At 34.7% G+C, this 72,089-nt stretch overlaps 2 protein-coding genes and 1 long non-coding RNA gene across 5 annotated transcripts; 1 reads left to right on the top strand and 2 right to left on the bottom strand.

Moving 5' to 3' along the window:
- The first annotated feature begins 7,439 nt into the window (after positions 1–7,439).
- Positions 7,440–9,371, top strand: LOC114259105 (uncharacterized). Its single transcript, XR_003628181.2, has 2 exons — positions 7,440–7,734; positions 9,137–9,371. It is a non-coding gene; the product is annotated as an uncharacterized LOC114259105 (long non-coding RNA).
- Positions 9,372–21,454: 12,083 nt separating this feature from the next.
- TGH (SWAP (Suppressor-of-White-APricot)/surp domain-containing protein) lies at positions 21,455–35,240 on the bottom strand. Of its 3 annotated transcripts, none has more exons than XM_028199039.2 (16): positions 34,872–35,240; positions 33,680–33,770; positions 33,489–33,583; positions 31,376–31,479; positions 30,617–30,678; positions 30,457–30,531; positions 29,864–30,015; positions 28,568–28,643; positions 28,395–28,481; positions 28,186–28,263; positions 27,086–27,230; positions 24,911–25,397; positions 24,425–24,703; positions 24,223–24,345; positions 23,020–23,238; positions 21,455–22,642 (listed from the first exon to the last, which is right to left on the bottom strand). In XM_028199039.2, the coding sequence occupies exons 1-16, from the start codon at positions 35,004–35,006 to the stop codon at positions 21,860–21,862; spliced, it is 2,991 nt and encodes a 996-aa protein (XP_028054840.2). In that variant the 5' UTR covers positions 35,007–35,240; the 3' UTR covers positions 21,455–21,859. The 3 variants fall into 3 exon arrangements, with proteins under 3 accessions (XP_028054840.2, XP_082722838.1, XP_028054841.2); XM_082866712.1 differs by having other exon boundaries at positions 31,273–31,479; positions 34,872–35,173; XM_028199040.2 differs by lacking the exons at positions 28,395–28,481; positions 28,568–28,643 and having other exon boundaries at positions 28,186–28,333; positions 34,872–35,198.
- A 19,451-nt stretch (positions 35,241–54,691) lies between these two features.
- On the bottom strand, positions 54,692–55,962 carry LOC145824167 (uncharacterized). Its single transcript, XM_082923781.1, has 2 exons — positions 55,173–55,962; positions 54,692–54,909 (listed from the first exon to the last, which is right to left on the bottom strand). Exons 1-2 carry the CDS (start codon positions 55,960–55,962, stop codon positions 54,692–54,694), a joined length of 1,008 nt encoding a protein of 335 aa, XP_082779907.1.
- Positions 55,963–72,089: the final 16,127 nt, after the last annotated feature.

A 72,089-nucleotide genomic window follows, 5' to 3' on the forward strand; every position in this document is an offset into this window, starting at 1 on the left:
TACCTCTCTTATATGCCTCTTTCTTGCATAGTATTTTAGGCCTATTTTTAAACTGTTTTGAGCTTGGTTATAAACTGAAAAGTGGCTTATTTTGAGCCCTTCTTCAACATTATTAAAGGGCTCTTCACTGTTTGAGGCTTCCTTTTGTCACTTGCCTCTTTATCCCTCTTTTGGCTTAATTTTTGCATGTTTTGTTAGCCCCTTGTGCTTATTTTTTTGGGCTTTGGTCCAAACTGTAAATAGCCTCATTTTGACCCCTTCTTCATGTTTGATCAAGGGACCTTTGCTGTTTGAGGCTCCCTTTTTTCTCTTTGTGTTTAAACCTCTTTTTAGGCCTTATTTTGCATAGTACTTTAAGCTTGCATGTGCACTGTTTTGGGTTTGGTCACTAACTGTAAAAGACCATGTTTTGGGCCCCTCTTCAACTTTGTTAAAGGGCCCTCCTCTGTTTGAGACCAGAAACCATCACTTGCTTCTTTGTCTCCTTTTTGGCCCATTTCTTACACAATGTTTTAGGCCTGTTTGTGTTTAGATCCGTGGCTTGTTGTAAACTGTAAAGTGCTTCATTTTGATCCCCTCTTCAACTTTGTTGAAGGGGTCTTGGCTATTTAGGGCCAGCAGCTGCTACTTACTTCATTACCTCTCTTACGAGGGCCATTTTTGCATGCTAGCTTAGTCCTATTTGTGTCCATTATTTGGCCTTGCTTAAAAATGTAAACATTCTTTTTTTGAGACTTTCTTGCTTCTGTCTTCACACTTCATATTCAAATAATGCATGCTTTGCATAGCCATAGGTCATTCCATGTGCCTAAATTCATATTTTGGGTCCCATTCCATGCATCGGGAGCCATGTTTTCATGTTTCGGGATCATTTTGCATCGCATTTCAGTGCTGAAACTTGCATGCTTATATTTCATATTCCATGCCTTGTCATGTCTTGTTAGAGTGGCATTTGTGCCTTAGGGTCGGTCCTCGGTTTGCGTGCATGTGTGCACGCATTTCGAGTTGTCTCATTTTCATCTCATGGCTACTGATGTGAGTGTGGCTGAGGTCCACTCGTGTTGGTGTAAGTCCATTATGCATTGTGTATGCCATTTCATTTCATAGCATTGCGTATGCTAGGTTGTATGTTAGCGCATTGTGTATGCCATGTTATCTCGTGCATCGTGTATGCCATTTCATAGCATTGTATATGTTAGGTTGTATCTTAGTTGCATTTCATGCATATCATGCATATTGCATCGTACTTGGGATAGGAGTTAGCCCGAGCACGGGAAACGAGGGACGTTTCGTACTTCGAGTGACGGAACGTGTCTCAATTCCCAGTCACCGACACTCCGGATTATCCATGATGGAGTTTAGGTTTTGTTGTGTTCCTATGTGCATACATTTCATATTGAGTCGTGCAATTCGGCTCCTCGGCCATCATGCATCGAGATGCGTGATTGGTGGCACGAGGATCGAGGCATGCATACATTTGTGAAAATACATTGCCATGCCCTTTTCCTGCTCTCTGTTACAGCAAATCAAGAATCAATAGCCTTTCAAAGGCCTTGCACAGCATTCCGACATCAATCGTAAACAGAGGCTAATTGGGGCATCGCAGTGGATTTCCGCACAAGGCAACTCAAGCATGCATCATCCATCATCCGGAGTAGAGTTGAGGCAGTCCCTGGCTTGCATTCCAATTTATTGCTTTCCTAATTTAATTTGTTAATTAATTAGGGTTTTGTACATATTTGGACTGTAATATTCATTCGGGACTGTATATTATTTATTCGGACCCTCTGCGCGAGGGCAATGTTGTAATAAGTGTGCGTGTGTGTGATGTATATCTTCCAACCCCACGTCTTTCTCCCTTTTATTTACCCGCTTATGATGGTTAGATTAGGGCATGTTTCAATTAGCATACAGTATGATAGCATATTTGCATTCATTCATCTGTTTTGTATGCACCAGGCTCGGTGCATCATACTAACTACATTGTATTTTCAATTCCAAGTTGAATACATGTTAGCTGTAGCATTTCAAATGCCATGTTTAGAATAGCCGAGCCTGCTATAGTTGCATTTTTGCATGTGTTATACGGAAAATGCATGGATTTCTAATTAGCTTCTGTTTTGGCTTGGAGTACTCGGTAAGTTTTATGCTTTAGCATCCTTGCATGTGTGTGAGTGACTGCCATGATAGTATGCTTACCATAAGGCTATATGCTTATGTGATATAACTGTCTGAATGCCTGTGGGTGAAGGTTGGGTTATTTGAGTTGGAGCAATTCGTTAGAATGTATGTTTTAATCCCACTAGATAGTGGCAAAATCATGTTTTCTAAGCCCACCTGAGGGTGGCAAATCCACGTCTTAGCCTACTTGCGGGTAGCACCATCAAACCATTTTCAAACAAACAAACATGAAATGTTTTGTTCCAATTCAGGTGATCCAGTCTATACTTGTATGCTGTGCGCATCACATAGTAAATCTAGGCTAATAATCGGAATAAGAACACACAATGTTTTTCAAAAATAGATATCATGGTTAGTAGAGGCCGATCTTTGATCGGGCGAGCGGGGGTGCTCACGAAGTGACCTTCCCCAATCGTACCCAAGTTCCCGAGCCGAGGCAACTTTGGTGATGACGGACACGTGGCCTTAGGCAACGAGTCAGGGTTTCCTAAATTTCTCCCAAAATAAAATATTTAGGTGGCGACTCTATATCTGGCAAAGCAGTCCATGTTTGGCACTTCTTTCAAAAAAAAAATCTGTTTTCTCAAAACGATTTGCCGGATTTGAACTTTTTGGTTCAGATTACGAACCGTGACAATTTGAGAGTCCGAACTGTAGTGAACCCAATATCGAACGGAACGGGGGACTCGTTCCTCCTCAGGGCGTTCGGGGGACGTCTACACCCACAAAACCAACTTACATACCGACAACAAAGTGAACATGCATACGGTGCAAACTGCAACACCACAATATAACACCGTGGCGTGTGTGTGCACGCACACCCAACTAATTACCGCATTACGTTCTTAATGTATGCAGCAAAACAACAACACACACACATTCACAAATAAATATGAAGAAAGACGCGTCCACGCGCATTAACATCACAACACCAACAGCACCACACTCTCACACCACCAAAACGCATGCCACTTCAAACCCCTACTCCCAAAACACACAAGCTTTCTCCTCTCAACAACTTCCACCAGCCCACGACGACAAGCCATACACACACTCCCATCCATGTAACCACATCCCATACACCTAAACTACAACCACGAATCAAAAAACCTAATACCCAAAACACCAGTACCACACGCAAAATTCTTGTAATATTAAACAACAACACATCATCATTTCTAAAACCCCATCACTACCAACACTTACACACCAGACACTAAACATGTAAAATATTGCATGACAACACATTCAAAACTAACACTGTTCACAAAATCGAAATGACAGATGTGGACACTTACTGCATCGCGGAGTAGTCATCGGATTTGGATTGCCAAATCGTGAATGCAATACCAGACACACGTATCAATGTCGCCCACTACACCAACCCTCGCCACTGAACTACGACGTTACGTTTGACACTATAGATTGAATTGGATTTGGGGGTTATTGGGTTGTTGTACACTTTCACCCTTCCATTGCATATCTACATCGCCAAATCTGAGATTCAATCACGGTAATTGCGCGATTTACAACAAATCACAACCCCCTCCCTTCTATTCCACCACAGATTTCGTGACCCTAACAATCGCACACTGTTACAATACCGATCACATCCACAGCCTGTACTACGTTTAGTTGATGAATTTCCCCAAATGTGGATTGTTGCAATGTGGGATCAGGCCCTCACAAATTACCTTGCAAAACCCTAATTACTAGAAGCACGCGCAGTACTTCAGTTTTTCAAACGCCAACACCTGCAAATGTGAGGAGGGGGAACTAAACCAAGTTTGTGTTATGAATAAATGTGGGCCACATTCCAAATGTGGGTCAGCCCAAATCACAAAAACACTATAGTGCGTTTTTCTATAACGTTACATCTACTCCAATTAATGAGCCATTATTTGCCAAAACAAAAAACCCATTTCTTAAGGACAAAAACGTAAAACAAAACAAAATAGGACCTTTGTATGTTCAAATTAAAATATGGGACTAATCAGTTTCTAATTCCACATTATGGGATTTATGGATCAATTACCCTAAAATAAAATGCATAATGATAAAAAAATTTATACAAAATTTGATTAAAAATTCAATATATTGGTAATACCACGTCATCATTGATATGTGATATCACCAACTAATAGTATATAAACACATAGAAAGTGAATCTCACATGTCAAATGTAATTAACAATTCAATAAATTTCTTATATTTACAGTGAGATTATTTATACTTGCATGTCAATAATAACGATATCACTGTTACATTCAAAAAATTTCATAGATAATATGGTTTATATTAATCTCTTTATTTTCAATTAAAATAATTATTATTGTTCTCATAATTTTTAAAATGTCATTAATATTTCACTCTAATAATATATTTATAATTTTTTTTATTTAAAATATTTTCTTTATGTTTGTAAATTTTTTTTTTTAAAAATCTCATAATCTAAGAGGGGCACGTGACCACATGACCTTCACTCCCTCCGGCACTGATGGAGGGTGAATGGGGGGAGTGAGGAAAATGAAAAGAAGAAGAGAAAAGGAGGAGGAATAGAAGAATAAGAATTGGAGAGAGGATGTCCTAATGGGATTTAATTTTTTTAAATTCCAATAAAATAAGATTTAATTTTAACATTTTGTTTTAAATTTCATAAATTAAAAAAAAAAAAAAAAATCTTGAGTCACTACACATCGATGATTCTCACACGGCACTTTCTCAATGGTTCCAATCAAGTAAGAAAATTGTTGGACATCTTTATCTCATCAAAGATATGGTTCCTTTAACAGAATTACCTTATTCTTTTGAAGAAAATTCTCCCTAGATGAACAAAATTAGGCTCTTGTCATACCCCAAATGGGATAGAAAATTATCAGATAACTTGGGTTATTTATATAGAGATTTTCTAAATTATTGAAAAATATCATTTTAATATTTTAAATTATAAAAGCGTATAAATAAATCTCCTAAACTATTGACATATTTCACTTTGACTTCTTTCGTTAACAGCCTAATTTGAACGTTTTTATAATTTAGGAACATTTGTACTCTTTTATAGTTTAGAAAGCAAAGTAATACTTTTCAATAGTCTAGAGAATCTATATATACCTTTTTATAGTTTAGGGGTCTTCATTGTAAATAACCCTACTTTTTTAGAGTATTATGTGGTATTGTTTACGAGATATTTCTGATCATTAAAATCATAACACACATGAAGTGAATTATCATTTGTCTCCTAATTATTTTACAAAAACAAGTCAGCGTGACCCACAACCAAAAAATTCCCTAGATGATTGATTTTAAAATACCACGCAAATAATGTTGCATGATGTTTCGATACTATAGAATAATTACCTCAATATGAGTATGTAAGCATAATGATGCATGCTCTTGAACCCAAAATTTAGTGTTTGAGAGAAGAACAATGAATTAAGGGGATTCATGGACTCGTGTTTTTAGTGGAAATTTGAACCTTGAAACATCTTCAAACTCAAGAAAAATCCTAACAAACATTCGTTCCAATGGTTCTTTGTTTTGAAATGGCAGAAACCCAAATCAATTATAGACGTTTTATATTAGGCAAGCTTTAATATCAACCACGTTAGTTGAAGTCTACTTGCAGGGGTTATCAAATGGCTTGCGGGCAAAAGACTTGATGTTACTTAATTCGTCCCATGGTTCGTCTTAGCCTGCTTGACTGCCCAACCCGTTTCATCTCATAGAAGAAGATTTAGAGTTTTGAACAAAGATTTCAAACCTAAACTCGCCCATCAACTCGACATGTACAAGCCCGCATGGGTAAATCCAGTCTGATCATCCCATCAGCCTAACTCAAACTATCTTGTCAAAAAAAAATAATTTAATATTATCTAAAAAAATGACATTGTTAAATTCAATTTTAATATTGTTTCATTTATAAAAAAAAAATAACAACATTTGACAGTCAATATTATTCTTGTAAATTATACTTTAAAAAAATATACAAAACACAAATTGTTAAAATTGAATTTGACAATGACCGGTAATATCTTCCTAACTCTCAACTATTTTTACATATATAACATTGTCATAATTTATTAATTTGGTGAATCTGTACTTTAATTTGATTGTTTTAATATTATTAATTAATTTGATAATATGAATTATAAAAGATAAAAAATAAATGGGTAGAACTTAATAATATAAGCCTAATAAAAAATATGTAACTCGGTTCATTTTGATTTTAGCCATAAGATTTCAACTTACAAGTGAGATGTGACTTTAATTTTTTTAAATAAATTTGATTCGTATTAACATATTGACTGTTCAAAATTTAAAAAATTCAATAATATATCAAACGTAAATATAATAATTGCGGATAAGATAAGCTCGAATCGTCCCATTGATGAGCCCAATGTACTTGTGTTTACTTATCCCTCTGTGTAGCATTATTCTATACATATATTTACCACGGATGCTGGAGAATAATACGCTTCTATATTAAAAGAGAATCTAAGCAAAACCAAACCAAGACAAAGAAAAGCATATGATGCTTAAATCAAAAGTGGAGAAAAAGAAGACCAAAAACCATCTCCATTTAAGTTATTATTCTATTCCATTAAACCATTGTTTTTCTTTTTTTTACAGTACTTAATTATTCTTGCACTGGTAACATATTTATTAGAGCAATTAACAGGCTAGTTCGATTGGTCAGAATTTTTACATCTTACTAAGAGATTAGTAGTTTGAATCTCTTTATTTGCGTATAGGTCTTATTTTGTATTGGGTTCTCTCCCACCTTTGGAGTTTCTTTGTTTATATAGTTTGTATTTGATTTTCATTATTATGATTGTAATTCATTAAGTTTCATTAGAATATTTTATATGAATCAAATATAACGCACACATATATTTATTAGAGCAAATCACATCAATAGTCTTTTTAATTTGTATCTTGTGTCAATTTAATTCTTGCATTAATTTCATCTTTAAAATTTTTACGTTGACTCCTCAAATTAAGGGTTGACGTTCAATTTGAAATGGTCAACTCTTAAAGAATTGATCTTTTAACTCTTGATTTCAACCCAATTTCTTAACTGTTATTATCAAGTGGACTAAATTGAAGCAGTGTGAAAAATTAAAAGACAAAAATGATGTAATTGAAATTATTAACATGAGATAAACGTGTACAATTTACCCGCCAGAAAATGTGTTCAGAATTGAAAATGAATCTTGACCACAAACTGATAAATTTCTGAATATATGTAGTTTTACTGTATATGACTTTCCATCCAAGACAAATGATGCTTTGGTATAAATAGAGGTGTTATAGAGTATAATTTGTAGGGTAATAACATATCAAGTTTTTTTTAAAACCTCTATTTGCAAAAGAGTTTTCCCAACAAAAATGGCATCAAACAACAAAAATGAGAGACTTAGTAAGCATGACAGCCCATCCGACAACAGTATTTGTGCACCCAATGCTGGTGGGATTTGTATTCCTAAAACTTCAATGAACAAGCCAAAGAAGCCTGCAAAGCAAGACCAAAAACCTCGTAACAACAAGAAGAAGGTAAGATTTTTCCCTTCTAAACTCCGTTTGTTTCGGTATAAATACATTTTTTTTTTTTTTTGGGTATTTTCTCACGTTTAATATGACGAAAAATGAAAGTCAATAGATTTTTTTTTTTTTTTTTTTTTGTGATATCCTTTTAAACTTCGTTTGTTTGGCAAATATGTTTTCTATATTTTCTCATGAAAAATGAAATTCGAGTGATGTCAAAGCACAAGGCTTGTGTTCAATCACCAAAGGTGTTTTCTTGGGAGATTGTGTTAAGTTTGGAGCCAAATAATCCACCTCCCATCTAAATTCTGCAGACTAATCACTGACAGTGCACTGACCACTACAAACACAAGTTTAATACAAAGCTATAACCGTTTCTAACACCAATTGATTTTAGGTGAACTGGTGAAAGCTATGATCAAACAGAAAACAAGTTTATTTGGAAGAAAAATATTTTTCACTCTTGAAAAGAAAAAATATATATATATGAATTAAAATCTTATCAAACACCACCACAAAACTACACATCGCCACCAACACCATTAAAATAACTACTAACACATTACTTTCAAAGTCAGAATAATCCCTTGTTGAAAATATTTTATTTTCTTTTTTTCAGAGGGTTTCATTTGGTTCATTAATGTAGTGAGGAAAGCAAAGAAATCACTTTCTGTTGTTTAGTTATCTAGGAAAGTGAAGTAATAGAAGACAAAAAAATGAGGGAAAATAAGGAATAAATTCTTAATTTTGAGTTCAATTTTCCTTTTCCCTTTTCTTGCTTTATAGACATTTGGGAGAAAATTTGATTCATATTTTTATCTTATTAAACAAGGAAGATACAAGGATCTAGTATCATTTTTGGTTTCTTCATTTGTGCTTTCAAAAATAAAAACTAAATAAATAATGAAAAGTTTGAAAACACCTATTTCATTTTCATTTTGTATGTCAATTGTTTTGAAAAATTTAAAAATAAAATTTTGATATTTCCTAAAAACAACTTGTTTAAAAGAAAATTTCTCACAACTGTTTTCGAAAACAATTTACCAGCAAGTTTGTTGATTTTTCCTTCAAACGAGAATCAAACGGAGCCTAGGTTTCCATACATAAATGTGTTGCTAATGTAATAAAATTGATCCTTTATTTAGTTGAGTTTTCATAACTTGTTTTTTGATTCTTTTAAAAAATAGAAACTAATTTGATTTTTTTTTTTTAAATGCACTTTTAAATTTTCAAAAAATATTTTCTCCCTAAAATAAAAATAAAAAATCATATGAAAATAATCAGTACTTTTAATTATGTTTTGAGTTTTTCACCAAATTAGTTTTTAAAAAAATCAAAAAAAAATTTCAAAACTCAAGCAAATAGTTTCTTTCTTTTTCTTTTCTTTCTTCATTTGTTTGTGGTCATGTAGGTTGAAAATGCACTACCAAAGGTGGAGAAGGAGATTCCAATAATGTGAGGCAAGGAAGCTATAGATGTTGTGGCCTTGGCTTATACTTGATCATCCAACCTACTTGAAACTTAAATGTTTTGTCACATATAGTGTGACTGTTATATATATTTGGGAAATTCTATTTATTATGGGTAGTGAAATGACTTGTAGTGACAATATTAGAGCATGGATGGACTCCTCTTTCTCTTTTTGATTGGTTGGTGTTATGTTGTGGCTATGTGAATATAAAGTCTTTTAGGCATGACAAATTATAGGGTGAGCATAAATATTGAAAAAAAATTGTAAATTGATTTGATTCAGATCAAATTGTTCAATTTGGTTTGATGTTCTCACTTCGCGATTTGGTATTGATTCTTAAAATAGGCAAATCATACTTCATAATTCAGTTCGTGATTTTATAATTAGAAAAATGTTTGGGACTCCCACAGAAAAGGACTCCCATGACCCCACTAATGTATTGTTTTTTTAAAAAAAAAAAAAATTTAGAGTTGTGTCTGACAGTGATATGAATGATTCAGATCATTTTGGAAATTATGGGGGTTGTGTTTTTGGGAGTTGTGAGGATTGTATTTCGTGAGGGTCTCTATCATTACTATTACAATTACAAATCTGTTTTAGAACCAAACCGGGCCTTTTAGATATATACGGATACATAATTTGTTAGCTACCATAAACACAAAAATATCTTATTAGTATTAAATATATATTATATGTTGGAACAATCTTCTATGTAAATAAAATAAATTGAAACTAAATCAAACAAAATAAAATAAAAACTTACTGAATTTATTTTATTGAACCAAATGAAAAAATAAAAGACCAAGTCGAGTGTGTGACACTCTGTCCTTAAGACAGATTCGCCCCACTACGGTGCTTACGGTTATGTGGCGTATCTCCCAGGATACAATAATCTTCACAAATTTGTAATAGCACTTCTAACAAATTTGTCCGGCGAACTAGAACATTGTGTTCTATAACTCTCTGAATATTACTCTAAATAACTAATATGAAGAATAATGTAAACAAATAAAATTTGGACAGCAAGAACAATATTTTTCTGACGGATTTTCAGATGTGAAGACTACTGGAACATGGCTGTATTTATAGGCAAAAAATCTGACCTGAATAGGTGCTAATTTGAAATGAACATGAGGGATTTTGAATTGAACAGATGCTGTCTAAAAATCAAACAGATCTGGCAGTTACAACATATAACTGCACAACAATTAGATCTGTTCAGGCCAGTTTGAATCTGTTCGGGTGCAACAGATTTGTTTGGACTTTTAACCTATTCGAACTGGTAAAGAATCTGTCGGGTTCAACTAGGCAGTTTGTGGTAGTTAAATAACTGTAAAACTAGTTTGAAACCGTGTGGAATTTGGACTGAAGTTGGTAATATATAGACACAAAATTAATTTCAATTTTGACACAAAATTGGAATTTAATTTCATTAAGAATTTCTGGAAAAAATTCAAATAAATTTTATCTAAAAAATTAATATTAGAATCGACCCGACCCACAATCCACAACCCACACCCGCGCACGGCACGGCCAAACGGACGGCGGCAACAGCGCGCGCGGGCGTGTAGTGGTTTGTATTAAGGTTCACTTTGTCCATAACTCCTCCCTTCTATAAACTTGGAGTGCCCCTTCGGGCCCAACCCAAGTGTTGTAGTCTAGAGCTTATATACATATACAAGCTCTCTTAAAGTTTTAATGTGGGACAACCCATTAAAAGAAAACCCACATTTAAATCTTTAAATGTTCAATTCCACAAACCCGGAAACGACGTCAACTTCCCATTCACTCATAAATGGTTTTGACGTACCGTCTTTACCGTGTGACTTGCCACGCAGCAAGAAACATATCACCTCTTCAGACCCAACCCAAAAGACGTTTGGGGCCCATTCAATTTTAGGCTCAAAGATGGCCCAAAATAAGCCTATATTACACCATTTTTCCAACAATCCCCCACATGGATGGAATTTGACGGAGAGAAAATGCAACGACATGATCTAAATACAGAGAGTACAGAAATTGAAAATATTCTGCAAAGGATAGGTAGCTTTTGGCTTTGAACCTTCCCTTGTGAGACACTATCGGATTTACTAGCTAACCAGTGAACATGATGTCTTAAACTGTTCAACTGTTTGTGTAAACCAAGACAATAGAACTCACACAGTATATTCCCACACACAGTTTAGTTCTCACTATTGTGTTCATTTTGGCCCTAGACTACCTAGTCTTTCATGAGTGCTCTAGAGAATTGTAGCCCTTCACAAATCTCATAGAACCGGCCTAGTTCACACTCACGTAGGTGATTCTTATAAAGAGTATCCTGCCATGCTCCACTAGGTTTACCTAGATATAAGAATTATTAAAATTTTATTTAACCTAAAACGCTGCAAACATCACTATTTCATCATAGAAATAGGTCGAAGTTAGACTCCCCAGTGATCTTTCTGAGTCATTCACAACTCGGTTGTCCCTTTGAACCTAGATCTTGGGATCTCCAGTCAACTAGGTTGAGTTGCCGTTGTGGTAACTCTTATTTAATAGGCTTTAGTCCCATTCCCCTCGATGAATTTTCAACTAATTCTCTTCCTAACCCTTTGGTTAGTGGATCCGCTATGCTGTCTTTAGACTTCACATATTCAATGGAAATAATTCCATTAGAGAATAGTTGTCTCACGGTGTTATGTCGACGACGAATGTGTCGTGACTTACCGTTATACATATAACTCTGTGCTCTACCTATTGCTAATTGACTATCACAATGTGTGCATATAGCAGGCACCGGTTTTGGCCATATTGGAATATCTTCAAGGAAGTGGTAAAGCCATCTGCTTCTTCCCCAGCTTTGTCTAATGTTATGAATTATGATTCCATAGTAGATCTAGCAATGCAAGTTTGTTTGGAAGATTTTCAAGATACAGCCGCCCCACCAAGAGTAAAGACATACCCACTAGTGAACTTTGAGTCTCTTGTATCCGATATCCAGTTTGCATCACAGTAACCTTCAAGTACTGCTAGATATCTAGTATAATTCAGCCCAATGTTACGAGTAAATCGAAGATATCTAAGAACCCTTATAATTGCTTTCCAATGTTCTACTCCTGGTTACTCGTATATGTACTTAATTTACTTACTGGATAAGCTATGTCCGGACAAGTGCAGTTCATCAAGTACATTAAGCTTCCAATAATTTGGGCATACTCTAATTGAGAAATACTTTCCTGTACATTCTTAGAAAGAAACAAATTAACATCTACTGGTGTTCTAGCAAGATGGTCATCATCTTTGCTGAATTTGTCAAGTATTTTCTCAATGTGATGAGATTGTGACAAAATATATCCTTTTGATATTTTGGTAATTTCCATACCAAGAATTACATTAGCAATGCACATGTCCTTCATGTCAAAATGTTTATTCGACATTTTCTTGGTAGTTTTAATCATTTCATTATTACTACCTATGATGAACATATCATCTACATAAAGACATACAACGACATAACATTTGTTTGTGTTTTTATTTAAACACATTTGTCACACTCATTAATTTTAAAACTATTTGACATCATTGCCTTGTCAAATTTCTCATGTCATTGTTTTAGCGCTTGTTTTAAACCATATAATGATTTAACCAATTTATACACTTTCTTTCCTTTTCCTAGAGCAGAAAAACCTTCTGGTTGTTCCATGTAAATTTCTTCATTTAACTCACCATTTAAGAAAGCAGTTTTCACATCCATTTGATGAATTTCTAGATTGTACAAAGATGCAATAGCAATTAACATTCTAATGGATGTTATTCTAGTAACTGGTGAGTATGTGTCAAAGTAATCAAGACTTTTTTTTTGTTTATACCCTTTGACCACAAGTCTTGCCTTGTATTTGTCAATTGATCCATCCGCTTTCATTTTTCTTTTGAAAATCCAGTTGTACCCAAGAGGTTTACAACCTGGTGGCAAATCCACCAATTCCCAAGTGTGATTTTGCAAGATGGATTCAACTTCACTATTGATAGCTTCTTTCCATAAAGGAGCTTCAAGACTGGACATAGCCTCTTTAAAAGTTAAAGGCTCATTTTCTAACAAATATGTTAGAAAATCTAGACCAAAAGATTTTGAGGTTCTAGCATGTTTACTACGCCTAGGTTCCTCTTCCTCATTTTGATCTAACTCTTACTCTTGTTCTTAATCATGTTCTTGATCCTGACTAGTAATAGCATCATAAGATCTTTTATTGTTACTAGTCTCTTGTCCAGTCTTATTTGGAAATACATGTTCAAAGAAAGATGCATTCCGAGATTCAATAATAGTATTTACATCCATTTCAAAATATTCTGATTTATGAATCAAAAACCGATATGCACTACTATTCTTAGCATAACCGATGAAAATACAATCAACAATTTTAGGACCTATCTTAGTCTTTTTAGGACTAGGAAAAGTCACTTTAGCCAAACACTCCCACACTTTTAAGTATTTGTAGGATGGTACTCTCTCATGCCACATTTCATAAGGTGTTTGATTCACTTTCTTTCGGGGTACTTTATTTAAAATATAATTTACAGAAAGTATTGCTTCCCCCACAAGTTCTGAGGTAATCCAGAACTTATTAACATGGCATTCATCATTTCTTTTAAAGTCCTATTTTTCCTTTTAGCAATTCCATTTTGCTAAGGTGAGTAAGGAGCGGTGGTTTGATGAATTATTCCATGTTCTTTACAAAATTCACCTAAAGGTGATTCATATTCACCACCTCTATCACTTCTAAGTTTCTTGATCTTTTTACCAAGTTGATTTTCAACTTCATTCTTATATTGAATGAAAGTTTCCAAAACTTCATCATTGGTTCAAATTAAATAAACATAACTATATCTAGTAGAGTCATCTATAAAAGTGATAAAATATTTTTTCCCACCTCTAGTTTGAATTGATTTAAAATCACAAATGTCACTATGAATTAATTCAAGTGGTTCCGTACTTCTTTCAATTGAATGAAAATGAGTTTTAGATAATTTTGCCTCAACGCAAATTTCACATTTATGATTTGAATCAATATCAAATTTAGGTAAACATTTGATATTAATTAATCTACGCAAAGATCCATAATTAACATGTCCTAATCTACCATGCCATAAATTTGAAGACTCAAGCAAGTAAGAAGATATATTTTTATTAATAACTGAGGGTACAACGGCCGTTACATTCATTTTGAAAAGGCCATCAAACATGTAACATTTTCCTACATACATCACATTCTTAGTAAATACAAATTTGTCACTCTCAAACACTAGCCTAAACCCATTCTTACTCAACAAAGATCCAGAAACAAGATTCTTGCGAATATCCAGTACATGCAGCACATTGTTGAGAGTGAGTTCCTTTCCAAATGTCATCTTCAGAACAATCTTCCCTTGTCCTTCAACTTTGGAAGTTGAGGAGTTGCCCATAAAAAGCTGTTCACCATTGTCCACTGTAGAATAAGATGTGAACATCTTTTTGTCGGCGCAAATATGGCGAATAGCACCAGTGTCCACCCACCATTCTTTAGGATTTCCAACAAGATTTGCTTCGGAAATAACTGCAGAAAGATTGATGTCATCTACACCATTGGAAATATTGTCCACTTCGGTTATATGGGCTTGAGCAGGCTTTTTACTTGTTCTTCTTTTGCTTTTGCCTTTGCTACGGCAATCTTTGGCCCGATGTCTCTCTTTGTCACAGATGTAACATTTGCCATTAAACTTGTACTTTTTATTTCCCCCCTCCCTCCCCTTTTAGAGCCTTGTGATGAACTTTCTCCAGAAGACTTTCGTTTCTTGGTTTTTGAAGTATGTTCCACCACATTTGCCTTAGACTCCATAGGATGCTTACCAGCCTGCTTTTCAGACTTACGGTTGTCCTCCTCAATCCTCAAACGCACAATTAATTCTTCTAAAGACATTTCTTTGCGCTTATGTTTGAGGTAGTTCTTGAATTCCTTCCAACCTTGTGGTAATTTCTCAATTAAGGCTACAACTTGGAAGGATTTACTGAGAGACATGCCCTCTACGTGAATGTCATGCAGAACGAGTTAGAGATCTTGAACTTGGCTGATCACAGTCTTAGAATCAACCATCACAAAATTCAAGAATTTGCCAACCACAAATTTCTTTGAGCCGGCATCTTCCGCTTTGTATTTTTTCTCCAAAGACTCCCAAAGTTCCTTTGCTGTCTTGATAGGACTGAAGACGTTGTGTAATGCGTTGTCAAGTCCATTCAAGATGCAATTTCGGCAAAGAAAATCAGCATATTTTCAGGCATCGACTGCAGCAACCACTTGCCGGTCGGTTTCATCATCTTTCAAAATAGGAGCATCCTCATGGAGAAAACGAGCCAGGTTCAAAGTTGTAAGATAGAACAACATTTTCTGTTGCCATCTTTTAAAATCAGTTCCAAAGAACTTTTCTGGCTTCTCACCGTGACTTACTGGTACCATCACAACAGGAGAGGAGGTTGGCGCAATTGCCGCCGCCACCACACTAGTACTTGTTTGGGTATTAGTTTCAATAGCCATGAATTCTAAATTATAAAACAAAATTATAATTAGAATTTATTCTACACAAAAAATTAATCCAAATTCACAGAATTAAATCTGTAAAAATAAAAGAAATAAGAATGTAACTTTTATTTTTCAATTAATTTGGAAATAAAATAAAATTTTATTTAACCAAATTAATTTCACACAGAAAATTAAATTTCTGTAACACTTCAATAATTTAAAAACTGAAATAGAATTTTAATTAATGAACACTTAGAAAATAATTTCTAAAAACCAAAATTAATTTCTGACAAAATTTCACAAATAAATATTCTGAATTGTTAATGACACTAGTATATTACTACTAGTTGTCAAAGAAAATAGACAGTATATTACTACTATCTGTCAAATAGCATATAATCACTATTTGTTTTTCCAACCAGAATATTATTTTGTAAATCCACAGAAAATAATTTTTGTAAGAACAAGAAAGAGAAAAGGGAACAAATGAAAAATTCTGTAAACAAAATAATTCGAATCTGTCTTAAGATTGTTGGAACAATCTTTTGTGTAAATAAAATAAATTGAAACTAAATCAAACAATATAAAATAAAAACTTACTGAATTTATTTTGTCAAACCAAATGAAAAAATAAAAGACCAAGTCAAGTGTGTGACACTCTATCCTTAAGACAGATTCGCCCTGCAACGGTACTTACAATTATGTGGCGTCTATCTCCCAGAATACAATGATCTTCACAAATTTGTAATAGCACTTCTAACAAATTTGTCTGGCGAACTAGAACCTTGTGTTCTATAACTCTCTGAATATTACTCTAAATAACTAATATGAAGAATAATGTAAACAAATAAAATCTAGACAGCAAGAACAATATTTTTCTGACTAATTTTCGGATGTGAAGACTACTGGAACATGGCTGTATTTATAGGCAAAAAATCTGACCCGAATAGGTGCTAATTTGAAGTAAACAGGTGGGATTTTGAATCAAACAGATTTGGCAGTTACAACATATAACTGCACAACAGTTAGATCTGTTCAAACCAGTTTGAATCTGTTCGGGTGCAACAGATTTGTTTGGACTGTTTGACCTGTTCGAACTGTTAAAGAATCTATCGGGTTCAACTGGGCAGTTTCTGGTAGTTAAATAACTGTAAAACTAGCTTGAAACCGTGTGGAATTTGGACTGAAGTTGGTAATATATGGATAGAAAATTAATTTCAATTTTGACACAAAATTGGAATTTAATTTCATTAAGAATTTCTGGAAAAAATTCAAATAAATTTTATCCAAAAAATTAATATTAGAATAGACCCACAATCCACACCCGGCACAGCTCGGCCGGATGAGCGGCGACGGCGCGCTTGTAGTGGTTTGGATTAAGGTTCACTTTGTCCATAACTCTTCCCTTCTACAAATTTGCAGTGCCCCTTGGGGCCCAACCCAAGTGTTGTAGTCTAGAGCTTATATACATATACAAGCTCTCTTAAAGTTTCAATGTGGGATAACCCGTTAAAAGGAAACCCACATTTATATCTTTAAATGTTCAATTTCACAAACCCGAAAACGACGTCAACTTCTCATTCACTCATAAATGGTTTTGACGTACCGTCTTCACCGTGTGACTTGCCACACGGCAAGGAACATATCACCTCTTCGGACCCAACCCAAATGACGTTTGGGGCCGACTCAATTTTGGGCTCAAAGATTGCCCAAAATAAGCCTATATTACACCATTTTTCCAACATTATATACATAAATTTCATGCATCTAGCTATGCAAATGTGTTCTTGTATAGTATTAGAACTAATTCTAATTATTCATTTAAACAATTTTTAGATTGTAAATAATATTTTGTGATCATATTGTAAATGATGACAAAGTTTCTACAAATTATGGTCTTAAACTGAACCAAACAATGTTTTAGTTGTTCGGTCTAATTTAATTTCAAAATTCATGAAACCGTATATAATGATTTAGTCCTGATTTAATCCTAAACCTAACTGTGTTCACTTCTAATATATTAGTTGATAAATTCGACTTAGGAGGCGATTGTGCATCCATCTTAATAAGAAAACATATAATCAGATTGTATAAAATACAACCTTGCTACGCACCCCCACTGGGGGTCGACCCCCAGTGACGTGGGCTTTCCCCATTGGCCAGTTTTTTCTTCTTTTTTTTTTTTTTCTTTCCTTCCAATCCCGCAGTGCCACGTGGCACTGGGGGTCACTGGGGGTGGCTTTTACTAGGGGTCTCGCGCATTTCTGGTATAAAATATTAGGGAAAAAAAAAAGTAATAAAAACTAGTTATTTAGTCCAATACATTTAAAGTGACAGATCACCTAATACAAAAAGCTAGACTTATAGGATAATTTCTTATTGGACACCTTCTCCTTGCAAGCTGATGTTGAAGGTGATTTCTACACAACTCGAACATATTGAATCATAACATAACACATGATGTTATAACACAAATGGATGCACATTTATTCTCACTTTTTAGAAAGACTATTACGAGTAGTAATGATAAATGTTTTTATTTGAAATAATAAAAATAGTAATAAACAATTACCTCATTCTGTAAGAAAAATTTATATAAAAAATTTGTATGTGAATAATTAGTAATAGCATCACATGGTGTCACTATATTAGACTATCTCCGATGGTTATTTAAATCTGCCATCAAATTTAAATTTGACGAAAAATAGCTTCAAAACCTGTTTTAACAATTTCATCAAATACGTATCAAATTTCGGATTTCACTTTTCTTTCATCAGACTAAGGACCAATGTACTTTTCATCCAATCAATGTTTATTGTCATTGAATTTTCACCACCGGATGTCATTCAGATGACCACCTCAAGGCAAAAATTTATAAAAAAATTATACTGGTCGGATGTCCGCCTAGTCAACCGGTGGTTAGATGAAACTCCAAATCCCTCTCCATTGGAGCACTTGATATCAAAAGAAATTTTTACTCAAATTTAATGAAAAAATTAATGCACCATTAAAGATGCCCTTAGAGACAACTAATCAAAACAATACAAAGCAAAGCATCTAATACCAAAGCTTTGCAATTTAATTATTTGATACTTAAGCATAAAGAAGCTTCGCTAGTCACTTTTCATGTGGCTCATGATTCAAATTCCATGCAAGATAATCCATATTTAGATAATATAGGCAAGTAAAAGGAAAATAAAAAATAATTTTTTTTTTTTTTTGTATTGGTTTAGATAAAGAGTTTTAGAAAGTAATAGAAATTAAATTTATTGTACAATCAAATTAGTTTGTTAGTTAGGCTAATAATTTCTTGAAAATATACCGAGAATTTATTTTTTCTCACCAATCTTGGTTAGTTTTATTTTATTTTTCTTTTTGCTCATATCACTCTCCACAACTCCCTATTATGCAATGATTATATTTTTTTCCCATCATTTTCTTACAAAATATTTCATCTATTCTAATGCATGTAAGAAAATAAATTTTCATTTCTTTTTCCTTTCTTTTACTTCGGTTTAAATCATTTTCATTTTCTATCTTCCATTTCTTTCTAAACAAATGGAGCAACCTTAGGAAAAATCATTGTTCATTAGAGGCAGGAAAAAAGACATACCACAAATATGGAGGGGTGCAACCACATTTTTTTTTTTTTTTTTTTTTTTTGATAAATAAAGGGGTGCAACCACAACTGTTGACTTGCACCCCACCACAAAATGAGTTACAACTCTCATGTTTTTGTAGTTTTTTTTTTGAGAAAATAACCAACAAGCCTTATTTTGCTCTTACAATCTATTAATAAATCCTATCAAGTTTCAATATGGACAACTAAGTCCTATTTATGATAAAGGTTCTCAAAACATTCATTGCTTCAAAATAGTATGTCTTATCCCAATTTTTACCCTTCCTATTTGATATGAACAATAATTTTATAAATATTTTAACTTAATTAAAATTTAAATTTTTAATTGTAAAAATTATTAATCTTATACTTATAATTTTGTTTATGAAAAATCAATTGATTTGAACAGTGAAAAATCATTTAATTATTAAATTTCTAATAAATTAAAATTATTTATGAATTTTTTTGTTCATATTTTAATGAAAAAATAAAATGAAAATTAAATATACTATTATAAACAATTGGATTTTTTTATAATAATTTATAAAATAAAATAAAAAGATTTATTTGTTAATATTGAAATTTGATAACTCAATAATAATTTTCAAAACAAAATAAAACTTAAGGATAATTTTTCATTGTGATTTATGATTTTTTTTTAATATAATATCATAATTTGTACAATTAAAAATATTATTTTATTAATTTGTACAATTAAAAATATTTATGAAATTGTTGTTCATATTAAATGAAGGGTAAAATTAAGATAACATCCACCATTATGGAGCAATAAATTTTTTGAGAATATGTCATGAAAAATAAACTTGATAGGATTTGATAGTAATCTTAAGAGTAAAATAGAATTTGTTAGTTTTTTTTTTTTTTTTCCTACTCCACTGTACCATAAAAACGTCTCTTTATACTTTTTTTTTTTTAATTACAATTTTATCCCTACTTAAAATTATGAAAAAAAATACTCAAATTAAAATCATTTAAAAACCCTATTTCTCTTTTACACTCACAATTTTTCCACCCTTTCCACCAATCTACCACCACTCACTGTCACTCCTCAACCCTTTCTTTCTCCTCCTCCCCCCCTTCCTCCTTAAACCCTACATCTTAAAACATAAATCTACGACAATGGTGGGGGGTTAAAGAGGGAGATTGCAATATGGGAATTGGACTAAGTAGGGGTCACAATGGAGAGAAAAGGGGCTGGGAGAGGTGGGTCAGAGGTGGCAATACTGGCAATTGGAGGTGATGATTGGGGTGGGATAGAGTTAGGGTTGAAAGGTGTGGAGTGTAAAGATGGGATATGTTGGCATTATTGTGTGCGCTTCATTGTCTAGTTTCAAGTGCAAATAACAATCAACATAAAGATGAGAGTTTTTGGATTAAAAATAAAATAAAGATTAAAGAGTTCAACTTGGTCTTTGTTGTCCAAGGGTGAGACGCTTTTGAAATGAGAGAAACACTATTGTTTTCAAATAGGGTAAATTATAAATAACATTTGTTTAAATTACAAATTATTTTTTGTAATTTAAAAAATTACAAATCTCTTTTTAAAAAAAAGATTATTTAACAGATTAAAAAAATAAAATTTCTAACTGCTACTCTATATAATAAAATTACTTAAATTATTAATTAAAATAAATTTCTGACATCATTAAAAACTATTAATTAACTTGATAATTTATTAATAAAAATAATTATTTATTATGAAATTAAAAACTTCAAGCGATAAGATGTAATTTCTATAACTACATAAGATAAATTATATTTTAAACAAGTCTCACAAGTGTATTTATAATTTACCCTATAAATACTATGGTTACTATTTGAGCATATATGACCTTCGATTGGACTCACTATGATAGTATATTCACTATGTAAAATATGTACACAATTTATGTTGTTGGGGATAATTAACACAAGTTTCCTCAGCGCATTTTAATTTGATGAAAAAAATATGTTTTCAACCGTTTCTTTAAATTTGTGTAAAATTTAGAATACTTTTCAGGGAGCATCATTCCCAGACCAATTACACCAGCAAGAAACATTTTACAAAATATTCATCCAAAAAAAAAAAAAAAAACCCCCTCTGTATTTAGTAAAATTACCCTTCAATCCATTTGGGGAAAAACCAAGAGAACACATTTACTAACAATATTCATTGCTCAATTTTTACAGTATATTTTAACTTCTTTAGCCAGTAGTAGTACCTGTTGACTGCAAGAACACTGATGAGGATTTTGTAGACAGATCATATAGGCATTTGCATTTCTGTGCAAAGCTCCCAAAGCACAAGTGTAAGAGAGATTACATAAGAAATACAATTATCTGATCTCCTGCATGAGCCCGGCCCGGCCCTCCAAACCACCAGTCAAAAAGCTGGACCAACTTGCACCAGCAAAGTGAGCTAAACCCTTTGAATCAAATGGTGAATCTTCAATGAGCTTTTTCAATTCAAATTCTTTCTCACAACCATGTCAAATTTATGCCTTTATCTTCCTATCTTCTTCTCTCCCTATTGGCTTCATGTTCTCTCTCAGTACCGCGACGAGAAGGTCTACTGGGAGACTCCTCTCTTCCGCGCTTATGGTGCTTTGAGTGTTTTCTGTTACTACTACTCTTTTCCCTAGAGGATTCCTTCTTTCTCCCTTTAGACCTTGAATGGTGACGATCCTGATAATCACCAGACAAGTCGATCGCATCGCTATCAGAGTTGCTACTTCTACGCCGATGACGCCTGGAGTGTTTTCTACTCCTTTCATCTTCTGATGAACCACTGCTCCGATTTCTGTGCCCGCCCGAGGGAGTTTTCACATTCCTGTCCTCTTCAACCACTTTGCCAAGTTCAACTTTACCAGATTGATTTTCAGGAGCAACAGTCCTTATTACGTTGCTAATGGTTAACTCACCGTTATGAGATCCACCCTCTACAGCATTAACCCGCCGATACGGTTTGCTTTCTGGCACATCCTGATTCACGAAAGTCCTATTAACAGCTTTAAGGGTCGATGAAGGCTTACTTTCAACCAGGAGCGTGTTAACATTTCCCTTGTTGGCCTTGACGGTTTCCTTCTGACTAGCTGGTGCCCTAGCTTTGTTTTCTGGATATGGCATATCGGAGGGAACATCCAGACCCAGTTCTTTACCCAAAGATTCCAAAAAGTCACCAGCTATTAAACGATTTAATGTCGTATTAGCAGCTTCAACCGTCTTTTGGGGATCCTCCACTTGGTTGAGACCAGAACTTTTCTCTTCATCATCTGAATCATCAGAGAATATAGCCTGCGAGAAGAAGGACAGATAAATTAACGTCTAATTCAAATCAGACACAATCGTGAGTGCAAGGTTTGTAATTTATAAATAATTTATGTTTACGACTTAAAAACTAAAGCCAGATAGCTTTGAAACACACCAGTTTCAGTTATTTTTTCAGAGAATAATTAGAATAATCATATACTAGACCCTGAAATGCAACTATATTCATTGTCTAAATACAAGAAAATATAAGAAGCAACAAGCACACCCCTTACATATTTGATGCCTTCTACAAAAGAAAAATTAAAAACATTTATTGCATAAATGGTTTGTATGGTCCATGTCAACATTTTTCTACATAAAAAACCTTAGCATAAACTATGATCTGAGAAAAGACCCAATACCTTGTAGAGGTCAACAGGCCTCTCAACATTTTCCACTTCCACGTCAACTTCAAGTTCTGTGTCAGCTTCTTCCTTGCTAATCTCTTCCGCACCAGATTGGGGTACAGGCAATGAATCCCTAAATGCTGTAGTGGTTTCCCCGAGCTTTGGAGGTTTAACTGAATCTGGCATAAATATAAGAGAGTTCACTTTGCTCCTCACACGTGGAGGTGGTGGTGGCTGCAAATGGCAACATGCATGCAGTTTGATGTAACTATCAACAGGAACATCCCAGAAGCACGGGAAGAATTTTCATTATTACAGTTCAGATAGGAATGATACCAGTATAATGAAAAAACTGCCAAATATATATATATATATATTTATGAGAGAGAGAGAGAGAGAGAGATAGACAGACAAGAGAGAGAGAGAGAGAGGGGGGCAAAATAGTTCCACATTAAAGATATAAATAAACACACAAGGATCTGTCTCTTGCAGATCTACAAACAAAGTGGAAGTAAATAAGCAAAACAGTACACTACCCCACCATGTAAGGATCTACAATAGAGAAAGAAATCAGAAGCCGCCTTCATTTTCCTTTTCTATTTTTCTTTTTACGTAATTAATTGGAGGTGCCCCTCATAAATGGATGAACAATAAGATGTGAAGAAGAAGAAAAAAAAGAAGCAAGGATGGTTTGCTTTTTGTACATATTCTTGCATACCACCTGTCATGCACTTCTGACAATATCCAAGAATTAAAATTTTGTTTCATTTCCATTGAAACAGCTAAAACGTTTCAGTTTCATTGGGAACCAGAATGAAATGCATGTGGGAAAACAAAAGCCTAATAAATGTTTTCCCAAAATGTTTCAGTTTCATGGCGGGTATGAGGAAAGAAGCTTGGGCAGACAAGAACAGGACCCAAGAGAAGCTTTAATTGGGCTAACAAAGCTGACGACCTCTTAAGCCTGAAAGAGAAGTGATTATAGTGGGCTATTATTGAGCCTAGTGGCAGGCTCATGGCTAGCATTCTTCACCATCACCATGCAAATTTTTATTCATCTCTGTCTTCCTATTGCTTCTAGAATCTAAACTAGCACGTATAGAATTCAAAATTTTAAAACTTGACTATAATGACATAAAAGGCCAAAATTTTGGAAATGCAATCTGACAACATTAAAAGACAAAACACGAGAGAATTAAAGGATGGATGTAATAGTACCTTCCCCATATAAGGATCCAATATATCATAACGCTTGCACAGAATAGGTGAAGGCCGCCACTGAAACTCTTCACGCTTTGGATACATTTTCCTCATTATCTCCTCTTCAGCTTGACTAACTTTCTGTTTTCACATTTTATGTCAACTACCCCAAATCAAAGCCATGAACTTAGTATTGATAATTATAACTTCTTAGACATACCTCTTGACTGCCGTAGGTAAACTGCAAACTTGTAGGTGCACATATCTCTGTAAACTGTTGATTAGAAAGCCTACTTTCGTTTCCCCGTTTTTCTTTCTCTATTGCCTCCGCTGCAGCCTCAAACTCCAACCTCTCACGAGCTCGAGAAGATTCTGACATGCTACTTGAACCACCAGAATCTTTAGAGCGAAGCCCTCCGTGGTACTTCTCCTTTAGAAACATTTCAAACCTTTCTTGCTTTACAGGATCATCTCGAAAAGGTTTTGCAACATCCGGGAGCTCAAATTCAAAAGAAGAAACAAATAACAAGTAAATACATAATTCCAACTACAATTTTCAATAAACACACCAAATTGAGGTTGAAAACAAAGTAGTCTCCTGGTTGGAGCTAATTTTTCGAACTACAAGTGGAATTCCCATATCACCGACTGTAGGAGCCATACGATTTTCAAGCTAAAAATAGACATCAAAATTTAAATCACTTACAAATGATGCAGGTTTGGTGAATGTATCTGAAAGATTGAATTGGAGCTGAATATCTGCAGAGGTAAAAGCCACAGTTGCATCTTTGGAGCTTCTATCCAGAGGCTTTTCTCCTAAGATTTTGCCACGGCTCTCTGCCGTAATCTTCTGCACACTTGGAAACATTTTCCCATCCAAATGCTGTTTATCTTTATCATTGCGCTTCTGCCGCTCCTCCCAAAGCTTCCATGAATAATAATCTTGGCCATTTCCCCCATTAAGGAAAGAAAATAATGGATTCGATTGATTCTTCTCTCGTGATAGATCCTCAAATAATTTACCACAACGGGCTACTAAAGTTGCAACCCCTTCAATCAAGAGTTTCAAATTATTATCCTGCGGAGGAGGAATTTCTGGAGGTGGGGTATCAGCAAATTTGTTGTTGATGTCAAGAGGAGTAGGAAATTCATGAAGAGGTACAAAATCCTTTGGAATAACAGGAGGATCAAATCTGAAAAGCAGTTTGCATAATAGATTATATCAGAATAAAATGAATAATAAATAAACTAAGTAGTCATATAAATTTTAAACCAGGTGTTGATTTGGAGACTCATTTTGCCATACTTCAATCATATCTAGTTTTGTATACTAAACATGTTTATATTCTAAAGACACATGAATCAGATTGAAAGAAAAAAAAAAACAAAGATAAAAGGAATAAATAAATAAAAAATTAGCTGAAACGTCTTGTACACTACAGCAATGTTCAGTTTCATAAAACTTAAGTGTCAAACAATAATACCTTCATGGCTAACAACGAAAATCTAAGTTAGTTCTCTTGCTCTTTTTCATAGTGTTAACAGAAGTATATGATCTCATGAAGTAACCAACATTTCCAATCAATGAAAAAAAAAAAAAAAAAAGAGTAGTTGAACAATATTTTGTTGGATATCATTCAGATTCCAACTGTTAACTAAGGAACTCTCAATTTAATATATCTTAATATCTTATCATCAATGGTAGATTTTCAAGTATATTTGATTTGCTTTAATCTAGAATAGCAATAAGCATGACCATCATATGGTTAACATTATAGCAAGAAAGAAGTTATTTGCCTTCTCACTGACTTTTCAAAAAGATACGTTATTTTCCTACACTCTCTATTCAATTCCAATTCTCTTCTCTCTCTCTCTCTCTCTTTACGAAGCACGGATACTTATAAAAGGGAGACGTATCCGTATTGTATTCATATTAGATACCAATACTCCTTGGATACTCCCAGATATGTATCAGATACTTATCAAGAGAATCGAATACTTCTTAATTAATTTTTCATTAATTTTGATGTATCAGATATTTATTTCTAAAGTATCGAATACTCCAAGTCACTTATTACTTGTTTTACAAAATTAGAATTGTAGCATTTCTTGCATAGGTTGAAGTTGCGGGGTTCGAGTCTTTGCCTAGTTCTTTGACAAGAACAACATAGTAAGTTAAAAGTAATAGAATTTGTCAAATTGACATATCCTAATTATGTTGTGCATGTCCCATATAACTGCATAGAAAGTAAAGATTAACAAGTGATTGTAACAATAGTAGAATTAAATATCAATAAATAAATAAGGAAGTAAACTTACATACAATATTTTTGACTAGTCTAAAAGGGAAAAGCACATAGACAAATTCATATAGATTGTTCTGCTATTGTGATATAAACATATTGGACTTGATATTTGAAACAAAATATTTGTAAGACCTATTGAAATTTAAGAAATAAACTAGCTAATGACTTAAATTAATTCCTAATTCTTAAAGACTAGTATTTTGCATTATAAAATTATAGTATAGTTTCTCAACATTCTTGAGCTTGTGTATAACTCACTGCTAATAATTTAAAAAATAATTTTTTTACAAACGTTTCCAGGCCATACCCGTGTCCTACTTTTAAAAGTTTTGTCGTATTGTCGTATTCGTGCTTCCGTGCTCTCTCCCCCCCCCCCCCCTCCCTGTTTATAAGTTGCCAAAATTGTAACACAGTGCATGGATAAACAAGTATTGTTCATATAGTATTTCTTGCATTCCAATATACAAATAATTATGTCAATAGAATGTGAAGCTAGATAGTGACATTTTGAAAAGTAACTAACAAATGAAGGAGTTTCAACTTAAATACATTAAGAAGCTGGTACAAATAAGTACCTTTCTAATTGGTAGTCAGAATTTGCTGCCACTTTAAAACCAGGAAGAACACCCTGTTCTTTTTCAGTAAACTTTTTCTTATTGTCCAGGCTGAGTTTTGAAGGCTCTTCAATTTCTTGGACATAAGTTTCTTCAAAGTCATAACCTGACCAAAAGTTTCAATTCGAAGTAACTATATCATTCACACAAAATTTAGCCAAGGGCATTGTTGCAAAATGGCATTTTAAAGGGCGGGATGGAGGTTTAATTATTCAACTCTTATTGTCCACCCCGCCCCAAAATAAGAGGGGGAAAAAAGAAACAACAATTAAGTAATGTACTTGGGGGCATAGGGTGGAAGGCATTATGTGTCCAGTTATCAAAGGTTCTAATGTACGGCCTATGGGCTCAACAGCTAAACATAACCAATCAATTAGTTCAGTTTAGATACCATAGGAGACTAGACAACGTCACTCATGGGAGGAAATATTCATGCATACAAAGCATAACTGTTTAAAATTCTCAAAATAGATATGCATAATGGGATCGAGTAGCAAGTTCAGTTTCAGCACAAGACCTTGTGCACAAGCGTTACAAAGCCCTTGCAGAGCAGTGAAAGAAAACTGACAAATTTTATGAGTATCTTTTTTTCTTTTTTCATTTTGGTGTGTGCGCGCGTGTGTTTTTTTTTTTTTTTTTTGGGGTGGGGGGGGAATCTTGATAGTAAACATTGGTGGCCTTGAACCCCAGTTCAAGTCATAATCACCAGTAAAGCCTACGTAAATGTAGCCTAAAGAAAACGAAGAGAGAAAGATAGGCAATTGGATACCAGGTAAACTAGCTGATATTTTCAAAAGTTTATTCGTGATGTGACAAGATATCAAGGATTATACAGTAAAGCAAAAATATGAAAAAAGCCACCCATTATTTCTTCAATCTACTGCACCAAGCCACCAACACAGTTCTTCCACAAAGCATTCTACAGGTAACCCTCATTTTTATAGAAGTTTGTAAGCCTCTTTTTATAAATAGAAGTCTGTAACCTATATGAAGTGCAAATATTACTAGCATGATGGATGAGGATGACTCAATAAGCCAGTGTTGGATTGAGTAATACTTACGAGATGCATATACATCCTCATCTTCAGCATCAAGTTCTTCAAGTGCGCCAATGCCAAAACCAGAAGCAACCTTTCGTGCTGATACATTCAAGCATATGGAAAGGTAACCATTCCAAGCAAGAGCATAATGCAATGGAAGAGAGGAGAACTGAAACATTTAAAAAGAAACAGGACATGTAAAGCGGATAATTCAAGGTAGCATATCTTACATCTCGAAGCAAAAAGACTGTCTTTCATAAAGGAAGGTTTCCTATGCCCCAACTCCTTATTATCAATTAAGCGTGATCTTTTCTTCTCTGCAAATAAAACAAAAGGTCAAGCTGCATTGGAGTTGTCGACCCTAAATTCGTAAACTGTTGTTTTACTTCAGGAAGCTACATACCCCTAAATTCGGGAGCATGCTTGAAAGGATCATAGCCTAAACCATGCAAGTCCTGCTTCGGGTTGAGTACATAAACCTAACCAAAAAGAAAAAATATATGGCTTCTTCCTCAGCTACCATAACAAATCATACAAGACATTCACTCAAAGCAGTACGGAACTAAATCAATTAGCCAAGAAGAAAAGAGAGGGTATGAATATTTAGATAAATAATCGTTGAAATACAGAATCAGCTGAGAACTTATTTTACATTATCTTTTTGGTTATCCCTTGGGCAAGTAGATAAAGATGTTCAAGCTCTGACAAGAACCTCTCCGAAGTTTAAGGTACGACCTCCAATACCTGAGACACCCTCTCACCTCCCATTCTATTTAGCAGATGACTTTCATACATAGTCATGTCCTAAAATATCAGCCAGAAACCATCATCCCTGATATAAGAGGGTTTGTAAAAGATCAAATTGAGAATAGGCATGGTGCCTCATGTGAACATCTGGTGTAAGCTGACCCCATAAGACTAGTTAAAACAATGATTATTACGATTGTTTAAAAATAGTTTGGTCAATGTTTTACCCCATGGTTAAAAAAATTATTATTATTTCCACATGTATGATGCTTGTTCTTTTTGATTTACCATTCAATTTGTATAATACAGGGTTTAAGATTTTTATTTTGGGAAAATTTTGATTTAATCAAAACTAAATGCTCTAATTATTAGGACTATGGGACCCTTGTGAACTGGATTTTGATGTTTTCTTCTATGATTGATGTACTTGACATTGTTCAAGAGGATGGCTTACACTCTGACCAAAGAGTTGAAGATTTTGTCTATGGCGTTGGTGCACTCTTTCGATTTTTCCTTCAATTTACACTTGAGGAAAAGCATCTTAGGGAACACAAAAGAGTAGCCACTAGTATTGTAAAGAAAGACCAAGATATTGTAAATACTATGACACTTGTCAAGAGAAAATACAATTTCTGTTTACACTCCAACATATGTCATCTCATAAATATGCACATCATCACGGAGAGGAGGAAGGAAGCAGGTTTATCAATCTCTTAACATTGAGATGATTGCTTACAAAATTTAAGTCTCAAGAGATCGAAAAATTAGGATAAACCACAAATCAGAGTCCTATGAAGTTTAGAATATAATAAAATATGAGAGAATTTTGAAAGCATTTTAGAAATAATAAAGTTCTAAATAGTAGCACCAAATGAAGTGACAACAATCATAAAGACATGCAATCTAAATATTACTGACTCAGATCATATGATTGACAAGAAAGTCTGCCTACCGGTGTGCTCTGTGGAAACTGATCATCATTATCAGCAGGTAACTCCATAATATTTTCAAGGTCACCCTTAACAGGCCCAGAGCCAGCAAGCTGTGCCGCTGCATCATCAGATGAAAATGCCAGAAAAGCTTTTCTAGCTTCTCTACGAGCATCTGTATTAAAACAACCACAATGAGGAAAAAAAAAATTTGTCAAAATGGAACCCAGCTAATTGAAGAAAGGCATGCTCATCGAAGAGAAGTAAAATAAAAGAACCAAAAAAATTTGAAAAACTATTGAATAAGTACAATGAAGAGAAGTAAAATGGCGGTGTATGTTACCCTAAGCAAACGAATTAGTACTTGCGAAGTATAGTTTACTATTACCTAAGCAAATGAACAATTCATGTTACCTAGTTAAGTATAATATTACCTAGTTGCAGCTAAAAGGGACACAATTCATAAATATTTGCATAGGGAGGGACAATAATTGTTTTAGAATATTGTGTTACATAGAGGGTTAAAAGATTGGAAGATGGCCGAGGTGAAGGGGATCCATCATAGATTGCACATGATTAATGGTAGGATAAGATCATTTGGTAGGACAAAACATACCATACAATGAATTAGTCCGCAAATCCTTTATTGCATGACCATGTCGCCATCCCATCTTCAGCAGCAACTTTACACCTGATCAACAAGGAAACGAAGGCACTGAGAGATGCAATAACTGGTTTAAATGCAAGCATAGTTCTACAGTGCTAACTGAACTCACCAATGGAATCTGTTGCTGGAAGAACTATTTCATCAGGAGCTGGTCCAGGAATAATTGAAGGCCTGCAATGCGTGAGACAGGAGTAAAATAATTCATTATAAATTTCATGACTGCCAATGAGTGAAAACAAAATGAAAAAGCAAACTCAAAACTCAATAACTAAATTATATAGAGACCAAAGGAAACAAGGCCCTACAATTGGCCCAAAACATTCATGAGCAAGATAAATGTGTACAACCATTTACTAAAATCAAGTAAGGGCAGACAAATAAACAATAAACATGAAACATGAAACATGAAACATGAAACAACTCATTCAAGGCAAGTAGATGCAAGAAAGATGGTGTTTTCTCCTATCCAAAAGTAAATACAAAAATAAATGATAACATCTGTAAGCAAATAACAGACAGAGACGTGCAAAGAAAACTAGAGCATTACTCATGGCATAAAATGACTGGTGTATACAAATAACATAAATAAATACAAAAAAGAAAAAAGAAACTTAACAAACCTAAATTCCATGAAAATGTTGGGGGAAGAGAAGGGAAAAGGGAATCAACTTAGAGAACCCACAATCCACTAACAGGTGCAAACTTTAATAACTACCACATTAACCAGTTGTACAAAAACATAAAACAGTTAAACCCAGGACTTACTGGCAATGTGATTGAAAATGAATAATTGATAAGAAAAAATCCAACTTCTGTACTTCTTAATTATCATAGATCAATAAGATGAATGATAAGCACTATAGAAAACCTCTGCCGTTGTTCCTTCTCAGCTTGTTTGCGAGCAAGTTCAGCCGCTGTAAATCCAAATGTATCAAACTGCATAGATGTTCCCAATGATTGGCCTTCCAAATCCTAAAAATGTAAGAAAAAGATAGAAAATTACCAAAACTTGAATGAATATCTCATCATTAGATTAACGTATTAAACAACGTAAATTCCACATTGCAAATTACTGTATCTGTTGTAAAAGTCAAGAGATGACCATGTCAAATGTCTGACAAGAGAGCTTTTGCTTCTCCTTCTTTTTTTTTTTGGATAAGAAGTGGAAACTTATTTCGAAGGGAGGAAAAGAACAGCAGCACAAGAAGCGGTAATCGACAGCAAGCAAAAAGGAAAGAAAGAAGTCGAAACAAGGTCAAGTCCAGCCACCAAAACAGTCAACATGATAATAATCCCCTTGTAGTGAGTGCATTTTTTACCTAATCTTTTTCCCTGAAAAACTTAGCGTACAAATGCTCCAAAGGCCATGTATTGAAAAACAAAACATCTAAATGGCCAACAAAAAAAAAAATGCAAATGCTGTGGTCCAATATGCCTTATCAAAAGCAATGGGATTTTTTTTTTTTTTTTGGATAAATAAATGAATTTTATTAGAGAAGCATCAAGACGATACAAAGAACACAAAAAGCAAGCCTCTAACAGCCAAGGACTAATTAATCAAATCCTCTACAAAATTAATAAAAGCCAACACATCTGGATCTTAATTGCACGAAGCGGAGGCGGGAGCGGGAGCGAGGAAGCGTGAGCCGATAGAAGTTTCTTAGGTTGAGAGCACCTCGGGAAGCGGTAATATATATATAATATATATATTTTAATACACATTAGAAGTTTTTTTATAAATATTTTTATTTTAATACACATTAATTATTTTATTTATTTATTATATTTTTTAAATAATGTGTTATTGATAATTTATTTTTTTTTATTTTACATATATGTGTGTGTTTTTTTTATTAATATGTATAATATATACTCATATATATATATATATTATATTTGTATGTGTTAATATTTTTTTTATGTAAATATATTATAAAGATTATATATATTATTTTTTTTATTATATATTTATATGTATATACATGATATATATTAAATAATAATGTATTAATGTTTTTTATTTTTTTATTTTTTAAATATATATATTTATTTAAAGATTTTATATGTTTTATCTTATATATATATATATATATATTTTACTTATATTTTTTTTTGATCAGATATATTTTATTTATATATTACGTATATATCGGGAAGAACAGAAGGCCGGAGAGAGAGAGCGCGAGTGAGAGAAGGCAAAGAAGACGAAGGCAGAGACGATGACGATCAGCAACGAGAGGATCTGTGAGAGAGAGAGACGATCTGCGAGAGAGAGAGAGAAAGACAATCTGCCACAGAGAGAGAGACGAACTCGACAGACGAAAAACAGAGAGAGAGAGAGAGAGAGAGAGAGAGAGAGAGAGACGAACTGCGATAGAGACGAAAAACAGAGAGAGAGAGAGAGAGAGAGAGAGAGAGAGAGAGAGAGACGACCTTCGAAGTGATGAAAGAAGAAGAAAAACGAAGCAAAGGACATACCCAGACACAATCAGATTCTTCTTCACCTTCTTTCTCCTCTCTCTTTGTTGACCAACAAGCTAGGGTTTTTGTTCTTCTTCACCAACGATCCCATCTTGGACAGGATCGCGTTTCTCTCTCTACAGAAACGCAATTCCTACACGTTTCTTTCTAAGAAACGCAGAATCGCGTTTCTTACGAAGATTCGTTACTTGTTAGCACGATTCCTGCAACTAAGATCTGGATCAGCCATAACCGTCCCCCAACTATTAAAATATGAATATCCCTATTGCTGAAATAATATACGTAAAGCTTAAATTGTAGGGATATTCATATTTTAATAGTTGTTTCCACGTGTTGCAATTCATTATATGTTGTAATGAAGGAAAAACAATAATTCAAGTGTCAACATCCAGGTGACAACACTTGGAAGTAAATAAAAGGCGAAGCAGAAGAATTGTAGTTGTGAAGATAATAACCAAAAAAATATATCAAGAGAGGCAGAACAATACAAGAGAACATACCACTTTCTCATCGTCATCCAAGAAGTTAAGAATGCTTTGTTGTTTGATTTCAGCTCTATTCTTCCGAGATGATGTAAATGTCTGTGGAGTCCATCCTGCACACATTTTTTTGGATGGTTAACAAAACACCACTCCCAAAAAATTTAAAATCAAGCATGGTAACCTTAATCCAACATGAGCTAAAGTCATACCCTCTTTGGAACCCACAGTATTGTAGTAACCAGCAGAAAAACCTCCAGTAAATGCTCCATGGAATCTTCTTCTCCCTTCTTCATCTCTGACCTGAAAAATAAGTATTTTTAATATGCCTAAAGCTTAAAGGCAAAAGTTTTGTCTGCATTGATTGTGGAGTGTCATTTCTTGGCTGGTGCATTTTGACATCCTATGGGGAGAGAGGGGAGCAGGGTTATGCACAGATTAGTTGCAGTAATGCTCTCCAGTTTGACGCTTATGCATTCAAATGGAGGTTGAAGACAAATGAGGTTTCACATGTGGTTATGCGTGTGCGTGCGAGCCAACCTTGAGGAAAGGCAAGCAAAGCCTCCACTTTGGGCCCTCAAAAATCAGGCCTCGATAGTAGACACCAAAAAACCAATCAAAGTAGTGAATTATTTAAAATTAATGGATGAATGGTTTCCCAAATGCTTGGATAATTTATATAATATTGTTGACTATAACAGTTACAGTTACCCATGAAGAAAATAGTTTTTCAAAGTTGAAGTTGATCAAATTCTACCTTTGATCGACCATGTCACAAGATTGAATGGATTAGTTATGTTATCCATTAAAAAGGATCTAATAAGCTTAATCAGTAACTTTGTAGCTAAAGATGCAATAATAGTTAAGTAATACTTTGTTGGAACTAGTTCATTTTTAATTATAGCTTTATATTTTGTTTGTTGTTGTTGTTGTTGTTGTTTTCCCCTTCTTATTGTATAAACTATGAAACACAAGACCAAATTTTATTTCTCAGACATTAGTTTGGGCATATATAACATAGCAACCTGGTACTTCCCAACTTCCCCTTCAAATTTACAATAAAAATCCAATTATTTGTATCCCATTTAACGGGCATGTTTGGCATCACACAAAAATTGAATAGCTCCTTCAAATTTTAAGAAGAAGTTATATGTATAAACATGCCAAAATCCCATAAATGCCCAAACACTCCCCAACACATTTTCTCTGAGATTCAGCAAACTATGAAATGAAGACATTAATGAAAAAACCAATCAAGTCTTCCCAGGTCATAACATGTATCAAACTAATGGAAAATCAGGGTTTTGAATTATTTCTCAATATCCAAAATCTGAGAAAACAAAACAACCTTGCTCAATTGAAAAGTTTTAATATATAATAGTGCTCTGAAAATGGATAAATTACCTCTTGCTTCCATGGGACAAGGGTTCGCAGATTACCAGAAGCCTCAGCGACTGATTTCTTCTTGCGGCTGGTGATCTCTTCTTCTCGCTCAATCGGCGTTCCGAAGAACACGTAATCTTCTTCATCACTGTCCATGTTTTGTCAACGAATACTATTCTTGTACTTGAAATTGGTGCCTGTGAAAACAATCCATAACAATGGTGATTTGGGGATTGATCGGTAAAACCCTAAATTCGGATTGAAGAAAGAGAGTGAGATAGAGAGGGAGACGATGAAGTGAAAACGGGCTTCTGGATAGGTGCGCTTTTGGTCTGGTTCTTGGGTCTTGTTTTAGCCATGGGTCAAGCCCAATTTGGTATGGGTTGAGTTGGGCTTGTGAAAGTAGCCTAATGGTAAGACTGCAAATGAACCGAATTATTCATTATCAAGTTCGGCTCGGCTCGTTTGATAAATAAGTCGAGCTTGAGGTCGAATATTAGGTTCGTTTAAACAAGTCGAGATCGAGCTCGCATAAGTCCGGCTCGTCAAGCTCGGCTCATTTATCTTTATTTAAATTATATAATAAATATATTATTTATATATTAAATAATATATAAAAGGTGTTTCAACCAATTTATCTTTTAAGAAGTATTTAGTATGAAATTGTTCTAACTGTTGTTTAAGCTGTTTATTTTCTGCTTCTAAACTTTCTATGTCAAAATTAGCCTTAGCTTCTACCTCTCGTATTTGTAACTTAAGTTCTCTTACTTGTATTTCTAATTCTCTAATTGTTAGATGTAATTCTCTGCTTTTGATACTATGATCTTCTGGCATCTTCTTGTTATTTCCTAATATTATCTTGTGTGTCATGTTTAATTTTTCTAGACAAACTATACAATAGGTTATACTGCATAATAAACACTGAGCTTTCTTATTTTTAGCCGGAAACCAATTACAATAACTGCATCTAGTGGTATCAAATCCTAGTCCTATTTGAAAATTAAGCTGACATTCAGTATTTGTATTGCATTCCATCATAAAGAAATTGTCATGGGAAGGGGGTATTCCGATTTCGTGGTTAAGTTGTCCTAAAAGATTATCTACGTCTGTATCACTTTCTGAATTACTATCTGAACTTATGGCTTCTATTTGATATTCATAATCACTAATTATGTTGTAGACTTTTCAATCATCATTGTTTATGCTAACTATATTTTCTTCTAAATCTTTTATAATATGTAGTCTTTCTATCTGTTTATTAGTATTAGGCATTTGTCTTTTTGGGCAGGTTTTTGCAAAATGATTAGGTTCTCCACATATGAAACAATTGCATTTTTTATTATTAGGCTTTCTAACATATCTCTGTTTTCTTTTATCTTCTTTAGGTAGTCGCTTATAATTTATCCTATTAAAAGTTCTACTCTTTGTAATTAATTTTTGTTTTTTTCATGGTTTTCTATAATTTTTCTTCCAATATTTTTCCTTTTTATATTTTCCACATTTTTTATATTTTTTCCTATTATATTTATCTTTATATTGCTGAGGAGTATACATTATGTTGCACATTTCTCTCTAAGTCTATGGAATGTAAAAACTATTATAGGTCCTATTCCTAAAGCTCCACTTATGCTTACTTCTCCTGATGCTATTTTTTCTGGTAAGTTTGCATAATAAATTGACTTTATATTTTCTATCTCTCTTCCTAATTCTCCAGGTAATTTCCTAAAGTATTTATTTCCTATTTCTTCATCAAAACTTTTTCCAATTCTAACTGCTATGGCTAAATATTCTTTGCTAAAAGATACAACACATTTCCAACTTCCTAACATTATCTGATCAAACTCGGTTAATGCTATACTTTATATAGCGATCCCGGTTTTCCCTTTTACTGATTAATAGTATCCCGGACTCAGTTCCGTGGTTGATGGTTGTTGTCTGTGTTGCATTTCCATTCTTTAACTCTTGGTAATTGAGTTTAGAAATGTTTTGGGCGTGTTTTGAACAGGTTGGTTGAGCTTTGGTCTCAAGTGTTGTTGCCCAGGTTTTAGGTGATCCGCTCGAGCGGGTCCCTTTGCGCTCGAGCGGAGTCCGCATACTTTCAGTATCTTGTGCGTCTGTAAAACTACTGCAGATGTGTTTTTCACGCTCGAGCGGGTATCTTGGCGCTCGAGTGGGTGTTTGAACTCTGTAAAAATGCTGAATGAGTGTAATCTACGCTCGAGCAAGTTTTCTTTTGCACTCAAGCAGGTGTGTTTTGTTTTTGTATCTTGGCGCTCGAGCGGGTCTTTTTGAGCTCGAGCGGGTTCAGTTTTTGTGTTTGACGCTCGAGCATCTTATTCTCCGCTCGAGCGGGTCATACGTATATCATATCTGGACTGTGATATTTTAAATCACTTTTTACACACTCTCTCTTTCTTACTTTTCAAAACCCCATTTTTGAGAGCCTCTCTCTCTAAAATTCAACTTCTCTCTAGGGATTGACCTAGTTTTTGGGTGTTCCTACCCTCATCTCTTTGTAAGAAAGTTAGAGAGTTGCGTGGGCTTCGTTTTGATCCGAAAAACTTTGGGATTAGAGTACTTCCGAATTTTGGCTCTTCTTCCCCTTGGATTCTCCATTTGAGGTAGAGATTCTCCTTGTTCTTTTTCAATACTTCGTCTATAGATAGACATGTGGTAGTTTTGTATAGCATGAAAATCTTATCATGTTGAATTTCCTTGAAAACCATGTGAGGGAACCTAGGGTTGGTTGTTTGAGAATGATTATTTTATCATTAATAGTACTTTGGGCTAATTGGAGTTTAAATTAGCATGCTATTGTGGAAAGAAGAAAAAGCCCTAAATTATGTTTTGATTTGGTAAATTAAAATGGAGGGTAGTTGATCAATGTTTGTAAGTCTCTATTGTTAATACGAGTTGAGTGAAGGTGTTAATGCCTAAGGGATTAACTATGGCTTTGGAGTTGTTTTGAAATGAATGTATTGAATTGAGTCAGGTCATGGCTTTATAATGAATGGAATTGGTTTTTGTGAAATGAAAAAGGGGTTTTGGAATTGGAAAATCCGGGAAGTTGATCTTGGAAATGGGAAATGAAATGTTGACTCTATGTGAGTTTCAGAAAAATAAATATGAGAATTGAATTATTGTATCATGAGTGTTGAATACACACATTTAGGGGTTTTACCCTTACCTATCATGCTAGTGTCGTTGTTGGGTTTAAGATCTTATGAGAGTGAGTCTTTATAATAGGTGTATTAAAATCATGCATCTAGAGGTTTTGTCTTTAGTCATCAGTGGAAGATGACATGGTTGTGTTGAATTGTCGTGTATGCATTACACTTGTGTTGATTGACCGTTGTATGTAATGAAGTGCTATGATACATTATATATGTATAATTGTCAGGGAGGAGATAGGTGATGTACTCCAGTGTATGGGAGAAGATATGGGATGTACTCTACACACCTATGTGTTCATATGCTTTAACGCATTGCTTATATATCTTGAATAGTTTATGTGTATGTATTACACTTGTTGGTTATACTCTGTTGTATTGTGATTATTGGTGTTATACCATGCGCTTATAATCAGAGGTACTATTACCTTCCAGCTAGCGTCTGGAGAACTGACTGCGCTGAGAATCTAAGGTACCACACCCTTCCAGCTAGCGCCTGGTAAAATGGCATACCGTTGTGAGAGTTGTATCCTTGGCTTACTGTGCATATAGCCGGTAGAGCACAGTTTTACTGTTTTTGTCTCAGTGTATTTGAGTATATCATGGATTGTGAAGGTTACAATTTTGGAGGGCCGAGTTGCCTTATTTGTTGATTATATACATGTTGATGATTTGTTATCTCCCTTTCTATTAAAAGCATGCATGTATAGATATGAATGTATTAGGAAGAAACCAAAATGCCATTTCAAGATTTTAGAAAGTGTGAAGGAAATCGAGTATTTTGAATATACGTTTTGAAAAGGGCACATCTGTTGTAAGTATGGAAAATGGGAGAAAAGTAATGGGCTTAGAGAAATTATTTTTCTAAGAAGTTGTTATTGTCATGAAAGTTTGGGAACCAGGGATAATGACAAGAAAAGAAAGATGAATCGCTTATAGCGTTGAATGAAATGGTTGTTTTTTAGAAAAGTTCATACTTATGTATATTTTTGTATAAACTGCCACATTAGTATTCTAGTACGAGATTGAGCATTCATGATCATAGCTATCTGTAAGTTGTTATTGTTAAGGATCATGTTGAGATCCCTACTGGACTATATGTTCATCCCACGTTGTTGAATCTTTTTCAGGTAATAAGCAGGATGTGCTATAAGATTTTGGATCTTCTTATTTGTTGGCCACGGGGCCTCTTTTATGTTGGCGGAATGTCATTCTTGTAAAAAGGGTTACACCCTTCTTTTTGATTCCTTAATGATGTAAGCCTTCGGGCATTTTATTCAATATATTCATGTTGTATTTAATTCGCATTCGGATGAGAGAATTGTTATTTATTTCTACTCATTGGACTAAAAAGTTTATTTCCGCATGTTATCTCGGAACTTGAATTAAGTAAATAAATTTGGTAATGACTTCGAGTAATAAAAAGTGGGGCGTGACACTTTAAGTATAATCATTTCTTCTAGAAAGGTCATATCCTATAAGTATTTTTTTTATAAAACTAATAAAATTCCATGGATTATCTCCTAATCCTTTAAGCTGTCTATTGGTCTACTCATATTTTCCTTTAAAAGTTAAATATATATTAAAAGCTGAATCTCCTAAAAGTGTTTCCATATATTCCCACATGTCGATTGATTCAAAGGGATTATTCATCCATGCCTTTACCACATCCTTTTCCCATTTTTCTATTACTTCTTGTCATATTTGAGGATCGAATCTAGCTAGGTCTAAAAGGGTTCCTTGGTTATTTGTTAGCTGTAATTGTATACTCATATCTGGTTGTCTATGCTTTTTACGAAATCTATAACTTTTATTTAGATTTGCTTTACTACGTCCTGTATTGGTTAATGGTCTTCTTCCTCCTATTGCATAATGCATTGGTTCTACTAGATCTTCTACCGTATGTTGTGGGTTACTAGTTCCTGTGTTTTTTGTTGTTTGTGTGTTCATAAAAAAAGTGTCTTATAAGTTAGATTGTTTTGGTATTTTAAATATTTTGTTAGGATGTATTTTATCTTCTATAATATCATCTACATATTCAATATGAAATTCTTGGTCTAAAAATGACACTACTTCATTATGAGTATCTCTTCTAACTATATATTCATAGTATCTAGTATCTAATATTTTATTCATATTGCTTAGGGTAAAATTTTCTAAATCTATCCCATCAATATTATATATCTTATTTTGTAATATTGGTTTTTCTTCTGTCATTACATAAAGCTGATTTATGTCACTATGAATATCTTGATTTTATTTCCTATCTATACTACTAAATTCATCATCTTCAGATTTTTCTGGTGCTACATACGTATATTAAGTAAACCTTACTGCATAATTTCCATCTGCTTTTTGATATAATAAGTTATATTGAAGAGCTAACCTCTTTTGTCCTAGAAAATCTCCTAAATTCCAATCTAGTGCTGCATTATCTTCAGAATTATATTTTTTTAGCTGGTAGTGCCTTTATTCTTTTTGCGTTTAATATTTTAACTATTTGATCATTTGTAAGTCTATAATGAGTATTACATTCTGAGACTGCTAAGCCTAAAAATTTTGTGCAAACTAATAAATTCTTTTCTCCCTTTTTCATTTTGTATCCTTTACTTTTTATTCCTATTTTTATCTTTTTATGAAAGGTCGAAGTTGGTAATAGGAAATCTGGTGTAAAATAAACTATTCCTCCTTTTGAATTCATATTTAATTCATAGCTGCCTAAAATACTTTGTCCTACATCATCAAACCTATCATCATAAAGACATACAAAAACTTTAGTTCCTAAATTTTCTCTAGTTAAAGCCTTAACTCCTACCACAATTAATCCTAAGTGAGTCATTTTGAGGTGTTCATTTATAGCATATTTATAACTTTCTCTATTTATTAAATTTAGTTATATTTTTTCATCTTCATGCGTTACACTAATCATTTGTTCACCATAGTGTTTAAATAGATATTTTTTTTATGAATCTTACCTAGCTTATATACATATTTAGCTGGGATTAACTCTAATTTTTCCTTCTTAAATTTTTCTATTTGTTGTTCTACGTCTATAAATTCTTTCATTTTAACATCTTCATCCTCATTTCGTTTTTTGCTGCTACTTCCTTTTATTAGCTGTTTAAACATTTTTATTTTTTGTAAGTTCTACAAACACGTTTCTTTGGTAATTTAAGCTTTTCGAAATATTTAGCTATATCTTCTTCGTTTATCTGAGATTGGGGTTTGTTTGTTTGTCCTTCTACTCCTTTTCCTTTTTGAAGTATTATTTTTTCTAAATAAGCTAAACGATTTTCTAAATTGTGTAGTTGTTCTGATAGTTCTTCAAATTTTTCACATAATCGGATAAGAAATAAAATTTCTATATTATTTTGTCTTACTGATATTTTATCTAACTAATTTATTCCATGATAGCTTCTAATTCCTTCTGGGTTATTATGAAAGTCTTCTGCTTGTTTTAAAATAATCTAGTAGTCTCTATTAACTTTTTTATCACTACTTATAAATTAAGATCTTATTAGTTGTTCTAAAATTTCTAATTTTTATTTTAAATTATCTTGAATTTGGTTGATATGTTCTATTTGTTTAGCAATTTGATTTATCTGACTATTGAAAATTCTAACTCTATTTGCTTCGAGCTATTTATGACTGATATTAGAGTTTCTATTTCTAGCTTAGTTGGAAATTTTTCTAAATTTAAATTTACTCTTTTTTGTAGGAATGAGCTACACTGGTCTTGAATATAATCTAATTTTCTATATTGATCTTTAATTATATTGCGAGTATTACGAAAATGGTCTATAGATGAAGTAAAAAGATTACTAATTTTATCTACGTCCTTTTTAATATTTTCTGCAAAATTAATCTAATGATCTATAATACTATTTAACTGAGAATTATGTTCACCATGAAGCTGATGCATAAAAGTACCTTCAAAATTACAACGAAATTTATTTTTATCTATATTAAGACGATGATTATGATTGTTGAGTTCTAAATCTAAATATTCTACTTTTTTCATATACAAAATTAAATCATACTTTAAAATTATTAAAAGCTACTATAATATGAAATTTATAACTAAATTGTTCAAAAATAAAAACTACTCTATTTACATAAGCAAAATGCATAAACTAACTTAAACTGTCCTAAAACCGAACACATACCAATTTTATGGGGGTTGAGTTAGTGGTCTACCACTATTTTGAAATTGGGCTAAGAATTATCTAATTAATTCTGCAGTTATGCTAATAAATCTCCAAGCTGTTGTATGGCTAGCTGTAAGGCTTATTGTTTTATAGTTATTTGTCTAGTTATTTGAGTGGTTTTCAAACTATAATTTTCTAGAGATCTACCAGAGGTTAATGATAACAGAAATTGATATCTTAATTTTTGATCTTCTAGTTATTGTATAAGCTCAGTACTGGATCTGATTTTAATTCTAAGTTTTTCTTCTAAAGGCATCAAATTTTGATTTTAAAATTCTTTTATGAAAAACATTTCCTTGATATTTCTACTCAGGTTGCTCTCATTTTATTCTTAAATTCTTTTTCTTTGGTAAAACTATTTTTAGGCAATGTTTGCTTTCATTACATGTACTCTCACCTTGAAGCTAAGCCTCATTTAACATAATATATTTTTATTTTCTATTTCTTACTTTTCCCTTTCTGCCTACAGTTCGCTCTTAAATGCTTAACCACGGCTCACACAGGCTTTTCAGCTAAGGTCACTGAATAATAAAATAGAAAACAACAGATATTATGAAGGTGCAAAGCATGTACTATTAATGAACAAGTAAGCATTCCATAAACTTAATTTTTCCAAAAAGAAAATAGATTTTTAGAACAGAAGAGTTACCCTTTTGAAATATCTAAGGAAAAAGAGAGACTACTCACACTTCATATTAATAAGTAGTATAGTTACACAGATTATGTTACAGACTTTGAGGTTCTGAAAGACTTGAACACTTATAAATTTTTAGATGAAAGTTGGAGGAAATTTTTACAACGAAGAGTGGAGAGAATTTTTTCATTGCTTATTTCGTTGACATGGATGCCAATTTATACAATACAATAGAAGGATAAAAACAAAAACACAAAAACTCAAAACCTAGACTTAATGCCTTACGTTCCAACTTTTCCTAAAAGTCTAAGACTTAGTCAAGCCTAGGCATAGGCTTTTTCAAAAATTTCTACAAGTAATAAAGAAAAAGACTATGCATACAAATATATGCATATTTTTGACAAACTTTCTACGCAGATAAAAACAAGTAAAGGGTTTGGATAATGATGTCAGGTACTGCTTTGGGCCCCATCGCACATCATTCAATCCTCTCTTTTAGATAAAATTTGGACACTATAATATGTTACAGGACACGTGTAAGGATTTTCACAGCTTTTCTTTAATGAAGCAGGGTAGGAGTCATCTGCTTTATTAAAGTAGTGAGTGAAGGAAAAGCCTTACTACTGGCAGAAGCAAATAATTACAGATACAAATATTTACAAAAGTTATTGTCGTTTCTTGGCATGAATTTCTCTGATCATTGAAGAGAAGTCTTATCTTCTACAAATTTTGTCTTTTTCTTCTAAGATGCCAATAATTGATATAGACACGTGGATACTTGGATGACGGAGTGAATCTTCAAGGCGGATTACAAAATTTCAAAGAGCAAAAAAAATCTCTAAGTCTAGAAATAAGGACTTTTAGGATTATAATACTTCCAAAATATTGCAAGAGTCTAATTATGGAGTGCACTTTTTCTTTTTTTTTCACCCATACATTCTATCTGAAAAATCTTCACGATCTGCTGCTGAAAGTTGATCGTAGAAATCATCCCCATTATCTGGTTCATTTTCCCATTGGTTATCTTCTTCTCCCACTAGTGGTGACTCATGAGAGACACTATGTCGATAGTTGGGATATTGACTTTCATAGACGAATGTTTCTTTGCTGAAGGGAAACCTGGGATAGCTAGGTTCCAGTATATATTCTGATTTCTATCTTCACAAACTAGATGACCATAATTTCCATTATACGCTAATAGAGGATTATTAGCAAATGTCCTCCATTTATGAAGCTGATCTCTGAGTGAAAATTTTCTGCATGGACAGGGTCTCCGATTGAGAAGTCTTGGGTATCCTAGAAATGTTGAAGTTCCTCTAAAGTACATTTTATGCTTGGCGAGAATGCACCTTATTGCTTTCCATTCTGGCAGCTTGCTTTCAACTAATACTTCTACAAATGGATGATGCTCTTCCATTGCATAGAGTACTGAATAAGCAAGTTTATTTCCAAAATTATCTGTCTGGTCTAGATTTGAAAAGATTATTCTAGAAACAAACCCGTAATCTAACAATTGGGTGGCTATTAGATGACGAGTTTTGCCTTCAATTTCTATCTCTAGTGGCTCAAAAGTTGCTAGATTTATTTGGCAGAGGCAAATGTTGAAATTTAGATTACACTGACATCTTCCAAAATATTCTGGTCTATCTATACATCTTTCTTCTTGTAAACAGGTTGTTCTTCATCCTCATAGAGATAAGTTCATTGATAATCCATTACGGGGCATTGGACTCCTGCAAAGGAGAGGTCTTGAAGGAACTAGTATATAATGACTAGTTCATTATTTCTACTATCTTCAGTTAAGGTATATATATAGGGTTTAAGGTCTTTCATTTCTCGGCTTTTGTCACAAAAAGATTGAATGATAGAATGCCTGAAGAAATACATTATAGCACTTAATTGTTCAAATTCCTCACTGGTAAGTTGTCTGATTTCTGGGTCAGGAAATGTAGTAGGTGCTTTTTTCTGGAGTTAGTTTTTTAAGCTGGTTGGTTAGGGTTCGAATGGTAGCTCTCAATTGTTTTTCTTCGTCTCGGAGCTGGTCTAACTATTCACTGGCCCTTTTGCCTTTATCTATAATTTTCTTAAAATTTCTGGTAAGGCCTTTACAATGTCTACACATTTAGAGAGGGTTTTGAGAATCTGGCTGAGGGTTAGTACTACTGCTTCCTGTTATCTAGCTAACTGGAACTCCACTAGTAGCAAGAGTTGTGGATTGCATCTTGCTCAATGTGTCCAGATAATCTTTAGCTATTTGGCTGATAAAATAACTTGTTCCTATCTGTCTACGGGCATATGTATTGGCTGACTCGAAATCATAAAATCCTTTAAACTGAGGTATGGGAAAATTTTTAACTAAAGGTTCAACTTCTACCCAGTCATGGTAAATACCAGGCTTGGTTCCTTTAGCTACTACATAGAAAGAAAAGCTTTTAGACAAAGGTTTATTCTCGATTTTTGAAAAATATATACTGAGGGAGTTTAAGGCTGACAAATGTTTAGCTGGGTGGTTGAGATTGTTCCAAAGGTTATCTAAAAGACACTGTTGAACTGTGTCTAGTTTGATTCCTGCTAATGGTTTGAATTTGTTTCTACCTTCATAAATGGGAAGAGCAAATCCCCCAAAGTTCATTGTTTTGCTGTTCTCCATTATCTGCACAAAAATTAAATTGGTTATTTTTTTTTCTAAATAAATTTTCCTACTTAGCCAATCTGTTAATTTATTATCACTCTCTTTAATATGTTCAAATTCTACTTTATATCCTCGTCCTACTATATAATCTAAAAATTTTGCTCATCTTTTGGTACTAAGTTTACACTCATTAAGTTTATTATGAAATCTAACTATATCTTCACAGTCTGTTCTAATTGTAGAGGGCTTGTGTAAAAATAGTCTAAATTTGTTTACTACATATACTATTCCTAATATTTCGAAGTCTAAGCTGGTCATGGTTGCATCTTTTTCTTTAAATTTTCCAGAGCTATATCTACAAATGCGCTCTTTATTTTTACTATCATATTTGCTGGGTTTGGCTAATAATATTGTTCTCCATCATAATTGTCTTGCATATGTTTGTACGGCTATATATTCTGATTCTAAGGGAAGTTGTAGATCGGGTAACTTTCTACAAATATCTTTAATTTTTCTTACTAAAACTATATCTTGTTAGTTAAAATATTTTTGTCTTGTGGACGTGGTCTTACCACATAGGGGTCCTATTATTTTACTAAGGTTAGAAATGTACATTCGTGCATAATTTAAAATTCCTAAAAATGATTGAAGTTGTTTTGTATATTCTAATTTATCTGGATAATCTAAAATTTTCTTAACTATGTGAGGTTGTAGCATGATTTTTCCATCTCCTAACCCCATTCCTAAAAATTCTATATGGGGTTTATTTAATTCCATTTTTCTCTTACTAATTATTATTTCATTATTTATAAATTCTTCTAATACTATATATAAATGATCTATGTGACTATTTTTGTCTAAGCTAAATATTAATATGTTATCTATATATACCAGTATAAAACTATATTTATTAAATATACTATCCATCTTATGCTGAAAATATGAAAGGTGTATGTAACAACCCTCGTCACTGTTTACCGATTAACTACCGATTACTGTTAAACTGAAACTGATTTTGATAAGTAATTGAATCAACTGAAATACTGAACAGACTGACTGAAATCTGGAACTGAATTGACTGAGTATATCTATTTAATTGTATATCTATCTATTTGTCGTTCAATTATCTGTTCATGTTTTTGTGTTTAAATTGCGAATTGAAGGCCTTATCGGCGGCCGAACCAGAAATTGATTAGTGTTCCATGATCAGTAGAATTAATGTGATTTTATGGCATGTTCAGTTAAAATGTGATTCGGTATGATTAAATTAATTAAAATGAGTTAAATTACAAGAGTTGGACTTAATTGCCATTTTGCCACCTAGTGGACTTTCATGAGCCTCTTAGTTGATCTCTAATGCTAACATTACAACACTTCATCAGCCCATTCTTCCTTAGACTTGCCGACCAAGAGGGAGAGAGGGAGAGAAGTGAGTGTTCTTGAGAGTTGGCTTAGGGAACTTGAAGGATTGAAGGACAATTGCCTAATTAAGCTTCTAGTCTTGTGATTGAAGACTTAGATAAGGAAATTCAACCTCTCATTGTTGTGTTTAAGTTGATTCTTGCATGGTTCATGTCTAATTGAGGAGCCAAGTCATGTCTTAGTCTAATAATGTTGAATTTGAGCTCATTCCATGCATGCATGTTTGAATTATTGAGTTGTGAGTTGATTTCATGGTAAAATGTTATATGCATGTTCATATTGTGTTTAAGTCCATGATTTCATCTTGTCCTTGAAGAATTGGCTCACTAGAGCATGAAATTGAAACTTTGAAATGGTTTAAATTCATGCATGATATGTTTGAATTATATTCTTGAAAGATGGTTTGAAATTGTGTTTAATTGATCTTCCCTTAGGCTTTGATTTTACAAATTGAACTTTGAATCATGTTAAACTATGAGTTTTGAGGAATTTTCTGGAAAATTAGCCCAAGAGGATTGGTTTTGATGCGTTTGAACTTGGTTTTGAGCTTGAAGTTCAAATCTGGAAATTCCAGATTTTGAACTCACGCTCGAGCGGGGTGACTGGCGCTCGAGCGTGAAATTCGTGCTCCCAGTACTTTGCACTATTTTGAAGTCCGCTCGAGCGGAATAATTGACGCTCGAGCGGGTGTCGGGTACCCAACCGAGCGTGATTTTCACGCATCCAGCACTTTTGACTATTTTGCTGAACGCTCGAGCGGGTAATTCTACAACAACCACTTTTTCTTTTTTCTTTTTTTTTTTTTTCTTTTTTTTTAAGGTTCACAACAAAAACTAAATATACCTTCAATCTTTTTTCTTTCTTTTTTAATATATTTAATGTTAACAACTTATTTATTTATTTATTTTTTATTTTTTTAAGGTTCACAACAAAAGCTAAATATACATTCAATCTTATTTTATTTTATTTGGTTCAACAACAAAATCAAATACACATTAATTAATTAATTAAAAAGTTTGTTTTATAATAATCAAATATATAATTTTGAGACAATCAAAAAGTTTGTTTGAAGAAAGTGTTATAAGACTCATATTAAATTGCATCAGGACATAAACAAGGAATTGTTAACCACAGACATTTTAGACATTAAACCATCTTTCTCTTAGCAAATTTGAACCATTCATTTTAATTTATCCAAAATCTAATTATACCTTTAACAAATCTGAACCACTCATTTTAAGATATCTATGCATTACCACACCCAATCCATCCTCCATCTTCTTCCTTTAGTCCCCCACGAATTTTGTTGTTTGTTACTTTTAAAAAACAAAAAATGTTTTTTCAATTAAATTTTTACTAATTTCACAACACCATCACCACTATTCTCACTTTCACTGTCACACTACCATCACCATAGCCACTACCATCATCACTGCCGCCATCACCCCACCGCTATGTAGCAATCTCTACTTTCACCTTCGTTCCATCACCACCACCACCAAATATAAAAAAATATATTTTGAATTTTTTTTATAAAAAATATTTTTCATTAAAAAATATTTTCTATCTAAATAAATGAAGCATAACATTGGAAAACAAGCTGATTTCAATTAAATCTGTTCATAACTAAGAAAAATTCTTTTAATTTAAAAAAAATTATTTAGTAAGACTTTGTATCCCCTTTTTGTTTTTCTAGCAAATAAATCTTTGTACCCATTATTTCTAACCAATCACGACTCATGCTTGTTTTGATTCTCTACAATTTCCTTATTTTCAAATACATTCATATATATATATATATATATATGTTGTATAAATTGTGTGATAACATAAAACAAATAGATTCATACTCGTTAATTGAAATTTCAGAAACAAGCAAACCATTCTGAAAATTACAATACACAATAAAATAAAATAACATAGAAAAGCAAACCGAAACCTACACTAGACAGTGTCCTTAATTTTTTTTAAATAAATTTAAAAAATTCTAGATATGCATAAAATTTGACAAGAATAATGTGACAATGTTAATTAATGTGTATTTGATTTTATTGTTGAGCCAAATAAAATAAAATAAGATTGAATGTATAACTTTGGTTGTGAATCTTAAAAAAAATAAAAAAAAATAAAAAATAAATAAATTGGTTGTGAACCTTAAAAAAAATTTAAAAAAAAAAGAAAAAAGATTATATTTATATTTACCTTTGGTTGTGAATCTTTAAAAAAAAAAAAAATGGTTGTGAACCTTAAAAAAAAAATTAAAAAAAGGAAAAAGATTAAATGTATATTTAGCTTTGGTTGTGAATCTTAAAAATTAAAAAAAAAATGGTTGTGTACCTTAAAAATAAAAATAAAAAAGATTGGAGGTATATTTAGCTTTAGTTGTGGATCTTAAAAAAAAAAAAAAAATTGGTTGTGAACCTGAAAAAATAAATAAAAAAAAAAGAAAAAAGATTGAATGTATATTTAGTTTTGGTTGTGAATCTTAAAAAAAAAAAAAAAAAAAAAAAAAAAAAAAAAAAAAAACATATGGGGAAATTAGTGGGTACCCATTCCCAACCCATCCTCTGTGGATATTTAAAGAATATCACTTACCCTACCCAATGGATAAGAAAAAGAGGAGAAAACCCATGTATTTGGGTTGGGTCTCCATGGATACCCACAGGGTAGGTTATCCATTGCTATCCCTAAATTCTACGCTCGAGCGGAAACCTTTGTCTGCATGTCCGCTCAAGCGGATTAACCTACGCTCGAGCGGGACCCCTGTTTTCTGAAAATTCTGAAAATACTTTTAAAGTGCATCTTTGCATCCTCATCTCATCCTAGGCATTATTAGGCCTAGTTTAAGGCATCTTAATGAGGATATAGATGTAGAACCACACTGAGACAAATTAGGGATTAAGTTATTATCTTTCCCAACTGTGTAACTTAGTGTGTGTTCAATCTGTTAACTGTTTAGGGTTGGCTTTCGGGGACACGCTCTAGCTGCTTATAGCCCAGAACTCTGTGAGTAACAACTGTGTAAAGATATGTTCAAAATGATTATCTTCTGAACAATTGAACTGTACTGCTTTCTGAACTGATACTGCTAATTGAATGAATGTATGTCCTATATTCTGAACTGTATTGTGGCATCCTTAGCAACTACTGTTTACTGTTACTGTTACAGAGATCTCTGTCGGTTCCCTTATTGGAACCACTACTGTTTACTGATTGATAGCCATCATTTACTGTTCGGTCTTTTAAGACCTACTGTTTACTGTACTGTTATGCTAATGGATGTACTACATATGACTGAATGACTGATATGCTGAATTAACGAACTGTTTTCATTACTGTAAGGACATTCATTCTTAACCTCTTTACGCATTACGTTATTCACTGGGCTTTAGCTCACTGCTCATATATATATGTAGCTGTACAGGCACCAGACCGTGGTTAGAAGCGTTGGGGTAAGCTCCAGTTTTGTCAAGCCAACCACTGTGCCTCACTGCGAGGTTCTGAGCCTGTCAAGTTATGGCTTAGGGGTGCCTTAGTTCCCCCTCCTGTCTCTGTAACTGTTTTGTTTACTGTACTGTACTGTACTGTTTAATAGGGATTAAGTGTCACGACACAAACCCGGTACCCAAAGGTTTAATGTCGTAACAAGATAAATAAAATAAAATAAAGTGATTCGGATAATTCTGTAGTTACAGCGTAAGCGGATAAATTAGATAAATTAAAATAAATAATTAGGTACCAACCGTTTACTTAAAAAGTAATAAAACATAGTCATTGGAGCTTCACTGTATTACAAGAGTTTAATAATAGAAGACAGAAATCTTAAAAAAAATAAAAAATAAAATAACATAGCGATTGATTTTCCATCTTGATCCCGCTAAACCTCGTCACCTGAAAGGGGTAACAGCTATAAGTACATAGCAGAGTGAGAAATATTATACTATGAGGGCACAAAATGGCCATGGATATTTATTTAAACTAAAACATTATAAATTGAGTTGAATTGAATACACAATTTAATTAAGTACCAGAAACTGAAATAATCACTATAACCACGGTACATCACTAAGTGACTAGCACTATACTGGTCAATGGATCCATGACAAACACTGGGCCACAAAGTGGTCAATCACTAAGCCAATGGTTATTTAAGTCCCCCAAGGCATGGGACTCCCGTGGTGGTATTCACAAAACATATTTTCACATAAGGTTATAGCCAATTATTCTTTAAAATAAAAACAAACATATCCATAGGTTTCCTTTTAAGCAAATAGGGTTTAGAAATAAAACCACATAACTGAAACTTTTATAAAACATAACTTTTATTAATATACTAATACAATATAACTTGTATAAAATAGATTTTGGTAAGTCAAAACATAAATAAAATACATTTTGGTAACTCAATGTATAATATAACTCACCTTAATAGTGACCCTTAGCCTTACTCCACTAACCCAACTTATTTACGTATCTCTCCCTCTCTCTTTTCTTTCATTTTCTTTCTTTTCTTTTTCCTTTCTTTCCTCACTGATTTCCAATCATTCTTATGCTTCTGTTCAACTCTTCCCAATTTATAGCGAAGTAGAAACGCCCCGAGGCCGACGCGTGGCGATCTAATCCAATTTCATAATCCACTCCGATCTCCTTCATTAAAACTTAGATTGTCACTTATCCATTAAATATATATATATATATATATATATATATAAGATATTTACATTTTAGCCCAGATTCTTAATATTACTATATAATTAAATTAATTCTTAATTAAATTACATTCTATCATATATCAATAGAAAATTAAATATTTATTTTACTACCACACTCATTATTATTATTATTATTATTATTATTATTATTATTATTATTATTATTATTATTATTATTATTATTCCCTTTTATTTTAACTTTAATTTGTATTATAAATTTTATATTTGTGTTAATTTAGCCTTAAATAATGATCCCTAATTAATAACCCAACGTCATTTTAGATTTATACATTTATTCATTTAATAATCTATCATCACGTGCAACCATAATTATATATAAATAAAAATATTTATGTGGACTTGACTAAACGTTCGGGGTGTCACATTTCTCCCCTTCCAAACAGAAGTTTGTCCTCAAACTTGACGTACCTTAACCTTCGAAGAGGTGCGGGTATTTAGCTCGTATTTGTGGTTCGATTTCCCACGTAGCTTCTTCGATGTGATGATTTTGCCATAAGACCTTTACCAATGGTATGGTCTTATTTCGGAGAACTTGATTACGATGATCGAGAATTTGCACTGGTTGTTCTTCGTAGGTAAGATCTTCTCGAACCTCCAAGTTCTCATAATCGATGACATGTTCTGGATCTTGGAGATACCGTCGGAGCATTGAAACGTGAAACACGTTGTGGATATTAGATAGCTCAGGAGGTAGTGCAAGGCGATACGCTACAGGACCAATTCTTTCCAGTATCTCGAATGGCCCGATGTAACGTGGGTTTAGTTTCCCGCGTTTTCCGAACTGGATTACTCCTCTTATTGGGGAGATTTTGAGAAACACATGGTCCCCTACTTGAAATTCCAAGTCTCGTCTTCGAGTATCTGCATAACTTTTCTGGCGGCTCTGAGCGGTGCGAATTCGCTGTTGAATGAGTTGGATTTTCTCACTAGTGACTTGCACGATTTCGGGGCCTAACAATCCGTCCAGCACAGAGGTGATCGACATCTTCTTCCATATAGAGCTTCGTACGGCGCCATTCCAATGCTTGCCTGGTAGCTGTTGTTATAGGCGAATTCCACCAAAGGTAGGTGCTCATCCCAGTTACCCTTGAGGTCCAACACGCATACACGTAACATGTCTTCCAACGTTTGGATTGTTCTTTCGGATTACCCATCGGTTTGTGGATGATAGGCCGTGCTGAATTTTAGTGTAGTTCCCAAAGCTTCTTGTAATCTATTCCAGAAATGAGACACGAAACGAGGATCTTGGTCAGACACGATTGATACTGGGATACCATGCAACCGAACAATCTCCTTGATATATAAAGTGGCAAACTTATTTAGAGGGTACATGATTTTGATTGGTAGAAAGTGTGCTGACTTTGTTAATCGGTCTACTATGGCCCATATTGCATCATTCTTTGAAAAAGATTGTGGTAGCCCGACCACGAAGTCCATAGTAATGTGTTCCCACTTCCATTTAGGAATAGGGAGTGGTTGCAACATTCCTGTAGATCTCTGATGTTCCGCTTTAACTTGTTGACAACGCAGGCATTTGGAGACATGGCTTGCTATGTCTTTCTTCATTCCGGTCCACCAGAAGTATTCCTTCAGATCGTGATACATTTTCGTATTGCCAGGATAGATTGCAACCCTCGAGTTATGAGCTTCTACCAATATCCTTTTCTTGAGTTCTGGAAGGTCGGGTACGCAAATTCGATTTCAAAATTTTAGTATCCCATTGCTAATTGTAAAGTCAGGATCAGGTGTGTTTCCTTGTTCCTCGTACTTTTTCTTCAAAAGTTTGTCTTCACATTGGCGGGCTCTAATTTCTTCCATCAACTCGGGTTCCACGATTATGTTGGCGAGCAATCCATGGATCTTGCGGGGAACGAGTGTACATGTCAAACTTTTGGTCGTTTTTCGGCTTAGTGTGTCTGCTACTACATTAGCTTTGCCGGGATGATGATGAATCTCTATATCGTAGTCCTTCATGAATTCTAGCCATAGTCGTTGCCTCATATTCAATTCCTTCTGTGTAAACAGATATTTGAGACTTTTGTGATCAGTGTAGATTTCGCAGGCTACTCCATAGAGATAATGACGCCAGATTTTGAGGGCGAAGATCACCGCAGCCAGTTCTAGATCATGAATTGGATAGTTCCTTTCGTGAGTTTTTAGTTGGCGAGAGGCATAAGCAATGACCTTCCCGTTTTGCATAAGAACGTAACCCAAACCATTGTATGAGGCATCGCTGTAAATTATAAACCCTTCTGCTTCCACGGGGAGCGCTAGTATTGGAGCCGTCACGAGTCTGTCCTTCAATTCTTGGAAGCAACGTTCTTGCTTGTCCGTCCATTCAAAGGGTGTGTTCTTTTGAGTTAGCTGGGCCAATGGTGAAGCTATCTTCAAGAAGTCTTGCACAAAGCACCGGTAGTAGCCGGCTAGGCCCAAGAAGCTTCGAATCTCGGATACATTAGTAGGTCGTGGCCAATCCACGATTGCTGCAACCTTTTGGGGATCAACTGAAATGCCATATTTGTTAATGACGTGACCGAGGAAGTGTACATTAGTGATCCAGAATTAGCATTTCTTCAACTTGGCATAAAGTTTGTGATCACGTAATGTCTGTAGAACTTTTCGCAAGTGGTGTTCATGATCTTCTAGCGATTTAGAGTATATGAGAATGTCGTCTATGAAGACAATGACGAACTCGTCAAGATAGGGTTTGAACACTCGATTCATGAGGTCCATAAAGGCCGCTGGAGCATTGGTGATGCCAAATGGCATGACAAGGAACTCGTAGTGCCCATAACGGGTCCTAAAGGCAGTCTTTTCGATGCTTTCCGTTTTGACTTTTAGTTGATGGTAACCAGAACGCAAATCAATTTTTGAGAACACTTGGGCGCCTTGAAGTTGATCAAACAAGTCGTCGATTCGTGGCAAGGGGTACCGATTTTTTATGGTGACTTTATTTAGTTCTCGATAGTCAATACATAACCTCATTGTACCATCCTTTTTCTTTACGAACAGCACCGAAGCTCCTCATGCTGAAGTACTTGGTCAGATGAAGCCTTTATTCAGTAATTCTTGGAGTTGAGTTTTTAGTTCTTTCAATTCTGCCATGGACATGCGGTAAGGGGTCTTTGAGATTGGTTGGGTACCAGGTTGAGTTTCAACGGTGAACTCGATTTCCCGATCAACTACGGTGCCAGGCAGGTCTTCAGAAAACATGTCCGGAAATTCTCGAACTATGGGGATCGCATCAATTGTGGGGGTCTCTTGTTGAGTATTAATCACATAACAGATACAACCACAACAACCCTTTCTTAGCAGTCGTTGGGCTGTTATGAAGGATATAATACAGGGAGGGGGAGAGGCTCTAGTTCCTTCGAAGACAAGCTCGAGTTGGTTTGGTGACCTGAGGAGCACCTTTTTGGCTTTACAATTGATAGAGGCACGATTAGCAGCTAGCCAATCCATTCTAAGATTACATCAAAGGTACTAATGCCAAGGGGTATCAAGTCTACGTGTAAGGTTTCACCTTTTAAGGATACAGTGCAAGATTTGTACACATCAATACTAAGGGTGGAATTTCCAGAGGGAAAAGACACAGATAGTATGTATCCTAAGGGTTCGGGTATTGGCGTTAACTTGGTAGCAAAGTGTGGTGTAACAAAAGAATGGGTTGAACCAGAGTCAAAGAGAGCATGGGCTAAGTGACCACAAATAGAGAGTGTATCTGACACAACATTTTCAGTAACTTCTAGGTTTCCAGGCACCAGGGCAAAAGCTCTTCCTTGGCGTCTTTGGTCTTTTCTCGCTCCTTCAGGTACTGCGGGTTTTCGGACTGGTTCAAAAGGGCGGACGAGCTTTGGACAATTTCTCAGTAAATGGCCAACTTGGCCACATCTAAAGCATGCTCTCGTATCTTGACGGCATGGTCCCCAATGAGTCCTTCCACAGGTAGAGCAAGCTGGAATGATGCCACCTTTAGGGTCTGTAGGACTTTGATTGCTTGGACCGGTTGAACTGGTTGTGCTTGTATTTATTCTCTTGGGAGGTGCGACACTGGGCCTTCTGTTATCTCTTTCCCAAAATCGCTTCCTTTGACTTGGCTCCCCAGATCGCAAAGCTTTAATTCCTTTTTCCGCAATGTACGCTCGATCTACCACCGCCGCGTAGGTTGGTAGTTTTAGAACCTCTAGCCTGTCCTTAATTTCAAGATCCAACCCTGCTTCAAATTTCCTGGCTTTTCGGGCTTCGGTGGGAATGACATATGTCGCGAACCGTGCCAGCTGTGTGAACTTACTTTCATATTCGGCTACTATCATGGTTCCTTACCTTAGATGTATGAATTCTGACGCTTTTTGTTCCCGTAGTGAATCTGGAAAGTACTTTTCATAGAATACTTCTAAAAACCTCGCCTAAGTCACAATATCTTCCTTTTCCAAGGTAAGGAGCCACTATTCCTGTGCATCGTCTTTGAAGGTGAAGGTGGCAAAAGTCACCTTCTGTCTTTTTGTGCAAGGTAGTGCACGGAAGATTTTCTCCATGTCCCTGACCTAAGCCTCTGCTACTAGTGGGTTTGGACTGCCGATAAACGTGGTGGGTTTCAGATCTTGAAATTGTTTGATCGTAGTCGATCCTTCTCATCTTTCTACTGTCCCATTGGTTATGCTGCTTTGCAAGGCCTGTAAAAAGTTGATGACTGCCCTTTCCATGATCTGTTCCGTTGGGATGGTACCGCTGACTGATGATCTGTTTTCATTTCCTTCGTTGGCCATTACTACAAGGTAAAATGATGTAAGCGTGATATCATATTGAAACAATTTTGATACAACATCATATGTAACATATTAGTTCTATTATTACCACATTTGTATATATCATATTAGTTTTGCTATTAATATCACCAGTTTCATATATAATATAATAACTTTACCATCATCTTAACATTACCACATATACATCACATTAATACCAGATACATCATTGTTACCATATATAAGGTGTCAGTCTGGCGGTCACAAATCAATGTCTAATCCTACTAATACAAAAAGATTAGACTACTCATGGTCAGCTCACAAAAAGGGTCTTCTGGTCAGATATCTAAAATGACCCATTAGGCCACCAGGAGAACTGGCCTCAGAGAACTGGTCCATGAAACAACTCCGAAAACTCACTTTGCATGATGGACTCAAACTCCCACCCACTAAGCTCAACTCCGAAGCAGCTCCATACTATCTGAACCACGTAAACAGGAGCACCGTGATCATAACCCCAGAATTCCCGTCCAGTAATCCGTATTGGTGTCTCCAGGTATGATGCACTGTCGGTAAAGTCCACAGCTGGGGTATAAACAATGTGCTGGGGAGGTGGTGTCGTGGTGCGAAGGTGGCTACTAGGATATGCAGGTCCCCTCCTCTCTGCAAGGCCTACGGGTAGAGGTGCGACCAGAAAATGTGGTGGTTCTATATCTGGAGCAAGACCAACAACGTGGGTTGGTCCTATGTACCTTTCGCGGGTGCTATCTCGGCTAAGTCTCCAGAATAATAAGTCCTCATCAGGGTCAGCCTGTAAGTAAACGGATCTTTCCATGAGATGGTCAAGTGTTGGATGGGCTTGCCTGACCAGACTCTCTGAGTCACCCCAGCCCTCTAACTGGTTCGGGAGGAGATGAGCTTCTGGGGGCTCGTACTAGAATAGCTCCAATAGGTTTTCCATGTCCTACAACACAAGAAAACTTAGCCTAGACATATATATAACATGACTTATATGCGTTAGACATATCACATAATAATGCAAGTTTAATACATTTTTTTTTGGGGAAAATTATATAAAATTTTAAAAACTTGTACTATATATATATATATATTTTTTATTTATTCATTTAATTATTTATTTATTTATTTTTTAAAAAACAAACTTTGCTCTGATACTACTTTTGTCACGACCCAAACCCGGTACCCAAAGGTTTAATGTCGTAACAAGATAAATAAAATAAAATAAAGTGATTCGGATAATTCTGTAGTTACAGCGCAAGCGGATAAATTAAATAAATTAAAATAAATAACTGGGTACCAACCGTTTACTTAAAAGGTAATAAAACATAGTCATTGGAGTTTCACTGTATTACAAGAGTTTAATAATAGAAGACAGAAATCTTAAAAAATAAAATAAAAATAACATAGCGATTCATTTTCCATCTTGATCTCGCTAAACCTCGTCACCTGAAAAGGGTAACAACTATAAGCACATAACAGAGTGAGAAATATTATATTATGAGGGCACAAAATGGCCATGGATATTTATTTAAACTAAAACATTATAAATTGAGTTGAGTTGAATACACAATTTAATTAAGTACCAGAAACTGAAATAATCACTATAATCACGGTACATCACTAAGTGACTAGTACTATACTGGTCAATGGATCCATGACAAACACTGGGCCACAAAGTGGTCAATCACTAAGCCAATGGTTATTTAAGTCCCCCAAGGCATGGGACTCCTGTGGTGGTATTCACAAATCATATTTTCACATAAGGTTATAGCCAATTATTCTTTAAAATAAAAACAAACATATCCATGGGTTTCCTTTTAAGCAAATAGGGTTTAGAAATAAAACCACGTAACTGAAACTTTTATAAAATATAACTTTTATTAATATATTAATACAATATAACTTGTATAAAATAGATTTTGGTACGTCAAAACATAAATAAAATACATTTTGGTAACTCAATGTATAATATAACTCACCTTAATAGTGACCCTTAGCCTTACTCCACTAACCCAACTTATTTACGTACCTCTCCCTCTCTCTTTTCTTTCCTTTTCTTTTTTCTTTCTTTCTTCACTGATTTCCAATCATTCTTATGCTTCTGTTCAGCTCTTCCCAATTTATAGCGAAGTAGAAATGCCCCGAGGCCGACGCGTGGCGATCTAATCCAATTTCATAATCCACTCCGATTTTCTTCATTAAAACTTAGATTGTCACTTATCCATTAAATATATATATATATATATATATATAAGATATTTACATTTTAGCCCAGATTCTTAATATTACTATATAATTAAATTAATTCTTAATTAAATTATATTCTATCATATATCAATAGAAAATTAAATATTTATTTTACTACCACACTCATTATTATTATTATTATTATTATTATTATTATTATTATTATTATTATATTATTATTATTATTTTTCCCTTTTTTTTTAACTTTAATTTGTATTATAAATTTTATATTTGTGTTAATTTAGCCTTAAATAATAATCCCTAATTAATAACCCAACGCCATTTTAGATTTATACATTTATTCATTTAATAATCTATCATCACGTGCAACCATAATTATATATAAATAAAAATATTTATGTGGACTTGACTAAACGTTCAGGGTGTCACATTAAGTCCCTGTTCTGATTGACTGTATCTATTGTACATACTGTTTTGTCTGATCGTATATATTTGAACGAAAGTCTTTTTACATACAGACTGTCACAGCTCATTGGACATTGTTTATTTACTGTATTGGCTTCCGCCAGGCCCCTGTATTCTGTTTTACTGTGTTACTGTTAAGCAGGCCTTCGGTAATCTCGAATTACTGGCCGGTTACGGTGCTAAATCCATAGGGACGGATTTGGGTCGTGACAGAGTGGTATTAGAGCGATACTTACCATGAGTTATACCGCACACACGTGTCTCAATGAGCTATAGGATGTCCTAGAAAAGCGATTAGGGCATTACATGAGCATGATAAGTGTGTGGCTATGACATGACTGAATATATGTTGATGTGTTAATCTGTTTAAACAAATGACTGCCTATGTTGATAACTGCTATAACTGTCTATAGTGAAATGGATAATGTGAGAACTACAAATGAATCTGAATCCTCATCCTCTGAGGCAAGAATGGCAAGGCTGGAAAGAATGATGGAACTAATAACTGAGAGACTAGATCAGCAACAGAATCAACAGCCCCCACCTCCTCCTCCAGTATAGCCGGAGCAGAATGTGAATGTTAATGATGGGGACATAATTGCTCTCACCCATAAGTTCAACAAAATGAAACCGCCATCCTTCCAGGGAGGCCTTGAACTGTTAAAAGCTGAAGCGTGGTTCTCGAGACAGAAAAATTGTTTGAGGTTTTTCCGTGCTCCGAAGCACATAAAGTGCTATTGGCCACCTTTACTCTGCAAGAAGAGGCTAGAAGGTGGTGGATGCTTATCCGTGATGACAATACTGTTATGACTTGGGCTCAATTCAAAGGAGCCTTCTTTGAAAAGTACTTCCCTCAGTGTGTTAGGGACAGAAAAGTAACTAAATTCAAACAGCTGAGACAGGGCACAATGTCCGTTACTGAATATGAGACAAAATTTACTGAACTTCCCCGTTATGCACCACATATGGTTGACACTGACTACAAGAAGGCCAGAAAGTTTGAAGGCGGCCTTAATGTTGCAATACTCGACAGAATAAATGTTTTGAAATTACCGAATTACGTAAATGTTATTGACCGAGCCTTGATGGCTGAATCGAACATCGAAGAACTGAAAACTGAAACACCAGCGTCTGAATGGCGTGGTAAAAAGCAGGGTTATAAATTCAAGAAAGGCAAGCATAACCCATTAAACAAGAGATAAAATACGGGGTCAACAACTAGCCCCAGCCAAGGGAGTGGTTTCATACCACCCTATTCTGAGTGTGGCAAGAAGTACAAAGGGGTCTGTTACAAAATATCTGGAGCCTGTTACAGGTGTGGCAAGGTGGGCCACATGGTTAAAAACTGCCCCTCTGCTCCACAAGCCAGTAGTAAAGCTACCAAGCGTGGCAGCATCAACTGTCGCACCAAAACCGAACCTCAAAGCTACCGGGAAAGAGCCCATGAGGCAAGGCCGAGTGTTCGCCCTAGTACCGGGAGACGTGCAAAATACCGAGACCGTTGTGTTAGGTATTCTCTCTATTTGTACTCAAAATGCTTATGTACTGATTGATTCGGGGTCTACGCATTCATATGTGTCGCATGCTTTTTCGCGAAAACTGAATAGACCATTAGAACCCATGAATTATCTGTTAGCTGTATCATCACCCATTGGGGGATCTATGACCTGTGCATATATGTACCCTGCTTGTGAAATTATTGTTGGAGATGCACATTTGTTTGTTGACTTATTGCCCCTGAACATTGATCATTTTGATGTAATATTGGGAATGGACTGGTTAACGAAATGTCATGCCACCATAGACTGTGTAACGAAACAAGTAGTTTTCCGCCCACCGAGTTTACTCGAATTTGTGTTTAATGGGGTTGGAGTAGTACCTCCTCCGTACTTGATTTCATCTGTGAAAGCTGTTAAATTGATTAGAAAGGGGTATAAGGGATATCTGTGTTCTGTATTGACTGTATCTACTGATGATAATGCTAACGTGAACAGTATTCCTATAGTCAGAGAATTCCCAGATGTTTTTCCAGATAATCTGCCAGGGGATTTGACTGACAGGGAGATTGAATTTACCGTTGATGTGATTTCGGGAACGCAGCCAGTATCTAAAGCTTCTTACCGAATGGCCCCAACTGAACTGAAGGAATTGAAAGTGCAACTGCAAGAACTGCTAGATAAGAAGTTCATCAGGCCTAGCATTTTGCCATGGGGCGCTCTTGTTTTATTTGTAAAAAAGAAAGACGGCTCACTGAGACTGTGTATTGACTACCGTGAACTGAATAAGGTAACTGTGAAAAATAAATACCCATTGCCACGTATTGATGACTTATTTGATCAGTTATAGGGTGCTCAAGTGTTCTCTAAGATCGACCTCAGATCAGGATACCATCAGTTGAAAGTTAAACCAGAGGACATTGACAAAACTGCTTTTCGAACGAGGTATGGACATTACGAATTTTTAGTTATGCCTTTCGGAATTACCAATGCACGTGCTGCATTTATGGACCTCATGAACAGAATCTTTAAACCATGCCTTGATGATTTTATTGTAGTATTCATTGATGACATACTGATTTACTTCAAAAGTATAGAAGAACATGAACATCATCTAAGACTTGCCCTACAGACCCTAAGAGAACAGAAACTTTATGCTAAACTGTCTAAATGTGAATTTTGGCTTGATCATGTTATGTTTTTGGAGCATGTTGTTAGCAAAGATGGAATTTCTGTTGATCCGTAGAAAATTGAAGCTGTAGTAAACTGGCCTAGACCAACAAATGTGACAGAAGTCCGAAGTTTTTTGGGACTAGCCGGGTATTACAGAAGATTTGTCAAAGATTTATCCAAAATTGCCTTACGTTGACTCAGTTAACTCAGAAGGGGATATCATTTGACTGGACTGACCAAAGGGAATCAGCATTCCAAGAGTTGAAAACTCGACTTGTAACTGCACCGATTCTTACCCTACCTTCAGGTACGGATGGTTTTACTGTATTTAGTGATGCTTCTCATAAGGGTTTGGGATGTGTTTTAATGCAGAATGGGAGAGTTATTGCTTATGCTTCCCGACAACTGAGACCGCATGAAAAGAACTACCCGACCCATGATCTGGAACTTGCTGCAGTAGTATTTGCACTGAAAATCTGGCGTCACTATCTGTATGGGGTGACATGTGAAGTATATACCGACCACAAGAGTCTGAAATATTTCTTCACACAGAAAGAACAGAACATGAGACAGCGGAGATGGCTAGAACTGATTAAAGACTATGACCTACAGATTTTGTACCATCCGGGAAAAGCCAACACCGTTGCCGATGCATTGAGCCGGAAATCGATTGGAAATTTAGCCTGTTTGCTTACCGGGCAGAAAGAATTGCTTTGCGACCTTGAAAAATCTGAAATTAAAATTGTTTTACGAGAACAAGGTGGAACAATAGCTGCTATTTCTGCTCAACCAGCACTGATTGAAGAGATTAAAGAGAAACAGCAACTGGATGACTTCTTGAAGAAAATCATCGAAGAAAGGGAAACTAAACCAAGACCGGGTTTCAAATTTGAAAGTAATGTACTGAAATTTCAAGAAAGACTGTGTGTACCGAATGATACTAAACTGAAAAAAAGAGTTTTGCAAGAAGGCCATAATTCAAAACTGTCTATCCATCCAGGGAATACAAAAATGTACCAAGACCTGAAACTGAATTTCTGGTGGTCGGGAATGAAGAAAGAAATTGCTGATTTTGTATCGAAATGTCTTCATTGCCAACAAGTCAAAGCCGAACATCAACGACTTGCAGGCTTATTGCAGCCCTTACCCATACCAAAGTGAAAATGGGAACATATCACCATGGATTTTATTGTGGGATTGCCTCGCTCCAGTAAAGGTATAGACTCAATTTGGGTTATTGTTGATAGACTGACTAAATCTGCTCACTTCTTACCTGTTAAGACAATTTATAATGCGGACAAATTGGCTATACTCTATATTGATGAAATTGTTAGACTGCATGGAGTGCATGTGTCCATTGTTTCTGACAGGGATTCGAAGTTTACATCAAGATTTTGGCAAAGCTTACAGACTGCATTGGGTACTGAATTGAGACTAAGTAGTGTTTATCATCCTCAGACCAATGGCCAATTAGAAAAGACCATCCAAACTCTGGAGGATTTACTGAGAATGTGTGTCCTTGATTTTCAGGGGAATTGGGAAAGCCATTTTCCATTGGCTGAATTCGCCTACAACAACAGTTATCATTTAAGTATTGGTATGGCGCCTTTCGAGGCATTGTATGGCAGAAAATGTAGATCTCCAATTTGCTGGGCAGAAGTTGGAGATGGGCCTTTGCTTGGGCTCGAGATTGTATACGAAACGACTGAAAAAGTGAAACTGATACAACAGAGACTGAAAACCGCGCAGAGCAGACAAAAAAGTTATGCTGATGTCAGAAGACGAGATAAAGAATATGAAGTGGGTGATCACGTGTTTGTGAAAGTGACACCGATGAAAGGCCAAACTCGTTTTGGAGTCAAAGGCAAGTTAGCGCCGAGATACGTCGAACCGTATGAGATTATTGAGAAAATAATCCGGTGGCGTATCAAGTCGCGCTTCCTCCTGAAATGGAGCGTATGCATAATGTTTTCCACATTTCTATGTTGAGAGACTACCTCCGGGATCCTTTCCACGTGATAGAGCCTACTCGTGTAGTGTTGAGTGATAACTACACTTACGATGAACGGCCTATTCAGATTGTAAACAGACGGATCAAGAAGTTGAGAAACAAAGAGATCCCGTTAGTGAAAGTTGACTGGCAAAACCATGGTGGCGTATATGCCACTTGGGAGAGGGAAGATGACATGAAGATATCCGGAACTGTTTCCACTGAATCCTGTTTTTTCCAAAACAAAGGTAACTCGAGTTTAGAGGACTAAACCCTTTTTAAGGAGGGGAGACTGTAACAACCCTCGTCACTATTTACCGATTAACTACCGATTACTGTTAAACTGAAACTGATTTTGATAAGTAATTGAATCAACTGAAATACTGAACAGACTGACTGAAATCTGGAACTGAATTGACTGAGTATATCTGTTTAATTGTATATCTATCTGTTTGTCGTTCAATTATCTGTTCATGTTTTTGTGTTTAAATTGCGAATTGAAGGCCTTATCAGCGGCCGAATCGGAAATTGATTAGTGTTCCATGATCAGTAGAATTAATGTGATTTTATGGCATGTTCAGTTAAAATGTGATTCGGTATGATTAAATTGGATTAAAATGAGTTAAATTACAAGAGTTGGACTTAATTGCCATTTTGCCACCTAGTGGACTTTCATGAGCCTCTTAGTTGATTTCTAAAGCTAACATTACAACACTTCATCAGCCCATTCTTCCTTAGACTTGCCGACCAAGAGGGAGAGAGGGAGAGAAGTGAGTGTTCTTGAAAGTTGGCTTAGGGAACTTGAAGGATTGAAGGACAATTGTCTAATTAAGCTTCTAGTCTTGTGATTGAAGACTTAGGTAAGGAAATTCAGCCTCTCATTGTTGTGTTTAAGTTGATTCTTGCATGGTTCATGTCTAATTGAGGAGCCAAGTCATGTCTTAGTCTAATAATGTTGAATTTGAGCTCATTCCATGCATGCATGTTTGAATTGTTGAGTCGTGAGTTGATTTCATGGTAAAATGTTATATGCATGTTCATATTGTGTTTAAGTCCATGATTTCATCTTGTCCTTGAAGAATTGGCTCACTAGAGCATGAAATTGAAGCTTTGAAATAGTTTAAATTCATGCATAATATGTTTGAATTATATTCTTGAAAGATGGTTTGAAATTGTGTTTAATTGATCTTCCCTTAGGCTTTGATTTTACAAATTGAACTTTGAATCATGTTAAACTATGAGTTTTGAGGAGTTTTTTGGAAAATTAGCCCAAGAGGATTGGTTTTGGTGCGTTTGAACTTGGTTTTGAGCTTGAAGTTCAAATCTGGAAATTCCAGATTTTGAACTCACGCTCGAGCGGGGTGACTGGCGCTTGAGCGTGAAATTCGTGCTCCCAGTACTTTGCACTGTTTTAAAGTCCGTTCGAGCGGAATAATTGACGCTCGAGCGGGTGTCGGGCGCCCAATCGAGCGTGATTTTCACGCATCCAGCACTTTTGACTGTTTTGCTGAACGCTCGAGCGGGTAATTCTACGCTCGAGCGGAAACCTTTGTCTGCATGTCCGCTTGAGCGGATTAACCTACGCTCGAGCGGGACCCTTGTTTTCTGAAAATTCTGAAAATTCTAAAAATTCTTTTAAAGTGCATCTTTGCATCCTCAGCTCATCCTAGGCATTATTAAGTCTAGTTTAAGGCATCTTAATGAGGATATAGATGTAGAACCACACCGAAGCAAATTAGGGATTAAGTTATTATCTTTCCCAACTGTGTAACTTAGTGTGTATTCAATTTGTTAACTGTTTAGGGTTGGCTTTCGGGGACGCGCTCTAGCTGCTTATAGCCCAGAACTCTGTGAGTAACAACTGTGTAAAGATATGTTCAAAATGATTATCTTCTGAACAATTGAACTGTACTGCTTTCTGAACTGATACTGTTAATTGAATGAATGTATGTCCTATATTCTGAACTGTATTGTGGCATCCTTAGCAACTACTGTTTACTGTTACTGTTACAGAGATCTCTGTCGGTTCCCTTGTTGGAACCATTACTGTTTACTGATTGATAGCCATCATTTACTGTTCGGTCTTTTAAGATCTACTGTTTACTGTACTGTTATGCTAATGGATGTACCACATATGACTGAATGACTGATATGCTGAATTAACGAACTATTTTCATTACTGTAAGGACATTCATTCTTAACCTCTTTACGCATTACGTTATTCACTGGGCTTTAGCTCACTGCTCATATATATATGTAGGTGTACAGGCACCATGTAACAACCCTCATACTGTTTACCGATTAATGACTGATTGATTACCGATAACCATCGATTACCGTTAAACTGAACTGATTATGACTGATAACTTAACTGATTAAAGTACTGAACTGAATGACTGAAATTGGAAACCGAATTGATTGAGTATATGTTAGTTAAATTGCATTCTATCTGTTTGACTGTATGATTATCTGTTCATGCTTATATGTTTAAACTGCTAATTGAAGGCCCTATCGGCGGTCGAATCCGGAATTGGTTAGTGTTTTATGATCCTCATAATTAATGTAAATTTTGTGGTACATTCATTGAAAAAGTGATTAGGTATGATCAAATTAGATTAAATAAGCTAATTAAAGAGTTAGGCTTAATTACCAAATTGCCACCCTTAGTGGCCCACTCAATACACACACTTGAGCCTTATGTACACACTTGAAGAACATTTCATCAGCCATTTCTTCTTGTTCTAGCCGACCTTAGAGAGAGAGAGACTTGAGGAGTTGATTTCATCTCAATTTTGCTTGTGAATTGTTTGGAAATTGAAGAAATTGTTGAGGAGATTGCATATTTGAGCTCCCTCACTTCTAATTCTACACCTAAGGTAGATCATTCATCATCTTAATGGTGTCTTTGAGTTGTTCTTGCATGATTCATGCTTCATTGTAGAACTAAGTCATGAATTGGTTCATTGTTGTTGAATTGAAGCTTAAGTGTTGCATGCATGTACATATATTGAAGTTTTGAGGTGGTAGTTCATCATACCTCACATGCATGTCCATCTTTTGGTCATACTCCATGAGTTCATCTTGTTTTTGAAGGTTTGAGCTCTTTTGAAACAGCATTAAAGCTTTGAAAATGATTTAAGATCATGCATGTCATGTTTGAAGATTGTTCTTGAAAATGATTTGAAATTGGTTTGAAATTGGGTTTGAATTAAACACCCTTGGGCTTTGATTTCTCAAATTGAGCTTTGAACCACGTTATTCTATGTGTTTATAAATGTTTTCCAGAAAATGAGCCCAAGAGGATTGGTTTTGATGCATTTGAAGTTGAGTTTGAGCTTGGAGGTGCAATCTGGAATTCCCAGATTTTGCACTTCCGCTCGAGCGGGGAAAGTTACGCTCGAGCGTGGAATCCGAGCATCCAGCATCTCTCTGCACTGTTTTGCAGTCCGCTCGAGCGGAGGATTGGGCGCTCGAGCGAGCGTCGAGCGGAGATTTCACCCATCCAGTACTTTTACAGTACGCTCGAGCGGGAAAGTTTACGCTCGAGCGTGTACCTTTGTTGCATTACCGCTCGAGCGGGGAAACCTGAGCTCGAGCGGAACTCTGTTTTTCTGAAAATGTTTTAAAAGTACATCTTTGCATCCTCATCCCATTCTAGGCATTCTTAGGCCTAGTTTAAGACATCTTGTTGAGGATATAGATGTAGAACACACCAAGGCAAATTAGGGATTAAGTTATGATATTTCCCAACTGTGTAGCTTAGTGTGTTCAACCTGTTAACTGTGTAGGGTTGGCGACTGGGGAGACACGCTCTACATACTGTAGCCCAAACTCTGTGAGTAACAATTGTGTAAAGATATGTTCAAATGATTATCTTCTGAATACTGAACTGAACTGTTTACTGAATTGATATTGTTTACTGAATGAATGTATGTCCTATATTCTGAACTGTATTGTGGCATCCTTAGCACCTACTGTTTACTGTTACTGTTACAGAGATCTCTGTCGGTTCCCTCGTGGAACCACCACTGTTTACTGATTGATGGCCATCATTACTGTTCGGTCTTTACGACTTACTGTTTACTGCTATGCTAATGGATGTACCACATATGACTGAATAACTGTTCTGACTGAAAGACTGAAGTATTGTTTAATGAACTGATTTCATTACTGTAAGGACATTTCATTCATAACCTCTTTATGCATTATGTTATTCACTGGGCTTTAGCTCACTGCTCATATATATATGTAGGTGTACAGGCACCAGACCGCGGCTAGGAGCGTCAGAGTAACTCCAGTTTTGTCAAGACAGCCTATGTGCCTCACTGCGAGGTTCCGAGCCTACTGTTAAGACTTAGGGGTGTTTTAGATTTCCCCTTTTGCACCGTCTTACTGTTTTGTTTAAGCTGAATGCTTACCGTACTATTATTAATGGATTAGGTCCCTGTACTGTGTGACTGTGAATTTTGTATAGACTGTACTGTTTGTATGTATGAATGCATGAAAATCTATTTGGCATACAGACTGTCGCAGCTCATTGGACATTGTTTAATTACTGTATTGGCTTTCTCCAGGCCCTGTACTCTGTTTTACTGTATTACTGTTCTGCAGGCCTTCGGTAATCTCGGATTACTGGCCGGTTACGGTACTAAACCCATAGGGCCGGGTTTGGGTCGTGACACACCAGACCGTGGTTAGAAGCGTCGGGGTAAGCTCCAGTTTTGTCAAGTCAACCACTGTGCCTCACTGCGAGGTTCCGAGCCTATTAAGTTATGGCTTAGGGGTGCTTTAGTTCCCCCTCCTGTCTCTGTAACTGTTTTGTTTACTGTACTGTACTGTTTAATAGGGATTAAGTCCCTGTTCTGATTGACTGTATATATTGTACATACTGTTTTGTCTGATTGTATATATTTGAACGAAAGTCTTTTTGCATACAGACTGTCACAGCTCATTGGACATTGTACATTTACTGTATTGACTTCCGCCAGGCCCCTGTACTCTGTTTTACTGTGTTACTGTTAAGCAGGCCTTCGGTAATCTCGGATTACTGGCCGGTTACGGTGCTAAACCCATAGGGGCGGGTTTGGGTCGTGACAGTGTATTTTTTAGTCCAAAAGGCATGACTAGCCATTCATAATGTCCTTGCGGGCAACAGAAGGCCGTCCATGGTATACTTTCTTTTTCCATTTTTATTTGCCAAAATCCCAACTTGCAATCAAATTTGCTAAATATTTTTGATGTCTGTATTCCGTTTATGAGTTGATCTTTATCTGGTGTATTATATTTATCATCTTCTGTATTGTCATTTAATCTTTTATAATTTATAACCATTCTAGCTTTTCCTCTTTTTATTTCTACATGATTTCTTACCATAAATGCGACGCTCCTATGCGGGCTATTACTAGGTCGAATTACTCCTAAATCTAATAACTCCTTAATCTGTGTCCTAAATTCTTCTATGTTTGTTGGCGTATGATCTATTTGTGCTGATGTAATCCTATAATCTTTATTTTTTATATCTAAACTAGCTAAAACTTTATTTATTTCCCAATATTTCATGGGTTGTTCACCTAAAATTTCTGTTGTTTCAGCTAATCTTATTATTTCATCTAAATCATTTTCTGTCCTTCTGTATACTGGTTTTTTCTTTAATTTTCCTATTTTTGCAAGAATTAACTCTAGGTTAACAATTTGTTGAAAATCCTCTAGGTTCCAATAGTCTCTTTTTTCTTCAAATTCAAAATCTTCTATGTCATCCAATTTAGAATTTTCTATGTCTAAATTTTCTAAAGAAGTATTTGCTATCTCTTCATTTGGTATATACTTTTGCGTTAGCTCAGGAAAAATGTTTCTACTAGGAAATAAAAAACTAACGGGAACAGAATCTACTCCTATAACAAATATATTATTTTAAATAATATATAAATATATATAAATACATTATTTATATATTAAATAATATAAATAATATTAAAAAAATTTATCGAGCCGAGCCGAGCTCAATAAACGAGCTCGATAAGTAAACGAGTCGAGCTCGAGCTTAGCAAAGCTCAGCTCGGCTCGGCTCAGTTTGTTTGCAGCCTTACCCACTGAGCCTGCTCAGAGCTTATTTCTACTGGTCTTAGCCCAAACCCCACCAGCACCTAACGTTTACTTAGGCCTCGTTTGGGAATTAAATATTTAGTCAAAAAATCATTATAAGTTGTCACATCACGCTCTCTATTTTTCTATACATCTTTTCGTAAAAAGTCAAAAAGTTAATAAAATAACATGTTCCCAAACGAGACCTAACGTAGGGGTAGGTATTCGTTTGACCGAGCTGTCACTATATAATAAGAGATTTTGTACTTGTCCAAATCCAACTTGACCTTAACATCAGGCGTCTATAAGTCTGGTCCAAAAAATAAATATAAATCCCAAACCCACTAATCAGTCCATATATTAAAACAAAAAATAAAATATTTCATAATTAAATTGAATTATACATCATATTTATTAAATAAATATAAATGGAACGAATTTGTGTATAAATTGAAACATTTCTTAAATAAATTAAATCACGTATCACCACAAATGTGAATTTCAATAAAATCAACAAAGACAAAGACTAAATCTCAACAAACAAAAAAAAATATTTTAATATATAATTAATTAATTAATTTAATAGCGGGGCAGAGTGGGCGGTTTGGGTTGAAAATATAAATCACAAGCCCAGTCCATTAATACATCGGGCTAAAAATATTGGCCTAAACTAACCCTATGGACTAAAATAACATTCTCAAGCCTTAAAAAAAATAAGGTTGAGTTGAGCGGATTAGATGGACTACTAGGCCAATGCCCACCCCTAATGTAACAATGACGCCATCTCATATAGTGTTACTAGTTAATAAAAAGTCATATGTGAATTGAGTGAACAAGCTATTGTTAGAAATGGTTTCGGAAAAAACAAATTTTTTCCTCAACTTTGGTCTAATATTTAGGTGGGACCCATGCGCCAAAGTTGGCGAGTCTAAGTGGTAACGCGTTGTATGCCGCGTTGTGATTCACGTAGTATATTTGGTTGCTCAAAACCATTATCGGGTGAATGAAAAATTTAAGCCAAAGTGAGCTCTATGGAAATGGTATTTTGGTGAAATTTCCATTAAGGTTTGAGTTAAAGCTTGTCCCGCATTGGTTTGGTGGGCAAACTTTTACGGGTTTATAAGGCTTGAGCTTGTAACTTGGGAGGGCCCCAAGGGACATGTCAAGTTTGTAGAAGGAAAAGGTCATGGGTAAAATGGGCTAGACCCATTGGAATAAAAAATAAACACACACGCGAGCCACTGCTACCGTCCATCCAGTCGGTCGGCTTTGGCTTGGGCTTGGGCTTGGGCGCGAGTGCGTAGTGTAAGGTTGGGTTGGACTTGTCCGGTCCAATACTAATTCTTTTTGGGCAAAAAACATTTGAATTTTATTTTATTTTTTAGTAAAATAAAATCTGTCAAGTTTTAAATTTCAAATTTTGGTTGGAAAAAATCAATTTTTGCTTGTATTTCTTCAAACCTTCTGTACAGATTCATATCTGTCCAAACTTAAACCCATATATGTTTAAATTCAAATCAAACAGGTTCATACTTGTTGAGTTCAAAATCAAACAGATTTTCTATCTGTCTAACACTGTCCGAACAGGTACCATACCTGTTGGATTCAAATTTGAATAGCCACATTTTCTCCTATAAATAGATAGACTCTCATTTGGATTTTGCATTCAGAAAATTCGTTATTCCTTATGTAATTACTCTCTGCATTTTGCTGCATTTAATTTTTCTGTGAGAAAAAGTATAAACACAAAGTATGTTCGTTGTGCGAATAATTTGTAGTGCTACGATTATTCGTTGTTGATCATTTTATCTTGGGAGATAGATGTTCATAATCTGAAAACACCGTGAAGAGGACAAATCTGTCTTAAGGACACAGTATTAAACACTGGACTCAATCAAAAATTTGTTCGACAAATTAATAAGGTAAGTAATTAATTTACTTTTATGTTTTATTATTTTTCTGTTTTAGATTTTGATTTTGTTTTTGTAACAAAATAAAAATCTATTCTTATTTATTTATTTTATATTCTGCTTTGATTTTTGTAATCAAACAACCTCTCTCATTTCCTTTGTTTCTCTGTGTTATGTTTGTTGTTGAGTACACAAACAGAATTTATTTATAATACAGTGAAAATTGTTTAACAATCTTAAGACAGCCTATTTTTTGGTGTCTTCATTGTATTTATTTTATGTGCTTTTACAAAGTGATATTATGGTTGGAAAATACAAATAGTAGTAATATGCTGTTTATTTTCTTTGACA

This window comes from Camellia sinensis, chromosome 4 (genome assembly GCF_055761805.1).
Source record: "Camellia sinensis isolate YWXY chromosome 4, ASM5576180v1, whole genome shotgun sequence".
NCBI lineage: Eukaryota > Viridiplantae > Streptophyta > Magnoliopsida > Ericales > Theaceae > Camellia > Camellia sinensis.

What these genes read in the sequence shown, in the direction of transcription:
- TGH (XM_028199039.2), bottom strand. Translation starts at nt 35,006, where the DNA reads ATGGACAGTGATGAAGAAGATTACGTGTTCTTCGGAACGCCGATTGAG. An exon ending in TGGATGACGATGAGAAAGTG is followed by an intron (nt 31,480 to 33,488) that starts GTATGTTCTCTT and finishes TTACATTTTTAG; the next exon opens with GATTTGGAAGGCCAATCATT. An exon ending in CAGTCTTTTTGCTTCGAGAT is followed by an intron (nt 28,264 to 28,394) that starts GTAAGATATGCT and finishes TGAATGTATCAG; the next exon opens with CACGAAAGGTTGCTTCTGGT.
- LOC145824167 (XM_082923781.1), bottom strand. Translation starts at nt 55,962, where the DNA reads ATGATAGTAGCCGAATATGAAAGTAAGTTCACACAGCTGGCACGGTTC. An exon ending in TTGCACTGTATCCTTAAAAG is followed by an intron (nt 54,910 to 55,172) that starts GTGAAACCTTAC and finishes ATACTCAACAAG; the next exon opens with AGACCCCCACAATTGATGCG.